Source organism: Aegilops tauschii, chromosome 7 (assembly GCF_002575655.3).
Source record: "Aegilops tauschii subsp. strangulata cultivar AL8/78 chromosome 7, Aet v6.0, whole genome shotgun sequence".
Taxonomy (NCBI): Eukaryota; Viridiplantae; Streptophyta; class Magnoliopsida; order Poales; family Poaceae; genus Aegilops; species Aegilops tauschii.
This window is the reverse complement of record NC_053041.3, coordinates 578,149,342-578,220,813: the sequence shown is the minus strand read 5'-3', so window position 1 is coordinate 578,220,813 and position 71,472 is coordinate 578,149,342. Positions and strand designations below refer to the sequence as shown.

Below are 71,472 nucleotides of genomic sequence, written 5' to 3'. Positions count from 1 at the left end.
CTTCGTCAAGATCCCAATCTTCAGAGTTGCGTTTAATTCTTTCCAATAAATCCCATTTGAATTCAATAGTCTTCGTAGTAAAAGAGCCAGCACAAGAAGTATCGAGCATGGTGCGATTGTTATCAAAAAGCCGAGCATAAAAATTTTGAATAATCATTTCTCTTGAGAGCTCATGATTGGGGCATGAATATAACATTGATTTAAGCCTCCCCCAAGCTTGAGCGATGCTTTCTCCTTCACGAGGCCAAAAATTATATATATAATTGCGATCACGATGAACAAGATGCATAGGATAAAACTTCTGATGAAATTCCAATTTCAATCGTTTGTAGTTCCATGACTCTGTATCATCACATAGCCTATACCATGTCAATGCATCTCCCTTCAAAGATAAAGGGAAGACCTTCTTCTTAATAACATCACCGGGCACACCTGCAAGCTTAAATAATCCACAAACTTCATCCACATATATTAGGTGCTCATCAGGATGCTTTGTTCCATCTCCTGCAAAAGGATTAGCTAGCAGTTTTTCTAACATACCCGAAGGAATTTCAAAGTAGAAATTTTCATTTTCAGTAGGTTCAGTAGGTTGAGGAGCAACTCTTTGCTCTACTGGTCGGGGTGAAGATACCCCGAACAAGCCCCTCGGAGGATTACTTTCCATAGTAACAAGTGACAATAAATTTCAGCACACTATATAAATTTTTCCTTACCAAATTCCACCTACCAAAGGCGCTTCACTCCCCGGCAACGGCGCCAGAAAAGAGTCTTGATGACCCACAAGTATAGGGGATCTATCATAGTCCTTTCGATAAGTAAGAGTGTCGAACCCAACGAGGAGGAGAAGGAAATGATAAGCGGCTTTCAGCAAGGTATTCTCTGCAAGCAATGAAATTATAGGTAACAGATAGTTTTGTGATAGGATAATTGGTAACGAGCAACAAGTAACAAAAGTAAATAAAGTGCAGCAAGGTGGCCCAATCCTTTTTGTACCAAAGGACAAGCCTGGACAAACTCTTATATAGAGAAAAGCGCTCCCGAGGACACATGGGAATTATCGTCAAGCTAGTTTTCATCACGTTCATATGATTCGCGTTCAGTACTTTGATAATTTGATATGTGGGTGGACTGGTGCTTGGGTACTGCCCTTACTTGGGCAAGCATCCCACTTATGATTAACCTCTATTGCAAGCATCCGCAACTACAACAAAAGATTAAGGTAAACCTAACCATAGCATGAAACATATGGATCCAAATCAGCCCCTTACGAAGCAACGCATAAACTAGGGTTTAAGCTTCTGTCACTCTAGCAACCCATCATCTACTTATTACTTCCCAATGCCTTCCTCTAGGCCCAAATAATGGTGAAGTGTCATGTAGTCGATGTTCACATAACACCACTAGAGGATAGACAACATGCATCTCATCAAAATATCGAACGAATACCAAATTCACATGACTACTAATAGCAAGACTTCTCCCATGTCCTCAGGAACAAACGTAACTACTCACAAAGCATATTCATGTTCATAATCAAAGGGGTATTAATATGCATATAGGATCTGAACATATGATCTTCCACCAAATAAACCAACTAGCATCAACTACAAGGAGTAATCAACACTACTAGCAACCTACAGGTACCAATCCCAGACTATGAGACAAGAATTGGATACAAGAGATGAACTAGGGTTTGAGAGGAGATGGTGCTGGTGAAGATGTTGATGGAGATTGCCCTCTCCCGATGAGAGGAGCGTTGCTGATGACGATGGCGATCATGTCCCCCTCCCGGAGGGAAGTGTCCCCGGCAGAACAGCTCTGCCGGAGCCCTAGATTGGTTCCGCCAAGGTTCCGCCTCGTGGCGGCGGAGTCTCGTCCAGAAAGCTTGCTTATGATTTTTCTTCGGACGAAAGACTTCATATAGCAGAAGATGGGCACCGGAGGGCCAACAGGGGGCCCACGAGGCAGGGGGCGCGCCTAGGGGGGTAGGGCGCGCCCCCCACCCTCGTGGACAGGAGCAGGCCCCCCTGACGTATTTCTTCCGCTCAATATTTTTTATTATTTCCAAAAATAACTTTCGTGGAGTTTCAGGACTTTTGGAGTTGTGCAGAATAGGTCTCTAATATTTGCTCCTTTTCCAGCCCAGAATTCCAGCTGCCGGCATTCTGCCTCCTTATGTAACCTTGTAAAATAAGAGAGAATAGGCATAAGTATTGTGACATAATGTGTAATAACAGCCCAAAATGCAATAAATATCGATATAAAAGCATGATGCAAAATGGACGTATCAGGTACCCATCTGAAATCTTGTTGTGCCGTATAGTTTCCCACGCTTTGTATTCTTTCACTGCTGCTTTGTCTTGAACTGATATGATTTGAACCGTGTCTCTATTTTGATTTGGCAAGACAATGCAGTGACCATATGACATAGATATATGTTTGTTTAATGCTTTTATTATGTACTAGTACTTGGCAATAGAAGACTTGATAGTTTAATCCTGTCCACCTTACTAATGAACTGGTTCACCGAAATGAGTTTCATATACTAGTACATGCTAAACTGTTATGTGTCTGCTTGTTTCTTCTTTTAGAATGCTGACAGAATATTGGGGAAGAGTGCCTTATTAAGAAATGGTAAAGGAAGTAATGCAGATAAGGTTCAGGATAGTGACACATCCTTGTTGGTCTCCAGCAAAGCTGATAAAAACAGCTAAGGAAGACTATCTCGAAGACAGTGAGACAACCCCAAAGTCCTGTCTTGGTTTAGTGTTGGAGTTACTGACCACTACCGCTTGCACAAGCCATTCAAACTCACTGTCTGAATCAGTTTGGTTTCTTGAGTCTCAACTACAAGCTGAAAGACATCGATCAGCTGTGCTGCGACAAGAAGCGGAAGGACTACGGAAGTCCCTGGAGCATTCAGATGCATATTTTCTGGTGCAACAGCAAGCGTTGGAGGATTTTAGCGCCAAACAGGACAAAGCTAATAAGCTTGCTAAGCTTATTGCCAGCATGGTGGATACCACGTTTCTTGAGCTCTTATGAAGCTGTTTCAGTTATGCTCTTGTTTTGCTGCCGCGTTTATTTGCACTGGTGGCCAATTTTGGCGGCCAGTGTATGTAATATGCTGCTTTGTTCCCTATATTTGCACTGGTGGCGAACTTTGATGCCCAGTGGCTGTCATATGTGTAATAGCGGTAATAGGCTAGCGTTAATTGCTTGCTTATTTATATCCTTATTGTCTTGTTTAGTTGTTTGCTTGTAGTCACTGTAGTTCTTTTTCTGTGTTTTTTAATAATCATGGCAACACACGGACTGTTGTAACCATGGGCCTCCTGCGGGCCGTATGATCCATGGGCCTTCTATGGGTCGTAGGATCCATTGGCCTTCTATACGGGCCGTGGATCCATGGGCCTTCTACGGGCCGTACGATCCATGGGCCTTTTACGGGCCGTACAATCCATGGGCCTTCTACAGGGCGTATCATCATTTCGCCAATCATGGGCCGTACTATTCGTGGACAATAATGGGCCGTTTATTGGCCGTATTTGATAACTCTATGAAAACAGCCCAACGGGTTTTTTTCGACATGAAAACGGCCCAACGTATTAACGGGCCGCAAACGGGCCGACTGTAACCACGGGCTGAATTTGGCCCACAAGCAGAAAATGACAGTAACGGGCCGTAAGTAACCGAATGCTGGAAATGAGCCCAAGATTAAATAGGCCCTGAGAAGGCCGAAAGATATCATGGGCTGGAAACGGCCCAACGGAATAATGGCCCGTGGGTATAAAGTGATACACTGTTCATTACGGGCCAGTTTTACCACGGGCCGTTAAGGGGCCAAGGGTTGCTAAGGGCGTCATATGGGCCGAAAGACGTCATGGGCCATACATGGGCCAGAAGTTAAAACGGGCTGGAATTATATTGGACGGCCCAGATGACGCTACTGGGCCTAATTCGGATAGGTCGTAACGGGCTCTGGGATAGCGGGCTGTAAATGGGCTATATGCGAACAGGTCGTTTTTTTAAACAGGCTTGCCGTGGGCCGGCCCGCCACCTTTTGACCAAGTCAAACAGGCCGGCCTTTTCACAGAATGGGCCTCTGTTGGGCCGTGCCACGTGTCGACGTATCATAGGCGCTTTGTGTCCAATGAGTGGATGACATCTGTCCCAACGGTGAGCCGACATGTGTTTCCTCCAGCCAATGATGATTTTACACGTGAAAAATCCCCATTGGTCGAGGCTGTTAACGGGTTATCGGATCCAAAACCGGACCCGATAGCTTAACGGCGTTCTGTTACGGTGGATGCCACGTGTCGGTCACCCTTGACGAAAGCACTTATGTGACGCGCGATTCCGTGATGATAATTTTGGTAATGTCATGGAACACTTCTACGACAGCACAGGTATGACTATCTTGATTCTGTCATAAATTTGTCATGGATGTACATGCATGAATAAAACGCGACCTACTGTGACAAACACGTATCATCATGGAAGTGTATTTTTTTGTAGTGACTGTCTGCGCCAGCCTTTTGTCAAGTCGGGCAGTTGCCGAGGCAGCGTGGGGAAGCGGAGACGCCCACGTCCAATCAACCGCCACGCGTCGACCAAGGCCGCAGGCTTTTGGGGCCCGCGGCGCTCCGTACTTGACCTTTGGCTTCGCCTCGAAGCCAAGCCCGAGCGCGCCTCGGGCCCGGGGGCTATTGTCGGTGTTCTGGGAACGGGGGTCCCCAGACTTGCCTGCCTGCGGCCCACGGCGTGGCGGTGCTAGCAGGCCTGTACGGCCCATCTTCATCAATAAGGCATTCAAGACCCTCGCGAGGGGCCAAGCCTCGCGAGGCGGACGACACAAGACCTCCTCAGGAGCGGCCTCGCCAGGATGGCTCGCGAGGAGAGGAGAGATCAAGGCAGGGCAAACCTCACGAGGTTCTCGCGACGTGAGCCATGACGATCAAGATCAGGCGGGCGCCAGGCGGGCGCCAGCGCACGCATTGTCCTTGTTTCCCCTTTGGTGCTAAGGAAGCAAGTACAGTCGCGGAGTACCGAGGCGTCAGGCAAAGGTTTCCATATCGGTGCAACGAGACCAAGACCAGCAGGACGGCAAGACGAAGGTCACCATGGAGCCCAAGGCGGCGTCACTACCAGAGCCTTTGGCAGGCGAAGACTACTTTTGTTAGGATAAGCTGTACTAGCTGTCCCCTTTCAAATTGGCCGTTGTGGGATCCCTTCCCGCTCAATATTTGGGAAGAGGACCGGGGCCTCTATAAATAGGACTAGCCACCACATTAGGAGGGGGTTCGATTTTCCATCCTCACACCCGTAAGTTCATCAAGCACAAGAACACCTCAACCTCAGGAGGCTGTTCTTCCCCTTGTACTGTTCATCATCAACCCAAGAGGCAATCCACCACCACCACACTGGAGTAGGGTATTACACCACAACGGTGGCCCGAACCAGTATAACTCTAGTGTATTTTGTGTTGTGAGTTTGTTGAGTTCGTCCGCGAGATCTTAGCAAGCTAGGGCGTGGATCGGTAGGAGGGAAAGAACTTCGCGTGCACCCCAGAGTTCGAACCTTAAGGGTTTTGCCGGAACCCATGATCCGACATCAGTAAAGTGGATGTTTTTAGGTTAATAGTAAAGTGCATGTCAGTACCTCCAAAAAGATTTTTTTTTCATGAAAATTGTTCTTTCCTGATGGTAATCATTTTCATACAAACTACTATAGTTGCTTGCCCTTTTGATTTTGCATCGTGTCCATTCCAGAACGTCTATGGAATCATGAACGTTGTTGAATTCCTACTATTTTGTTATTATTTTTAAGCTTTGATTGTTGAATTCCTTTAGGTTAATAGTATGCTCCAGATGAAACTCTTCGCGGAGATACAGTTTTGATATACAGCTTTACTTGATTCTTAATCAATGTGGTAATGTCGTTGGCATACATAATATTTTACGCATACCATACACTATTCTCTCAAAACAAATTATTAGTTTCTAAATTATAATCTTCTCTTGGTTCTGGTTACTGAATTGCATGATGGAGGATGGAGTTGTCCTTCGAAGAATTGTCTAAAGAACTAAAAAGTAGTAACACCATGTCTTGTTCAAGTGCCAAATCAGCATTGCAACGCGCTGACTCGTGTATGGGGTCTGCCGATGTTGATTGGAACCTTTGATAATTAGAAGATTCATATACATCAACCTATGATAATTAGGAGATGTCTGGTACAATATTTGTCAATGTGTTGTAGTAAATTTGTACAATGCAAGTCACCATAAGTCAAAGTGTGTAGCACAATAAAAAGGAAGAAGTTTAACTAAGGGGGCACATTAATTAATTAGCTATATGTTTTTAGTTTGATTTTCTCACCCATACACCATATTTGCTTTTATTGACATTTCTTGCGGCCACAAAAGCATTATACTATTTAATATAATTTGATTCTTTTGCTACATGCAATATTTGTTTTTCTTTATGTTGCTTGCAGCCACAAAAGTGTTAACTTTGTTGCGACAAAGAATAAGGAGAGGCAAACATTGACATTGCACTTTATGCATCTTCATTTTTCGTAGATAAGAAATTAATATGCCATCATCTCTTGGAGTAGGTGAGAACCATTTCATTTTAGAAGCATACATTAATTTGATAAATGTCACTCGAATTCTGGCGATTCTGAGAAACGCCATCCAATTTCCAAACTTTGAAAAATTCCAGTGGCATTTTTCAAAGTCTGCAGTGCCGTTTTCAAAGTTTGCAAAATTTGCAGTGGCATTTTTCAAAGTTTGAAAATTGCAATGGCATTTCTTGGAATCGCCAGAATTCGAGTGGCATTTATCCAATTAACCCTATGTTATGCCAACATCTCATGGTACATGAGGGCTATTTCATTGATCAACTAAAGTTGAAAAATGATCTCAAACGATGGTAAGGCGAGAAGAAGTTTCGAAGCAACAATAATACTAGAGTTAGACGAATGAAGAGAATAGAGGTGAACGAGGGAGGAGGGATATGCAGCTCCGTGTTTTTACAAGGAGATGATGGTTAAGGATATACGATGATCGCCAAAAGAAAGACAAGGATGGAGAGAATTGTTATTTGTAGATATATGAATGGAGACATCATGCTAACATTGCTCGTGCAGCTTGCACATTCTTAAATCTTCCACGTGAAATCTTCATGCTAACATTGCTCGTGCAGTTTGGTTATGAGCCGAGAATGAAAAAAATTAAAATTTATTGTACTTGCTAAAGTATCGCGTGAATGAAGCTAAAGACAATATTCCTGATGTTGTACGGGAATATCTCAAATGCATCAAGTAGAACTTAGTTTGTAAAAGATAATTATTTGGATCGTTGCTCTTTTTGTATGCACATTGGTAAATTACATTCCAAGTGAAGTGGATTTCAATTATTTTTCAATTGTTGTAGGCTATCTTTTCTATACATATAAAATTTTATATGCACATATATTTATTATTTTTATGGGGAACTATGACGGGCTTACGGCGGCCTGAACTATATGCATTGTATTTATATATATGTGCAAACAGAAAAAAAAAAGGTCATGGCAACGCGAGGGCTTTCTACTAGTCAAAGATTGGATTAAAGTGAGGGTGCGCCTATATCTTGCTTATAGCTAGATGCAGGGTAGCCTGGGTGCCCCTATGTCTCACTTACAGCAAGTAGGGAAGCCTCGCGTCAGGGGAGCACCAAATGGGCCGGCCCTGTCGCGCGGGATTCCACGGCCTCGTTTCTTTGTTTTTTCACATTTATTAATTTTGTTTTTATTACTTTATTACTTTTGTTTATACTTTAAAATATTTAATAAAATATATTGCAAAAAATACTTTACATAAAAAATTTCAAAACCAAGCATTTGAAAAACGATAAATGTATGTAAAGAAAATATTCTCATATATCAAAACATGTATACAAAAAATACAGAATGTGTGTGAAAAAGTTGATCATGTACTTAAAAATTGATAAACATTTGAAAAAAATGTTTAACAAATATTTTAAAAATGTTGACCATGTATTAAAAAATCCTAAATTGTAGTAAAAATGTTAAAGTTGTAAAAAATATTAATCAAGCATTTGAAATATCTTAGATTTATAGAGAAAACAATGTTTGACCATGCATTTAAAAATGTTAATCTTTTATTGTATTCAAAATATCTTAAAATTTTATTCTAAAAATGCTAACTGTATGTTAAATTTTTTACCATGTATTCAAAAAATGGTAATATTTCATTTGAAAATAAAAATTAATTAAGGATTTGAAAATGTTAAATGTGTATAGAAAAAATGTTGACTACAAAATGTTAATCTTGTAGCTGAAAAGTGTTAAAGCATTTGAAATTGTTTAAATTTGCATATATAAAATGTTGACAATGCATTGAAAATGTGTTTATCTTGTATTTGAAAAATGTTAAAAATTTACAGAAAAAATGTTCACCCTGCATTGACAAATGTTAAACCTATATTTGGAAAACTTAATTGTGTATTAGAAAATGTGATGTATATGAAAAATGTAGAATGAAAACAAAAAATTAACACTAGACATGTGTGAGGAAAAAAGTTGAAAACCGAGAAAAAAAGAAAACTGAAAAAGAAATAAAACTGAAAAAAAACAAAGCATAACGAAGAAAGTAAGAAAAACCAGTGAAGAAGCAAAAAGTAAACGTAGAAAAAAAGAAAACATAAAAACCAGAGAAAACAGTGCAGTTAAGGAAAAGAAAACAAAAAAAAACTAGAGACAACCGAGAAAGAAACAAAAAAACTAAAGAAAAGAAAAAATCAGTAAAACCAGGAATGAAACGAAGTAAAACGGAGAAAAATCAAAGGAAACAAAATAACAAAGAAACTCATGAAGAAATAAAAAAGCAAAAGAAAAACAAACAGAACAATAGAAAAAAACAGAGAAGAGCGCAATGTACGTTGCTATCATCAAATAGCGAGCATGCAGGAACGAAGTAGTGAGGACGCGCGAGCGAGCGAGGGCCATGAACGCGCCTGCCCATGTGATCGTTGGGGAGGCTCTCGAAGGAGCGCTCCTCAACTAGTTACTCTCGGTAGAATATACTCTCACTACGAGCGAGACATAATGTTTGTGGGGCAGCCTCACGTTTAGCGAACGCCAAACTGGTCCGGCCCAGCGCACGAGGCGACAGCCTACAAGCTAGAGCTTCGTTTTTCTGTTTTTTGCTCGTTCTTCGTTTTTGTTTTTTGCTTTCTTTTTTTAATTTTGTTTATTCCTCCAATTACTCTAAATGTATGTATTATAAAAACACTTGACATAAGACATTTTTAAAAAGTTAATCAAGCATCAAAATTTAAAATGTGTATATATAAAAAATTGATGTATACAAAAAATATACAATGTGTATGGAAAAAATGATCATATATTTTCAAAAAAACAATTAAGCATTTGGAAAAAAATATTAATCAACCATTTGATAAACAATTATTGTTGGGAAACGTAGCATGCAATTTCAAAAAAATTCCTACGCTCACGCAAGATCTATCTAGGAGATGCATAGCAACGAGAGGGGGAGAGTGTGTCCACGTACCCTCGTAGACCAAAAGCGGAAGCGTTTGACAACGCGGTTGATGTAGTCGAGCTTCTTCTCATTCTGACCGATCAAGCACCGAACGTACGACACCTCCGAGTTCTGCACACGTTCAGCTCGATGACGTCCCTCGAACTCTTGATCCAGCAAAGTGTCGAGGGAGTAGATGAGTTCCGTCAGCACGACGGCGTGGTGACGGTGATGGTGAAGTGATCCGCGCAGGGCTTCGCCTAAGCACTACGAGAATATGATCAGAGGCGTAAACTGTGGAGGGGGGCGCCGCACACGGCTAACAATCGTTGGTGTGTGTTCTAGGCGCCCCCTCCCCACATATATAGGTGGCAGGGGGAGGGGAGCTGCCATGTGGCGCCCCAAGTAGGAGGAATCCTACTTGGGGGCCTATTCCAATTCCCCCCTTACCATATTCATCGGAGGGGGAAGGAAAGAGGAGGGAGGAGGGAAGGAAGGGGGAGGCTGAATCCCTCCCCTTCCTTCTCTCTTCCCTCTTTCCCTTTCCCTTTCCCTCTGGTGCGGCCCATATGGGGGGCGCAGCAGCCCCTACTGGCTGTTGCGTTTCCCCTCTTGGCCCATTAGGCCCATATCTTTGCCGGGGGGGTGCCCGGAACCCCTTCCGGTGACCCAATATGTACCCGATACTCCCCGGAACACTTCTGGTGTCCGAATACTATCGTCCTATATATCAATCTTTACCTCTTGACCATTTAGAGACTCCTCGTCATGTCCGTAATCTCATCCGGGACTCCGAACAACATTCGGTCACCAAATCACATAGCTCATATAATACAAAATCATCATCGAACATTAAGCGTGCGGACCCTACGGGTTCGAGAACTATGTAGACATGGCCGAGACACCTGTCCAGTCAATAACCAATAGTGGAACTTGGATGCTTGAAAGGATCGAGAAGAGGTGTCTAGTGGGGGGTGAATAGACTCTTAGCAAGAAAAGTGGCAGTTTTTAATTTCTTCAAGTTGAGGTGGAGTTTTAGCACATGTTTAAACATTCACAATACATATCAAGCAAGCATGACAAGAGTATATGGGCAGCGGAAAGTAAAGCATGCAATTTTGCAAGAATGTAAAGGGAAGGGATTGGAGTGTGCAAACGCAATGTAGACTCGGAATTTTTTTATCCGTGGTCCTGATAGGTGGTGCTATCGTACATCCACGTTGATGGAGACTTCAACCCACGAAGGGTAACGGCTGCGCGAGTCCACAGAGGGCTCCACCCACGAAGGGTCCACGAAGAAGCAACCTTGTCTATCCCACCATGGCCATCGCCCACGAAGGACTTGCCTCACTAGGGTAGTTCTTCACGAAGTAGGCGATCTCCTTGCCCGTACAAACTCCTTGGTCAACTCCACAATCTTGACGGAGGCTGCCAAGTGACACCTAACCAATCTAGGAGACACCACTCTCCAAAAGGTAATGGATGGTGTGTTGATGATGAACTCCTTGCTCTTGTGCTTCAAATGATAGTCTCCCCAACACTCAACTCTCTCTCATAGGATTGGATTTGGTGGAAAGATGATTTGAGTGGAAAGCAACTTGGGGAAGGCTAGAGATCAAGATTTATGTGGTTGGAATGGAATATCTTGACCTCAACACAAGTGTAGGTGGTTCTCTCTCAGAAAATGTATACTAGAAGTGTAGGCACGTTCTGATGGCTCTCTCCACGAATGAAGAGTGGGTGGAGGGGTATATATAGCCTCCACACAAAATCTAACCGTTACACACAATTTACCAAACTCGGTGGGACCGAATCAGAAAACTCGGTCAGACCGATTTAGTTCATAATGTGACCGTTAGGCATTTCGGTGGGACCGATATGATCAACTCGGTAGGACCGATGTGCTAGGGTTAGGGTAAAGCCTCATCTCGGTTTGACCGATTACACAAACTCGGTGGGACCAATTTGGGTAATAAGTGAAACAGAGAGTTGGCCAAGCAAACTCGGTGAGACCGATTGCATATCTCGGTGAGACCGAAATTATTGCAATAGGCAACAAAGAGTTTGCAAGCCCATCTCGGTGAGACCGAATTGATTAGGGTTTCTGGCAGTGGCTATGTCAACTGAACTCGGTGGCGCCGGATAGAAGGATTCGGTTGGGCCGAGTTTAACTTTTGGTTTGGGACATATGTGGATATGAGAAAGTAGTTGAGGGCTTTGGAGCATATCACTAAGCACTTTGAGCAAGCAAGCCATTAAGCAACACCTCATCCCCTTTTAATAGTATTAGCTTTCCTATGGACTCAATGTGATCTTCGATCACTAAAATGAAAATGCAGAGTCTTGAGATTTTGAGCTTGAGCCAATCCTTTGTCCTTAGCATCTTGAAGGGGTTCCACATCCTCTAGTCCATGCCACTCCATTGTTGAACTTATCTGAAACATACTAGGTAGAAGTATTAGTCCAACAAGAGATATGTTGACATTAATTACCAAAATCACCCAGGGAGCACTTGTGCTTTCAATCTCCCCCCCCCTTTGGTAATTGATGACAACATACATCAAAGCTTTAGATAAAGATATAGAGAGAAAGATAGGTAAAGCTTTGGAAAGACATGCAACATGCATAGGCTCCCCCTACATGTATGCATTAATGTAAATATGAATATAAGAGCATGTGAATGCATGATCATGATAGAGCAAGCAATGAGTTACTTGTATCTTGGCTATATGCATCAGAGCAAATGGTGTGAATATTGGAAATGTACCTTCATGCTCATGAGTCCTTCTTGCAAACAATATGTACATCAGCAAGGGATCCTCATGCACATGAGTGTGATGCATATACTTACCTTGTGGTCTTGAGCTGGCTTTGGAAGAGATGAATCTGAGTAAACAAGGTTAGATAACACAGAAACACCTACTAAGCAGAGCAAGAACTGCAAACCACAAGAGTGCCAAGATTGGGATGACATGTAGAGTGTGAGTACTGGGTACTCTATTGGATATAGACATGTCCCCAAAAGGTAAAGATATGCAATGAATTCAAAGACTTCCTTCCCTTAGATGTCTTGCTCCCCCTGAATCTTGTATGGGATACTGGGAGAAGATAGGGAACAGAAAGACAGAGCAAATGCAAACAACCAAACAAACATGAACATGTCTTTCCCCCTCTAAAGACATGTGACTTCTCTCCTCTTTGAATACCAAGCATCTTGGGCCTTTGATGTGATTCCTCTTTCCCCCTGTTGAAGAATTCTCTTCCCCTGTTGAAGTGATTAAGCTTTGATGTGATCTCTCTCTCCCCCTTTGACATCAATTTCCAAGAAGGGATCTTCTGGAATGTGAGTCAAACTAGGTTTGGTCCTTGAGTCACAGAGCAAAGCAGCATATAGAATGTGATGCTGGTAGAGGACAAGAATCATTGAGTGGAGCTGGAACAAAAATACAGGAACAAGTGGCAAATTGTCTTCTCTGCAGTGAAATCGGTGACACCGAGTTGTATTCTTCGGTGGCACCGAATTGGTTCGGTTTGACCGAAAACAACAGACCGGTGTGACCGAGTTCAACACAGAGAGAACACTTGTCACCTCAGCTCACTAGGCAAATAAGATCTCACAAGGATTTGCAAGGAAATAACTGAAGGATTTGCAATGAATTGGATGCAAGGAATGCAGAACAAAACAGAAAGGAAAAAGATCTAGATGAAGTTTTTATTTTGAAAGGGGAAACAAATATGCATGAGAAAAATGCAAGAGCACAGAGAAACACTAGAGAACTTCATCTAGAAATGGTCGGCGACAAAGTCACCTATGTTAGAGTATATTGACTTAGGAGTCAAGTGAGGGCACTTGATCATAGGTCATACTCATTCTTTAAGCTCAAAATGGGGTTACCATTTTTCGTTTAAGTATCTTGATGTATTCTCATCTTGTTGAGTTGCTTTGACCCATGACTTGGAGTAAAGCCTCTCTAAGATGGAACAACATACCTTGGGTGGTGGTGTTGATCTTGATCATGTAGTTGAACTTGTGTGGGTTGCTCAAGGTTGATGTAGCTCATCAAGAGTTGGGAGCACCACTTGGAATTGAGTTCATCTACCTACATGGGTTAGTTTTGCAAGGAAGAGCACTTGTGTATCCAAAATGGCAATCATGAAACTTGGTATAGAATTTGTCAAAGGATACACTACTGGAATCAGCTAATTTGCCATCTGCCAGCTCTTTGCCGTCTGCTAGCTGACGGCAAAGAAGCTCTTTGCCATCAGCTACCCAAAAGCAGACGGCAAAGAAGCTCTTTGCCATCTGCGAGCTCTTTGCCGTCTGCTAGAATCTTTGCCGTCTGCTGGCAGACGGCAAAGAGAGAGGTGGCCCCCACCCCCCGCCCGTTTGGAAAAAACTTAACGCCCCACCTCTTTGTCGTCTGCCAGCAGACGGCAAAGAGGCAAAAAGGCGGACGGCAAAGATTGGCGGACGGCAAAGAGGAGAGTACCTAACGGCCCGTACCCTCCCCCCCCCCCCCCCCGCCCGCCCGTTACTCTCTGTTCTCTCCCTCTCTCTCCTCCCCGACGCGCCCCGCCAACGGATCCCACCCCACCGCCGCCGCCGCCGCCCCCCGCCCCCCGTCGCCCCGCCACCCGCCGCCGCCCCCCCCCCCCCACCCCTCCGCCCCGTCGCCCCCCCCCCACCCGCCGCCTGGCGCCACCCCCGTCGCCCCCTCCGCCCCGTCGCCCCCCACCCCTCCGCCCCGTCGCCCCCTCCGCCCCGTCGCCCCCCACCCCTCCGCCCCGTCGCCCCCCCACCCCTCCGCCCGGCCAGCGCCACCCCGCCGCCCCTCCGTCGGCGAGCGCCCCACCCCTGCTGCAGGTGAGCCCCACCCCTCTTTCCTTTTTTTTCTGTTTTTCTGTTTAGATTACTTTTAGTTTAGTTTTAGATTTAGTTTAGTTTAGTTTTTTAGTTTTAGATTTTTTTCTATTTTTTCTGTTTTTTAGTTTAGATTACTTTTAGTTTAGTTTTAGTTTTGTTTTAGGTTACTTAGTGATAGGTTTAAGAAGAGGAAAAAGGAGAAGAAGAAGAAGAAGAAGAAGAAGAGGAGGAGGAGGAGGAGAAGAAAGAAGAAGAAGAAGAAGAAGAAGAAGAAGAAGAAGAAGAAGAAAGAGGAGAGGAGGAGGAGGAGAAAGCTAGAGGAGAGGAGGAGAAGAAGAAGACCACCGACACCCCGACCCCGACCACCGACACCCCGACCCCAACCACCGACACCCCGACACCTGACACCCCGACCACCGACACCCCGACCTCGACGACCGACACCCCCACCCCGACGCGACACCCCGACCCCGACACGACACCCCGGCACGACACCCCGACACGACACGACACGACACCCCGACGCGACACGACACCCCGACCCCGACACGACACCCCGACACCGACACCCTAACACCACACCCACCCTTACCCCGACACCGACACGGCACCCCGACCCCGACCCGGCACCCCGACCCGACACCCCGACCCCGAGACCCCGACCCCGAGCCTGACCCGACACCCCGACCCCGACACCGACACGGCACCCCGACCCCGACCCGGCACCCCGACCCCGAGACCCCGACCCCGACCCCGAGACCCCGACCCCGAGCCTGACCCGACACCCCGACCCCGACACCGACACGGCACCTCGACCCCGACCCGACACCCCGACCCCGAGACCCCGACCCCGACCCCGAGACCCCGAGCCTGACCCGACACCCCGACCCCGACACCGACACGGCACCCCGACCCCGACCCGGCACCCCGACCCGACACCCCGACCCCGAGACCCCGACCCCGACCCCGACCCCGACCCCGACCCCGACACCCCGACCCCGAGCCTGACCCGACACCCCGACCCCGACACTGACACGGCACCCCGACCCCGACCCGGCACCCCGACCTGACACCCTGACCCCGAGACCCCGACCCCGACCCCGACACGGCACCCCGACACCGACACGACACCCCGACCCCTGACACCTCCCGAAAAGGTGTTCTTTGGCCTTCGAGAAGCCGACGGGGTCATATATTTGTGAATTATTAGTTAGGTCATATATTTTTCGATTTTGTTATGAAAAACATCATATATAATTGTGTTGATCGGGTAGTTTTAAATGTGCAGTTGTTTCATCGCTGCGAGGTTTGGTGTTCGACGACCTCGCCGTGCGTTTGACGAGCTCTACCCCTTCGTTCGTGGGTGAGCACAAATGACATGTCCTCCTCCCCCATTAATTATTTGATCTATTCCGATGAAACTTGATAGCTAGCTATATATGTGTCTTGAATCATCAGTATGCGTAACCAATATGTGTCTCCCGTTCGAAAGCGTCATAGTTATAAATATGCATGCATTTGCATATTTATAACCTTGATTCTTTCGAATTGTCCAACGCTATCCATGGACAGCCCGAGTATGTTTAGATTGGGTTCGTTTTCCCATATGCTTTGCTCCGGATCCAACGCATAAATTTTGTCAGTGCCTCCCCTGTTGTTCTCCGGGTACACATCCTCTCTGTTTATTGCAGAGATGTGTATCAGGAGAACAGCGGGGAGGTGCTGCCGAAATTTTGCGTAGGATCCGGAGCATAGCATGGGAAAATGAACCCAATCTAAACATACTCGGGTGGGATTAGGACCTATCACTACCTATTAGAGTGTAGGTTGCATGGACGTAATAAAATTGACAAAGTAGATCAACTAATGAATATATACATGGTGAATTATATATATATATATATTTGTTGTGTGTCTAGTAGCTCTGAAAGTCAAGATGAGTGATCGTGCGTGGATGTACACCGGTCACACTGGTCAGAACAAATGGAGCACTGAATGGTTCACAAAAACCAAGGGGTTTGTGCGAGCCGCATTTGCAAATGGCCAGAGGAAAACCTGGTGCCCCTGTTTACGGTGCGGCAATTGGGAAAAGAGGACAGAGGCTGAAATGGGCAAAAACCTGCAGAAGAGTGGTTTTACGCCCGATTATACGGTGTGGACATTTCATGGTGAGTCTGCCCAACGTGACCGAGCTGAGGTGGATCGTCGTCGCACCGACGAGCATGGTACCGGGATGGAAAACATGGTGCAAGACTTCGATGATGCTCGGGATTCGGACGAGGAGATGGAGGAATCTGCAAAGGCCTTCAATGAAATGTTGGAGTCTTCAAAACGTCCGCTCCATGAGCACGCTGAGCTTTGTCAGTTGGATGCCATCTCACAAGTAATGGCTCTGAAGGCTCAGTTCAACTTGGGCAGAGAATGCTACGATGCAATGATGACAGTATTTGGACGCTTTCTACCCAAAGGCCATGTAATGCCTGCAAACCTGTACCAGTCGGACAAAATCCTCCGTGCACTGAAGATGCCCTATGATAAGATACATGCCTGTGAGAAAGGATGTGTCTTGTTTAGGCTTGACTATGCGGACTTGAACTATTGTCCCATTTGCAAGTCTTCCAGGTATGTTGTGGTAGATAACGGTATGGGTGAGAAGACACAGACCAAAATCCCCGTTAGTGTTCTTCGGTATATGCCAATCGTACCAAGACTTCAACGTCTTTTCATGGTCGAAGAGACGGCCAGACAGATGACATGGCACAAAACGGGCAAAAGAACCGAACTAGATGCAGATGGGAATCTGATGATTGTACACACATCGGATGGTGTTGCGTGGAAAAAGTTTGATGAATTACATGGTGACAAAGCGGCAGATCCGAGGCATCCTCGAGTCGGCATCAGCACGGATGGGTTCAGTGTGTTTGGTATGACGGCAGCCCAATACAGTTGTTGGCCCGTATTTGTCTTTCCACTCAATCTCCCCCCCGGACAGATTATGCAAAGGAAGAACATTTTCCTGACGTTGATAATTCCAGGGCCCAACTATCCGGGGGAAAATATGAATGTGTACATGCAACCGCTTAAGGACGAATTGCAAGAAGCCTGGGATAATGGGTTCAAGACATATGACGCCTATAGCAAACGAAACTTCATAATGCGTGTCTGGTACATGTACTAGACACATGACTTGCCGGCGTATGCGCTATTCGTTGGCTGGTGTGTGCATGGAAGGTTCCCGTGCCCCCACATGCAAGGGAGCTCTTGAGTTTCGTTGGCTTCAGGCCGGTCACAAGTTTTCTTGCTTCGACATGCATAGACAGTTCCTGAATCCTCGCCATAAGTTCAGGAAAGACAAGAAGAACTTCATCAGAGGTAGAGTTGTCAAAAACTCTGCACCACCTGCATTGACAGGCCAACAGACCCTGGATCAGTTAAACGCTCTCGAGCCAGATCCAGAGCGTCCAGGGTACTTCAAGGGGTATAATTCTAAGCACGCCTGGACTCACAAAACATGCTTATGGGATCTGCCTTACTTCAAAGACCTCCTTTGCCCACACAACATCGACGTGATGCACACTGAGAAGAATATCGCCGAGGCACTTTTTGGTACATTGTTCGGCATAGATGGGAAGTCAAAGGATAATACTAAGGCTAGAGTCGATCTGGAGGCGCTATGTGATAGGCCGTTACAAAACATGAAAGAACCGAAAGGAAAGCAGAACTGGACGAAGCCAAAGGCATGGTTCAATCTTGGAAGGCCAGCTATGAGGGAAATTATCTTGTGGGTGAAAATGCAGTTGATGTTCCCCGATGGGTATGCAGCGAATCTACAGAGGGGAGCCAGTCTTGATAAATTGAAGATATTTGGTCTCAAGAGTCATGATTGGCACATATGGATTGAGCGGGTAATGCCGGTGATGTTGCGTGGCTTCATCCCTGAGGATGAATGGCTAGTACTGGCAGAACTCAGCTATTTCTTCCGTGTTCTTTGTGCGAAAGAACTATCGCCTAGCGTGCTAGAAGAAATGGAAGAGTTGGCGCCGGAGTTGATCTGCAAGTTAGAGAAGATCTTTCCACCAGGCTTCTTTAATCCAATGCAACATTTGATTTTGCATCTCCCGACCGAGGCAAGATTGGGGGGGGCGTGCAAAATCGTTGGTGCTACCCAACTGAGAGGATGCAGAAGACGCTTCGACAAAAATGTAAAAATAAACGTGGAATTGAAGCATCGATGGCTGAGGCATTCATCACTGAGGAGGCGGCAAACTTCGTGACAGCACACTATGAAGCCAAAAATCGTCATTTGCATAATCCGAAGCCTCGGTACAATGCTGACGACCCTAAAAAGGGTGGATCCAACCTCAGCCTATTCAAAGGGAATCTCGCACCAGCCAGTGTTTCAAATCCAGTATCTTTGGATAACGAACAATGGCGGACCATTTCGTTGTATATCTTCAACAACCTGATAGAAGTGCGGCCGTACATCGAGTAAGTTCTCGGTACATAGTTTCGCAACTTCTATTTCCTTTGAACTGCTCTTATTCCTGGATATTTCATACAGTCGATACGTCGCCTTATTCTCGTATGGAGCGGTGATCCAAAAGGATTCTGTCGAAGAGTATGAGCTTCTCGCAAAGCAAGGAGGCGGCTATCCCGGTTTCATCTCTTGGTTCAAACAAACGGTAATTTCTATTAGACTTGCAGGCTAATTTGTAGGCGGCTATCCCAGTTTCATTCGCTAATTTGTGCGTAATGCAACAATCCTTTCATATTAAACTTGTAGGCTAATTCAGAGTCTATGGACGCCGAATTGAGACAAGTCGCTAATGGTTTTGACTATAAGGTCCGTTCATTTGACAAATACGACATCAACGGGTATCGCTTTCGTACCTATGGCAAAGAGCTATCTATGGCCGACCGAAAGTCTACAAATTGTTGTGTATCTGCTATCGGCGAAGGAGGTACCGAGTATTATGGGAGAGTTGAAGCAATTTATGAACTTCTATTCTATGGTGAAAACCCACCGAATGTCGTAGTCTTCAAATGTTATTGGTTTCAGCCGAAGGAGACTAGAAGGACTCATGAACATATAGGGCTAGTTGAAATCAACCAAAGCACCCATTTAGATGTTCCTGATGTCTATATTACGGCTCAACAGGCGACCCAAGTATTCTATCTACCGTGGGCCTGCCAAACTAATCCAAATCTGAAAGGTTGGGATGTCGTTTATGAAGTGCCGCCACGTGCTAGACTATCTCCCCCAAAGGAAGAGGATTATGAACCTCACATTAACCCAGACACATATGAAGGAGAATTCTTCCAAGAGACACGTCTTTCCAAAAAGCGTTTCAAGAACCGCTATACTTCACCCCAAAACATTGAAGTAGACAGCGACGGTGAATCCGACATCACCCCAGAGGAGGAACAAGAAGAGCCGGAACAAGAAGAGGTTACTGCTGCGGATGACCTGTCATTGCTTGACCGATTACGTCAAGGTGGCCTTCCACATGTTGATGCCACTGAACCCTATGAGCCCGTCATTGATTATAGTGATGATGATGATTATGCATTTATTGATGATACTGATCGAGATTATTAGTAGTGTCAGGTATTAAATTTTTTTATGTTGTACTTGATGATGATACACTTAAGTGATACACATATTATTATTCATGTCGGTCTTTTTTTATGTTGTACTAATTTTGTTTACTGTTTGTCATGGCAGGTGTTGAAAGATGGTGGGCGCTGGTCGGGAGCGCGCCAAGGCCCCTTCTTCGTCGGCGCGTGGTCTGAGGTCTTCCATTCCAGACGCACCTCTCCGCCGAGCATTGCTGGACAGTATGGCCACACCGCCGGGCCCTTCTTCGTCGACCGCGGTGCCCAGCAGGGGACGAGGTAGGAAGAGAGGAGGTGGGGCACGTGGTCGCAGGAGAGGAGGTAGGGTGACTGCTACGGCGCCTTCCTCACCGCCACCCCCAGCTGTTTCACCCGAGCACGTGACTGCTAGGGTGGACTCGTCCGAGGAGGAGGCTACACGGACTCCGGTCCACGAGCCTCCGGTCCACGGGTCTTGGGCCCACGAGCCTCGGGTCGACTGGCCTTCGGCCCACGAGACCCAGGAGGAGCACACGTCCGGATGGGGTACCTGGCCGGATCAGCCCGAGGAGCCGAGTGGCCATGCTGATGATGGCGGGGAGCCGACTGATCTTGAGGAGGAGGGGGGCACCGTCTACCAGCGTGGTGCTACACGGCTCCCGTCCGTGCCGGCGACCCGCGAGCAGAGGTGGTTGATTTTCCCTGATGGGGAGAGGTACGTAAGTGCATTTAATATTTGTGTACCTTCTGCATTCACGTTTCTTCAAATAACTAATGCATTGGCCTTGTCATGCTGCAGGGGTTGGGACCACCATCATAGTGTCCGCCGGCCCAACTCCGTCCTTGGAGTTCTTTGCCGGCAAAACTTCCCGGGGTTTGTCACATTGCCTGGTGAGGGTAGGCTTCCAGAGCTTGGATTGAGCTGGGAGCACTACGTGGCTGCCCCGGCCCCGCCGGATGAGATTACCGACGGTGTCGTGTGCGACATGAGGGCAGGCATGGTGATCAGAAAGTTCTGGGTAATTTCTCCTTTACACATTTAAAAATCTTCAACTAGCTAGTTATTAATTGTACTAATCAATATTGTCTCATTTGATTGCAGACATTCTACAGGTGTGAGGAGGGATACGAGGAGGACGCGGCACATGTTATCGAGAACGTCTGCAAGCGCCTACTCCAGAACTTACGGCACGAGGCTCGGGTGCAGGCTGTTCGAGACTACTACGCCTTGCGTGGTATCAAGAAGACCAAGCCGGCGTGCCGCGATAAGTTCCTGAGTAAGGAGCAGTACATGAAGGTAATTCTTAAGGCCTTCTACTTAAGTTCCTTCATTTAGTAATTCTTAGCCGTAGCGCTCAAGTTTCTATTTGCTAACTTAGGCGCCTCCGAGATGGTGTGCGGATCGGATGGATTGTTGGGAGGTCTTGGTCGATGAGTGGTGCTCAAAAGAATGGCTAGCCCTCCACAACGAGGCCAAGGACAAACGTGCCCAAATGGAAGGTGTGCCACACCATCAAGGCAGCTCCAACTTATATCAGTTCGGGCGCAACTGGGTATGTGGTTTGCTTCATGATTCATGCAATTCATTCATCATGCTAGCTTGAGCCCTTTAATTACTAATTTACATTGTTTCTCTCTTTCAGGCACGCCATAATAAGGTGGATAAGGTGCCAGAGGTGTACGACCTGTATGCCATGGCCCACACTACCTCTTTCAAGAAAGTCAAGGCTTTCTCTCAGTCTGACCTCGATGATGCAAACAACTTCACCAGCATCTCCTCCCACAACAAGCTCGTGAGATATAGAGATGAGGGGAAGGCGAGGAAAGGGGAGGACTTTAACCCGAGCCAGGGTCCCATTGATCCAGAGCTGGTGATGATATCTGGTGGCGGGAGGTCCCATGGCTCCATAGCCATTGGAGATGGACTTATCCGTTGTCCTAGCACTCTCCCGGAGATCAAGGCGCGCCAGTCGAGCTCCGCTCCTGAGATAAGGCCTCGTGAACGGCCAGTGCAACTCGCCATCAAGGTTAGTGATACGTACTCAGTTATCTTTCTCCATTACATTGTGTGCGCTTCCATCAATGATTACAAATGGTCATGTGAGTGGTGTTGCAGGCTGCTATACAGAGTGAGAGAGATAGAACGAAGAAACTTCTGGCGGAGGCGGTGGAGAGGCAGCGGGAGTTGGAGGAGAGGACGGCAAAGATGATGGAGGAGGAGAGGGCACGGAATGACATGCAGGCAAGGGCCATGTACGAGCTCCTTGTGGTAAGTTTCTTCTGCAGATTAGCCAAAACATTCATGTAGTGTTTGTCTCATTACTAACTAGTATGACCGAGTCGTCAAAACCAAATGTGCAGTCTGTGTGCGAGAAGACCGGTCAGACCGCTCCGCCGATGCCAGTGATTGCTCCTGGGACCACGGTGAGTTTAATTTGAATGGACATTACTTGCTAGTCTTAACATTTGAGTGTCATCATGCTAACAAGACATTGGAAATGATCTTTGGTGCAGCGTAACTCCAGCCAAGCATCGCACGATCCTTCTCCAGCTACCGACACGAGCCAGCCCGCTCCTACACCTCCTGGATCTTGGTAAGTTTATCTAGTGTTTTGCTTAACACATGCATAAAGACCTAGACTTAGCTTTATTTCCTCCAATGCTTACCATAATGACCTAGACTTAGCTTCTTCTCCTCCAAAATGACTTAATAAGCTTACTGACCTCCAAAACCATCCATTTTACCTAAGTTAGCTCTAAAACGATCTGTACTTAGCTTACTTATGTCAAAAATTGCATAATTAGCTTAGTTAGCTCATAAACGATCCATTTTACCTAAGTTAGCTCTAAAATGACCCATTTTACCTAGGTTAGCTTATAAATGATCCAGTTCATCCAAGTTAGCTCAAAAATGACCCATTTTACCTAGATTAGCTCCTAAATGATCCATTTTACCTACGTTAGCTTTAAAATGACCCATTTCACCTAGGTTAACTCCAAAATGACACATCTTACCTAAGTTATCTCATAAACGATCCATTTCAACTAATTTAGCTCATAAACGATCCATTTCACCAAGTTAGCTAAAAAACTATCCATTTCACCTAAATTAGCTCTTAAATGATCCATTTCACCTAAGTTAGCTCAAAAAGATCCATTTCAACTAAATTAGCTCATAAATGATCCATTTCACCTAAGTTAGCTCAAAAACGATATATTTCAACTAAGTTAGCTCATAAATGATCCATTTCACCTAAGTGAGCTAAAAAACGATCCATTTCACCTTAGTTACCTCAAAAACGATCCATTTCACCTTAGTTAGCTCATAAACGACCCATTTCAACTAAGTTAGCTCATAAATGATCCATTTCACCTTAGCTAGCTCATAAACGACCCATTTCAACTTAGTTAGCTCATATATGATCCATTTCACGTAAGTTAGCTCATAAATGACATACTCTTCTTGTTCTAGTCTTCTTCTTGTTCTATTCTTCTTGTTCTAGTCTTCTTCTTGTTCTACTCTTCTTGTTCTAGTCTTCTTATTCTAGTCACCTATTTCTAACTTTCTTATTTTTCATTTTGCAGATTTCATTCACTTGACGAAAGCTTGCATATATGGAGTGCCCCTTATCCCTTTCTCTGTTTCTTTTGTATCGTTGAACTATGCATGTATCGTTGGATGAAACTATTGTATATATATGGTTGGATGCCTCTATGTTGAACTTGCTATGTATGATGGAACTATGCATGTAATATATATGGTTGGATGGAACTATGCATGTATGATGAAGTTATGTGTTGGATATCTTATATGTTTGCTCTGTAATTGCCTTGTGAAATATATCTATATATGTCATATATATTTGCTGTGAAAATTGTTGGATTTAATAAAAATAGAAAAAGAGCCAATATGCAGGCTCTTTGCCGTCTGCCACCGACGGCAACGGGCTCTTTGCCGTCTGCCGCGGACGGCAAAGAAGACACGTGGCATCCAGCTGTGCTTCCTGGGAGCTGACCCATTTGGTCAATTTGCCTACAGTGGCAGACGGCAAAGAGTAAACGATTTTGCCGTCAGCGGCGGACGGCAAAGGCCTGCCATGTAGTGACGTGTAGATGACATCATACGGCGGACGGCAAAGACACTAGAAAGTTTGCCGTCAGCGGCAGACGGCAAAGGCACTAGAAAGTTTGCCGTCAGCGGCGGACGGCAAAGGCCTGCCGTTAGCCACTTAACGGACTGACAACGCAATTATTGCCGTCCGCTCTCTTTGCCGTCCGTGGCAGACGGCAAAGGGCCTTTGCCGTCAGCCGCCAGGAAGCAGACGGCAAAGTAGCTGTTTACCGTAGCCTACTTTGTCGGAGCCTTTTGCCGTCCGCGGCTGACGGCAAAGGCCTTTGCCGTCCGCCGTTCATGCCTTTGCCGTCCGCTGTGGCAGACGGCAAAATAGCTGATTCCTGTAGTGATATGTTTGAATTTCGTGCTTGCTTGTCTTCAACCACCATGTTGTAGAGACTTAGTGATGTAGAGATTGCTCAAGATGTGAGTGAGTTGCAATCTCATAGATTTAGATTCATCCAAGTACCTACAAGGGTTAGATAGCATGCAAGGGTGCAAGTATATCCAAGACATATGGATAGCATCATGAAAGAAAAATCAAGGATTAGTCATAGGCTCATGCCTTGCATGTATCCAAATGGAGTTCCTACTCCAAGTTTGAAGCATCAATGATGTTCAATTCACCTCTCAACCGGCAAAATACTTTCTCATCAAGCGGTTTGGTGAATATATCTGTCAATTGCTTATCGGTACGAACATGCTTAAGATCAATGTCTCCTTTAGAAACATGATCTCGAATGAAATGATGACGAACTTCAATATGCTTAGTTCGTGAATGTTGCACGGGATTATGAGCAATCTTAATAGCACTTTCAGTGTCACAAAACAATGGAACATGTTTCACATATATCCCATAATCTTTAAGAGTTTGGGTCATCCAAAGTAATTAAGCACAACATGATCCAGCGGCAATATATTCCGCTTATGCGGTGGATAAGGATACCGAGTTTTGTTTCTTGGAGGACCAAGACACAAGAGATCTACCAAGAAATTGACAAGTACCCGAAGTGGACTTTCTATCAACCTTGTCTCCGGCATAGTCCGAATCGAAGTAGCCAACAAGATCAAAAGAGGACCTCTTAGGATACCAAATGCCAAAATTTGGTGTATGTATTAAATATCTCACTATCCTTTTCACAGCCTTAAGATGACATTCTTTAGGGGCCGCTTGATATCATGCACACATGCACACACTTAGCATAATATTGGGACGGGATGCACATAGATATAATAATGAACCAATCATAGAGCGGTAAACCTTTTGATCAACCGGTTCACCGTCCTTAGTCAAATCAAGATGTCCACTAGTAGGCATGGGTGTATTCATACCTTTGCATTCTTGCATATTGAACTTCTTGAATAAGTCCTTGGTGTACTTTGTTTGAGAGACAAAGGTACCTTCCTTAGTTTGCTTGATTTGCAAACCAAGAAAGAATTTGAGTTCACTCATCATAGACATCTCAAACTTCTCTGACATTAGCTTTCCAAACTTCTCACTAAAATGAGGGTAGTCGAACCAAATATTATATCATCAACATAAATTTGGCACACAAATAATTCACCATTAACCCTTTTAGTGAAAAGAGTAGAATCTATTTTTCCAATCTCAAAGCCTTTTTCAATAAGGAACTTGGTCAAGCATTTATACCACGCTCTAGGAGCTTGTTTAAGACCATAAAGAGCTTTGTGAAGTTTGTAAACATGATTGGGTTTCTTAGGATTAACAAAGCCGGTAGGTTGTTTAACATAAACTTCCTCCTCAATTTCACCATCTAGAAAAAGCACTTTTAATGTCCATTTGGTACAAGGTGATATCATGGTGATTAGCATAAGCAAGTAAGATGCGAATGGACTCAAGTCTAGCAACGGGGGCATATGTCTCACCATAGTCCATACCTTCGACTTGAGTGTAGCCTTGGGCGATGAGACGTGCGTTTTTGCGAACTACTTGTCCATCTTCATCTTGCTTGTTGCGGAACACCCATTTGGTACCAATGATGTTGTGGTTGTTGTCGGGCTTCTCGACCAATGTCCACACTTGATTTCTCTCAAAGTTGTGTAGCTCTTCGTGCATGGCATTTATCCAATCCGGATCTTCCAATGCTTCTTCAACCTTCATAGGTTCAATGCTAGAGATGAATGAATAATGTTCACAAAAGTTAGCCAAACGAGTTTTAGAGCGAGTGATTCTCCCGGTTTGGATATCATTGTAGATTTGTTCGACGGGATGGTCTCTGGCGACTCTTGGTCGAACTCATGAGAGCTTTTGTTTTGGTCAGGGTGGAACATCTTCTTCATCATCTTGTTCTTCTTCTTGGCCTTCTTCATTGTTGACGTTGTCTTTCCCTTGTCGTGGTGGAGAAGGAGGTTGATGAGGTTCATCTTAGTGTACTTCCTCGTTTTCTTCATCTTGGTGTGTCCCACTTATGGATGCTTCCGTATCAACTCTTGGTTCACCTTGTCATGAGGTAGAAGATTCCACATGGACGGACGAGGTACTCTCCTTCACCTCCGTTGGACGGATCTTGCCAATAGACAAGTCTTGGATTGCTTCCGAAGGATCTTTATCTCCTACATCAATTGGCAATTGCTCTACTTGCAAGCCGTTAGATTCATCAAACTTCACATCTACCGTCTCTTCAACCTTTCGGGTGAAATTGTTGTAGACACGGTAAGTGTGAGAGTTTGAGCCATAACCAAGTAGGAAACCTTCATGAGATTTAGGAGCAAATTTAGAACGACGATGATTATCAAGAATGTAGCACTTTGAGCCGAATACTCGAAAGTATCCAACTCGGGGTTTGTTACCGGTGAGAAGCTCGTATGCCGTTTTGCCGAGTAGCTTGTGAAGATACAAGCGATTTGTTGCATGACAAGCTGTCTCAACCGCTTCCGCCCAAAAGTGTTTTGGAGTCTTGTACTCATCAAGCATCGTTCTTGCCATCTCAATAAGAGTCCGGTTCTTCCTCTCAACAACTCCATTTTGTTGAGGCGTGTACGTAGCCGAGAACTCGTGTGAAATCCCTTCTTCGTCAAGAAAGGTATCCACATTTGCGTTCTTGAACTTCGTTCTGTTGTCACTGTGAACCTTCTTGATCTTCACTTCAAATTGATTTTGGGCCTTCCTAGCGAAGTTCTTGAAGATCTTTTGGACCTGCATTTATCATCAATAAAGAACACCCACGTAAATCTTGAAAAATCATCAACTATGACTAGACCAAATGAGTTACCACCGAGACTCTTGTAGGCATTGGGACCAAAGAGATCCATATGAAGTAGCTCGAGCGGTCTTCTCGTGGTCATGATGTTCTTCACGGGGTGGCTCCCTCCAACTTGTTTTCCTGCTTGACAAGCACTACAAAGTCTATCCTTGTCAAATATAACATCTTTTACTCCAAGGATATCATCACCTTTAATAAGCTTATCAAGATTTCGCATGCCCACATGACCTAACCTTCTATGCCACAACCAACCTTTTGAAGATTTAGCAATTAAGCAAGTTCTTGGTTGAGACTTTTTAGTGAAATCAACAATGTAAAGATCACCTCTACGAATACCGGTAAAGACCATTTTATGATTATCTCTATGGAACACTTGGCAATCTACTTCAGTAAATAGGACATTGAAGCCAAAGTCAGCAAGCCTAGATACGGAAAGTAAATTATAGCCAAGAGATTCAACGAGCATGACATTTTGTATGGAGCTATCATGTGAGATGGCCACCTTACCGAGGCCAACCACCTTACCCTTTGAGTTATCATCAAAAGTGACATACTTTGAGGGCCGTCGTTTTCAGCAAGCTCACGAAACATATCCTTGTCTCCGGTCATGTGATCGGTACATCCACTATCAAGGACCCATTCCTTTCCTCCAGCCATGTAGCCGCGAAGATTAGCCATAAGACCAAAGTGTCTCATAGACTCATTGAGATCAAAGTCACTATCATCGTCCTCATCATAGTATCCATGTTCAACATCATCATATGATGGATCAATCCCTAGAGAGAGTGATTCATTAGATAAATGATCATCACAATAGTCATCTTTATGAAATCTAATGGCTTCGGAGAGGATATTGCTAATGATTCCTACATCTCCTTTGGCATGCATGAGGTCACGAAGCTCAAATAGGCAAACATCAAACTTGGGATCACTAGTACTCATTTTATTCAAGGCAATTGACTTATGAAGAATTTCATCTAGATTTTGCAAGGAATAGTTTGGAAATCTTTCCTCAAGAAATCTCCATATGGTGTAAGCACAATCTAGAGCAGGTAAGCTAGCAATCAAATTTTTAGGCAATCCTCTAATGATAAGATTAATAGTTCTAAGATTGCAAATCATTTCAAGATCCTCATCGGGTGTGGGATGCATAGGATCAACAATGCGAGCACAAGGAGTAGTAATGTACTTGCTCAAATGATATTCATTGAAGATCTCAAGCATCTCATTTTTTCACTCATGAAAGAACTCTCCATCAAGTATAGGCACTCTATCTCTAAGAATCCCCAACGTAGACTCATCCATCTTCCTCCAATGGTGATTAAACCAAAGCAATGGAAACCAATGCTCTGATACCAATTGAAAGGATCGAGAAGAGGTGTCTGGAGGGGGTGTGAATAGACTCTTAGCAAGAAAAGTGGCAGTTTTAATTTCTTCAAGTTGAGGTGGAGTTTTAGCACATGTTTAAACATTCACAATACATATCAAGTAAGCATGACAAGAGTATATGGGCAGCGGAAAGTAAAGCATGCAGTTTTGCAAGAATGTAAAGGGAAGGGATTGGAGTGTGCAAACGCAATGTAGACTCAAATATTTTTTATCCGTGGTTCCGATAGGTGGTGCTATCGTACATCCACGTTGATGGAGACTTCAACCACAAAGGGTAACGGCTGCGCGAGTCCACGGCGCGCTCCACCCACGAAGGGTCCACGAAGAAGCAACCTTGTCTATCCCACCATGGCCATCGCCCACGAAGGACTTGCCTCACTAGGGTAGATCTTCACGAAGTAGACGATCTCCTTGCCCGTACAAACTCCTTGGTTCAACTCCACAATCTTGACGGAGGCTCCCAAGTGACACCTAACCAATCTAGGAGACACCACTCTGCAAAAGGTAATAGAATGTGTGTTGATGATGAACTCCTTGCTCTTGTGCTTCAAATGATAGTCTCCCCAACACTCAACTCTCTCTCATAGGATTGGATTTGGTGGAAAGATGATTTGAGTGGAAAGCAACTTGGGGAAGGCTAGAGATCAAGATTTATGTGGTTGGAATGGAATACCTTGACCTCAACCCAAGTGTAGGTGGTTCTCTCTCAGAAAATGTATGCTGGAAGTGTAGGCACGTCCTGATGGCTCTCTCCACGAATGAAGAGTGGGTGGAGGGGTATATATAGCCTCCACACAAAATCTAACCGTTACACACAATTTACCAAACTCGGTGGGACCGAATCAGAAAACTCGGTCAGACCGATTTAGTTCATAATGTGACCGTTAGGCATTTCGGTGGGACTCATATGATCAACTCGGTAGGACCGATGTGCTAGGGTTAGGGTAAAGCCTCATCTCGGTTTGACCGATTACACAAACTCGGTGGGACCGATTTGGGTAATAAGCGAAACAGAGAGTTGGCCAAGCAAACTCGGTGAGACCGATTGCATATCTCGGTGAGACGGAAATTATTGCAATAGGCAACAGAGAGTTTGCAAGCTCATCTTGGTGAGACCGAGATCCCATCGGTGAGACCGAATTGATTAGGGTTTCTGGTAGTGGCTATGTCAACTGAACTCGGTGGCGCCGGATAGAAGGATTCGGTTGGGCCGAGTTTGACTTTTGGTTCGGGACATATGTGGATATGAGAAAGTGGTTGAGGGCTTTGGAGCATATCACTAAGCACTTTGAGCAAGCAAGCCATTAAGCAACACCTCATCCCCTTTTAATAGTATTGGCTTTCCTATGGACTCAATGTGATCTTGGATCACTAAAATGAAATTGCAGAGTCTTGAGATTTTGAGCTTGAGCCAATCCTTTGTCCTTAGCATCTTGAAGGGGTTCCACATCCTCTAGTCCATGCCACTCCATTGTTGAACTTATCTGAAACATACTAGGTAGAAGTATTAGTCCAACAAGAGATATGTTGACAGTAATTACCAAAATCACCCAGGGAGCACTTGTGCTTTCAATGCTCATATTGGTTCCTACATATTCTATGAAGATCTTTATCGGTCGAACCGTAATGACAACATACGTTATTCCCTTTGTCATCGGTATGTTACTTGCCCGAGATTCGATCGTCGGTATCTTTATACCTAGTTCAATCTCGTTACCGATAAGTCTCTTTACTCGTTCTGTAATACATCATCCCGCAACTAACTTATTAGTCACATTGCTTGCAAGGCTTCTTATGATGTGTATTACCGAGAGGGCCCAGAGATACCTCTCCGATACTCAGAGTGACAAATCCTAATATCGATTTATGCCAACCTGCAACAAACACCTTCGGAGATACCTGTAGAACATATTTATAATCACCCAGTTACGTTGGGACGTTTGATAGCACACAACGCATTCCTCCGATATCCGGGAGTTGCATAATCTCATAGTCAAAGGAATATGTATATAACATGAAGAAAGCTATAGCAATAAAATTGAACGATCAATATGCTAAGCTAGCGGATGGGTCATGTCCATCACATCATTCTCCTAATGATGTGATCCTGTTCATCAAATGACTACACATGTCTATGGTTAGAAAACTTAACCACCTTTGATAAACGAGCTAGTCTAGTAGAGGCTTACTAGGGACATGGTGTTTTGTCTATGTATCCACACATGTATCAAGTTTCCGGTTAATACAATTCTAGCATGAATAATAAATATTTATCATGATATAAAGAAATATAAAATAACAACTTTATTATTGCCTCTAGGGCATATTTTCTTCAATTATTCATGTATCTTTTTGCATGAGAATATGTGTCTCATTATATCATAAGGATCATAGTACAACCCACGTACACACCGACCTGATAAAACAGAAAAGACGGGAGTACACTAGCCTTTGAACAGGAAGGCATTTGAAAAATGTAAAATGTGCATAGGAAAAATTGTTTTGATCTATACGAAAAAGGATACAAAAAATATAGTGTATGAAAAAATATTGATCATCTATTTATAAAAAGTTAAATGTGTATAAAAAATGTTCCTGCTATATAAAAAATATATGCAAATGTGTATGGAAGAAGTAGATATAAAATAACATATGTTTGTAAAAATGTTAATCATATATTAAAAATGTATGTGTGGTTTAAAAAAATGTCAATTACCATAATAAATGTTCAACGTGTATTTTAGAAAATGTTGGCCATGTATTAAAAAAAGGGTTCCTAAGATGTTTTTAAGAAAAAAATATACATCATGTATTTGAGAAATGTACAGCGTGTATCAAAACAAATGTTTCACATGTACACTGAGCACTGAAAAAGACATGTATTGAAGAAAAACGAAAAATAATCAAAACCAGCAAAGAAAAGTAAATAAACCGAAGAAAACCGAAGCATAGCCAAGGAAAAAGGCAGGGAAGAAACAAAAGAAAACCAAAGAAAAAACAAGAAAACTAGTGCAAAAAAGGAAACAAAGAAAAATAAGAAAACTGGAGAAAACCAAGAAAGAAACAAAAAAATGAAAAAACAAATAAAAGAAAAAAAGAAAAATCGATAATAATACAAAAAAACAGTGAAAAACAAGCAAAAACAAAAAAACAGAAGAAATCTGTGAAAAACGGGAAAAGAGGGAAAGAAAAATGAAAAGGAAACGAAAAAGGGAAATAAAATAGAGAAGAACGCATAGTACACTGCTACCGGCGAAAGAGCGAGCGAGCACTAAGAAGAGGCTCTCCGCTATCCATACAAAAAAACTCGTCTTGATTTCAAGTCGAAGACTAATTTTTTTGAGAGAAATCTTATGATTTATTCATCTTCAATCATGGTAGTATAACGAACACCAGAAATAATAAAAATTTCCAGATCCGTAGACCATCTAGCGACGACTACAAGCACTGAAACAAGCCGAAGGCGCGCCTTCGTCATCGCCCCTCCCTCTCCGGAGCCGGATAAAACTTGTTGTAGTAGACAATCAGGAAGTCCTCGTGCTAAGACCTCATAGGACCAGCATACCAAAACAACAACCGTCGCCGATGAAGAGAAGTGTAGATCGGAAGGATCCAATCTGAAGACAAATGAACATAGACTGGATCCACGTGGATCCACTGTAGACAAACGCCTATCGAATCCCACGAGATCGGCTGAAGATAAACCTCCATACGCCTTCCGGCGACGCTAGAAGCACCGTCTAGACGGGGGCTAGTGGGGGAGAACCTTATTCAATCTTCAGGGAACCGCCACCGCCTCGGCGACTTCGCTCCCCTGCGGCAAACGGCCTCGCGATCTGGTGCGTCGCGGTCGCCAGGGACGGCGGCGGCGTGGCCGGATCGGTTCGCGGCGGCGCGGCCGGATCTATGCCCAAGCGTGGGCCTTGATCGCTGGATTGCCGTCGGCACGGTGGCGGGTGCGACTCGTCGGCAGCTGGGCAGATCCGCCGGGATTCTACCCTTGTCTGGTCCTTGACAGCGCGGGTAACTCCGGGGAAAACCCTAGATCTCCTTGGGATCGAGCGATGGCGGCGCTTGTGCGTCGTAGTCCCTCTTTAGGGCATCGCTTTGGAGTTTACTCCGGTTGAAGGGACCAGCGACGTCGGCGTCGCATGTCTGGTGGAGCAACTGTCGATGAAAATCGCGCCGACTACGGTCATGGCGGACGATGGCGGCGTCTTAGATGTCGTTTCCTTGTCGAGGCATCGTCGTTGCAGTCTGCGTCATCAGGCTTGGGATGCTCCGGGGGAAACCCTAGATCTGGGTCTTCCGGATCGGATGATGATGGCGTTTTATCGCTTTCCCTGCTGGGGGCATCGTTTTGGAGCAAGTGATGGCTGGGGGATGGTGGAGCGGTGCTTCATCTCACACATTGATGGCGGCGGTTATCGGCGGCATGGCGCTGTGGAGGCTCGGCGTCCGATGCGCGGGATGGACTCGCGCAGGAGGAGGTAGCTGTCTGGCGTCATGGTGACGTCGATGGCTGAGTGGCCAGACAAGGTAGATGCCTCAATATGATCTGAAGACGGACCTGTGGAAGATGGCGGCGACGACACACGAGTGCGTCTGACCGGATTGTGCCCCAGACCCGGTATGTGGCTCGGCTGGGGCTTCCGGCTTTTGATGTTAGGCTTAGGTGAGTGGTCTGAGTGGCCCAGCTAGCACCCCTTCATCGTATAAATAGGAGTAGCGGCATATGTTGTCAAGATGGTGGATTCAGGCATATTGTTGTAATACTTTGTAAGGTCCTCAAGAATAATCAATAAAGTGACCGTATGCATCTCCCAGATGCAGAGGCCGGGGGTCATCCTCCTTTTTAAAAAATCCTTTGTGGGGAAAACATGTATTGTTAATGTCATCGAATCTTTTTGTGCGGGGGAATGTCATCGATTCAGACGATTTTTTATTTTCTAGTGAAACTTTTGAGTAAATTTTGTTTCAAAATATTACGGCGATGAAGACTGAAGAGCATAAGCAAGCTCAGCACTGAGCAGTATTCGGACATTTGGAGGCAAAAGCGCAACCGGCAGGCGAGGCGAAATCATCGAAACGCCCACCAACTCCCAACAACCGGTCGAGGCCATGGCGGCGGCGCAGAAGCCGGCGAAGCGGCTCGGCGGCATGGCGGAGGCGCTCGCCATCGCCGGGGACCTCGGCTTCCCGGCCCCTCCCGCGCAGGTTACCCCCACCCCCTTCGCTGCGCCTTGTCGATTTACTTCTGCCCCCCAGCAAATCCCTCTCCTGTCAATTTCGTGCCTTCCGCGCCATTTCGCGAGATCTGAATCTCTCGGTCGAATTCTTGTTCCTTTCAGATAATTGTAGGGTTCCGTTCCTCGTTTATTGCCGCCGGGGATTGTGAAATGTGGTTTTGAACCGAGTGCAGCCCCCGTATTAGAACCCTATTATTACTGTAATTTCTTCATGGTTTGAACAGGCTAAGCGTGTAGGTTCAGGGGAGTCCCGTACGCTTTGCTAGTCCTAAGAGGAACATCTATGGGGAATCATCTCCTCCTAAGTTTGGTGACTATAACCTGTATGGTTCTTCATCTATTGAAACCTAGCAATCTTGGAGCTAGTTATAAGCTGTAGCCCATCTAAAATTGTTACTCTGTAAGATTGCTACGTCTCCCTCTGCTTTTGTTATGATGTCTAGCTTCGTCAAATTTACAGTGCTCTGTGTCACTAATAGTGATGGTGATGAGATGATTGTTCTTTTTATTTCGCAGAATATGGTCATGTGTGCTTCTCTAAGTCCTTACACTTCTTTGTTGTCACTTGCCATTGCAGGAAGATCAGAATACCTCTGACAAAAGTGATGACCTGGTGAGGGTATTAAGGGAGCTGACGGTCGTGCAGCGCAACATTGCCAATTTGCAAGTCGAGCTACAAGGCAGAAAGGTAATGGACTGACGACCAGTTGCTACTGTTTGTATGTTTACACCAATTCTGTGCCATGCCAATACGAATGCAGTTTTCGTTTGTTGATTACCTTTTCCGATCCCTTACTACACGATATTACTTTGACTTTACATCTACGCTTTCGTATTTCATCAATTTGTTTTGCTGTTGTGTATATCCTTTTCATTCTGTTACTGACTTACTGTGGTGGTGAGACTATGAAATTTCCATGAGGTTATTCATATTCTTGGTAGAAATGAGAACATCATGGATAATTAGAGCATTTTGGAGATACATTTGCTTCTATCAATATGTCCACTTTGACTATTATGGTGAATATGTCTTTGCTACCAAAGCATATTAATGACATGGATAATTTTGTTCTTCTTAAGTGAAAAGAATAATCTTATATCTATCTATGAACCTGATAGGCGCTCACACTTGCTTTACCTAAGTTTTCATGCTTGAAAATGAATTGCAATGTCCAAGCTTCTCTAAGTGTGCAAGGTTAAAGCTTTTAACTGGTGATGTATAAAACTTAAAACTGTTTACGCCCTATTAAGTGTGATCACAAGCAGAATAACAAGTGTCCAATTTATATTTCAATTGTAAACTTTGCTATATATCATCTCCAAATGCTGGTGTATTCAGTTTTCTGGGTTTTGATTTGTGTCAGTTATCTTCGTCGATCATATTGATGAACTTTTGTTTACCGCAGGATGATAAAAACATTGCTCATTTGACTCATGTTAGTGAAATGGAGAAGAAGTGTGAATCGTTGGCCAGAATTACTGCTATTTTGAAAGATGTTATTCAAAACAAGGTACTGGAAGTCAGAAATCACTATTTTTTTTACTTGCTTTCTTTCTTTCTTGGGACCACCTTTTACTCAGGTTATTGTGTGAAGAAAGTTCTGCCTGTGCTGTTGGCTGCTCCATATACCATACAAATCGACTAATTACAAGATCTGGATATCAAAATAACAACCCTTTTCTATCAGGACCGCATTATTGCCCGTCTGCAGCAACCTTACTCGCTTGACTGCATTCCTGTTGAAGCTGAATACCAGGTTGGGTTCTTGATCATTTTGATTTCAGATTTTTATAGAAAATATACATCCAGTTTTCTGGTTCTTGGCATTCTTTACAATGTATTGATGTGGAGGAGAATCTTAGGTGCACCTGCTTAGGTGATTTCTTTTTTCGTTTTTTGCGAATCGCTTAGGTGATTTCTTTACAAAGGAATGTGTGGTTTCTTGAGCGAAGCACAATTTTTCCTACTTACTATATTTGCTTCTTCTCAGAAACAATTCTCGGAGCTACTTCTGAAAGCGGCAAGTGATTATGGGGCATTGACAGCATCAGTTGGAGATTTCCAGTGGAGTCAAAACTTCAGAGAGTCGCCTGCTGTATGGGGTGTAAGTTGAAAATACTCATTCTGGTAATTAAATTAGGAGTCATAGTGAATTTATCCCGCGCAAAACACCTTCCACTGCAGATGCAAATATTAATTCTACGACTGTCAAATCTAGAGATGACAAATGATTTATCGTGTCAGTATAGAATGATTTTGTGCATTCTGATTGCATTTTCTTATGGCAGCTCTTTCTTGTCAGATAAGGAAATATTAATGACCATCTTTTATCTCTGAAGGAAATGCTACGACCGATACCTGCTGCGCTTGCATCCTGCACCCGGTTCTTCGAGGCCATGTCTGCGATGAGGGAATCCTTTTCTACTCTTCAAACACTACGCGTTGGTCATTCTTCTCTGTCAATGACCCCAGGTGGCTCCAGTGATGATTTGAAGTTCTTGACGCCACCTCAGAGGAGAGATGGCTCGACGCTCAATAGTTGGAAGCAAGTGGATGACGTAAACCCTGAAAGTGATGGACTCGACAATATCAACCAGAGGAGGCTGTCATGGCCATCCTCCATTAACAGGGACCTGTAGATTACAGCTCGCTAAGCTAATACTCAGCTATTTGCATTCTGTATAAATAGGATCGCCGAGGCTTGTCTTCAATTTTATTGTGTTTGGTTTCTTCTGGTCGCTGGCAAGAGCTATTATGAAATATCAGAACTAAGTAAATTACCAGTAGGCTTTCCACATAGATTGCACTTCATCTTGCTCATATGTTTTGGATCCATGAGGGTGAAAAATACACGAATAAAACAAGATAACCATTATCCAGAAATGAAGTTTAACCAAAAGCAACATCACGCTCATATCTTCAACACAAAAATCATTACATGTCGATGTCGCTAGTACCATCTTCGCCCGCGTCATTTCCCAAAAGGATCTTACCTTTTAATATATCTCATTTGGATGCATCTTTAATTAATTGATTCTCCTTGGCACCATCTCTTGCCTCAATTGGTTCTTGTCAAGAAGAAATATACGCTTATCTGTGTTGTCCTTGTGCTTCTCATTCTCTTTCATCTCTTGCCACGTCGTCATCTTCTCTTGTTGCTTCTTCTCCATCAACTCTAACTTTGCCCGCATAGCTTGAGTTGACACCTCCTTTGCATTGGATCAACTCATCAATCTTGTCTTTCATTGTCGCGATCTCTCCATCTCTCTTGAGCTTCTTCTTCACCATCTTCCTCCCATCGGGCCTCCCCTTGATAGACGCCAAAGTAGGACTCCTTGTTTCCTTTATCTTCATCAAAATCTTCATCCCATCTTCAAGCTCTAGAGAGGACGAGATACTTGACCTCGGTCTCTTTGGTGGAGCCTCGTCATTCCTATTCCTCCACTTCTCATAGTTTCAGAGAAATGCCCAACAATGGTGCTAGGCAAATGGCTTACTTTTTGACTAATGTTTTTGCTTGTATCTCTCTGGAGTGAACTTGTCATACAACATACAACTACAAGGTGGTCCCGTGAGCAAAGATAATTGAAATTTATTCTAAACATGAAGTGGACAAAGATGACAAAATCACTCACATAGTAAGTGTGTTCACTTGCTCCGAACAACCCACCCACCGATTGCAACACTCAAGGATCACACTCCGACAGTTTGTGAGTGGCTTGAGTGATCGACCGGATGGTGTCTTCGTATCTTGATGGTGGTTTTCATCGATGCACTTATAATGCTTTGCACCAACTGACCATCCCCGGTGACCGCATCAAGTATGACACTCTCCCACGCCAAAACCAAAACCACACAAAAACTACCACTACAACCACACGTGTTCATAGAAAAACAAAAACAAAGGTAAATAATAAAATAAGATCCTAGAGGAAAAAAAGTTGGAGAGGAGTCATGGCTTTTGTGAGCTCACATTACATTTTACAAAAGATGAACTTTTGTTGGCAGCAAAATTGTCTAGAAACGAACATTCATGAATAGTAATGTCGTTACTGAAAGCAACACAATCGCCACAACTAGATGTCACATCGAGATCGGAAGAAGTATAGACACGAGACGCTAGCCCGTCCGCCCTCAAAGCGGGATTGCATTGTCTTTACATGGTATCCACTACCATCAATCTAGACAGAGAGGAGGTCACCGTCATCATGTTTAAGTTATTTCACCAATGGTAGAGCTTCATGGAGATTGTTGATGGGCTAAGAAGACAATTCATGTTTAAGTGCTCTTTAAAACTAGCTTCTGAAGGTTTTTTCGGGTGGGTGTGGGGGGGGGGGGGGGGGGGTGGCTCACCCTGACCCCTACGAAAGGTACGTCACCTGTTGGCACTAATGAGCACTATCACCTCCGCCGTTGTACACTTCAGTGAACTTCTTAGACAATGTCTATCCATGAGAGAATATATATTTTATTGTGAAACAATATCAGCTTTCACATAAAAAGAATACAAATAAAAATCATGCGTGTTGCAAGGAAACAAGATCGCCTGGAAACAAAGTAGGGGCGCACGGTACAAACGCTCCCTCCTCCCCTTAAAACTAAAACACGAGCAATCTAGGTTCAAAACAAGCAATGACGAACTTGCAAAACTAGTGTGTAACCCACCCGCCATCATAGTCGAGCAGAAGTGCAAAACCTGCGACTTCTAGACAACATCTGTCCATCAGAAAATTTCCATTTTTTCTAGAAATATCATTGTCCTTCACAAAAATGCTCCCCAAACAAAAACTTAGCTATGTTAAAGAAATCTTGAAAAGCACATCAAGTACTGTTCCACTACATGATGCTAAGAATGATATGATTCCGAAAATAAGGCCTCCTTTGGTTTGGAGGACTTTGTAGGAATTTAATAGGATAAGATTTTCTTTTGAGAACCTTCATAGGATAAGATTTCTGTAGGAAAAAATTCTTTGGAGCCATTTGGTTTGTAGGAATAGAATTTTATTCCTACGGAGGAATTCTTTCTATCCTCTTTAGCCATTACGATCTCATGGTAGATCAACCCTTGTAATACTCATGTTCATCAAGATCAATCAAGCAGGAAGTAGGGTATTACCTCCATAGAGAGGGCCCGAACCTGGGTAAACATCGTGTCCCCCGTCTCCCGTTACCATTGATCCTAGACGCACAGTTCGGAACCCCCTACCTGAGATCCGCCGGTTTTGACACCGACAGGCGCCGCTCCCCCCCCCCTCCTTGTCCAATTCGGACTCCCAAGGGGGGGGGGCGCGGCCAGCCCTAGGCCCTCTCCTCTCTCTCCCACAAGGCCCATGTTGGCCCATTATATCCCCCGGGGTTTCCGATAACCCCCCGGCACTCCGATAAATATCTGGTGACCCCCGGAACTCATCCGGTGTCCGAATATAGTCGTCCAATATATCAATCTTTATGTCTCGACCATTTCGAGACTCCTCATCATGACCGTGATCACATCCGGGACTCCGAACTATCTTCGGTACATCAAAACACATAAACTCATAATACCGATCGTCACCGAACGTTAAGCGTGCGGACCCTACGGGTTCGAGAACTATGTAGACATGACCGAGACATGTCTCCGGTCAATAACCAATAGCGGAACTTGGATGCTCATATTGGCTCCTACATATTCTACGAAGATCTTTATCGGTCAAACCGCATAACAACATACGTTGTTCCCTTTGTCATCGGTATGTTACTTGCCCGAGATTCGATGGTCGGTATCTCAATACCTAGTTCAATCTCGTTACCGGCAAGTCTCTTTACTCGTTCCGTAATGCATCATCCCGCAAATAACTCATTAGTTACATTGCTTGCAAGGCTTATAGTGATGTGCATTACCGAAAGGGCCTAGAGATACCTCTCCGACAATCGGAGTGACAAATCCTAATCTCGATCTATGCCAACTCAACAAGTACCATTGGAGACACCTGTAGAGCACCTTTATAATCACCCAGTTACGTCGTGACGTTTGGTAGCACACAAAGTGTTCCTCCTGTATTCGGGAGTTGCATAATCTCATAGTCATAGGAACATGTATAAGTCATGAAGAAAGCAATAGCAATATACTAAACGATCAAATGTTAAGCTAACGGAATGGGTCAAGTCAATCACATCATTCTCTAATGATGTGATCTCGTTAATCAAATGACAACTCATGTCTATGGTTAGGAAACATAACCATCTTTGATTCAACGAGCTAGTCAAGTAGAGGCATACTAGTGACACCCTGTTTGTCTATGTATTCACACATGTACTAAGTTTCCGGTTAATACAATTCTAGCATGAATAATAAACATTTATCATGATATAAGGAAATATAAATAACAACTTTATTATTGCCTCTAGGGCATATTTCCTTCACCGGTGATCGCATTAAGTATGACACTCTCCCACGCCAAAACCAAAACCACATGAAAACTACCACTACAACCACACGTGTTCACAGAAAAACAAAAACAAAGGTAAATAATAAAATAAGATCCTTGAGGAAAAAAAGTTGGAGAGGAGTTATGGCTTTTGTGCGCTCACATTACATTTTACAAAAGATGATCTTTTGAAGGCAGCAAAATTGTCTAGAAACGAACATTCATGAATAGTAATGTCGTTACCGAAAGCAACACAATCGCCACAACTAGATGTCATATCGGGATCGGAAGAAGTAGAGACACGAGACGCTAGCTCGTCCACCCACAAAGCGGGATTGCATTGCCTTTACATGGTATCCACTACCATCAATCTAAACAGAGAGGAGGTCACCGTCATCATGTTTAAGTTATTCTCACCAATGGCAGAGCTTCATGGAGATTGTTGATGGGGCTAAGAAGGCAATTCATGTTCAAGTGCTCTTTAAAACTAGCTTCTGAAGGGTTTTTTCGGGTGTGTGGGGGGGGGGGGGTGGCGGCTCACCCTGGCCCCTACGAAAGCTATGTCACCTGTTGGCACTAATGAGCACTATCACCTCCGCCGTTGTACACTTCAATGAACTTCTTGGACAATGTCTATCCATGAGAGAATATATATTTTATTGTGAAACAATATCAGCTTTCACATAAAAAGAATACAAATAAAAATCATGCGTGTTGCAAGGAAACAAGATCGCCTAGAAACAAAGTAGGGGCGCACGGTACAGACGCTCCCTCCTCCCCTTAAAACTAAAACACGAGCAATCTAGGTTCAAAACAAGCAATGATGAACTTGCAAAACTAGTGTGTAACCCACCCGCCATCGTAGTCGAGCAGAAGTGCAAAACCTGCAACTTCTAGACGACATCTGTCCATCAGAAAATTTCCAGTTTTTCTAGAAATATCATTGTCCTTCACAAAAATGCTCCCCAAACAAAAACTTAGCTATGTTAAATAAATCTTGAAAAGCACATCAAGTACTGTTCCACTACATGATGCTAAGAATGATATGATTCAGAAAATAAGGCCTCCTTTGGTTTGGAGGAATTTGTAGGAATTTAATAGGATAAGATTTTCTTTTGAGAACCTTCATAGGATAAGATTTCTGTAGAAAAAATTTCTTTGGAGCCGTTTGGTTTGTAGGAATAGAATTTTATTCCTACGGAGGAATTCTTTCTATCCTCTTTATTTCATAAGAAAATAAACATTAGCCTAGACTCAATGAAAAAGTCATGAGTGAACCACATGGCATCTTCTCACCTATTCCTATTTATAATATTTAAGATACATGTCATCTCATTATATATTTTTTTTATTCTTATAATCTTCATGCCGGGTGAACCAAAGGAGTCTTAAAGAGTTAATCATATGGCTAGTCAATGATGAAGTCAGTCCACCCTTGGTCTTCCTCTTTTGTCTTCTTCGCCTTCCTTCTCCGTGTATGTAGCTGCCACGGGAGAGCGGCGACTGACTCATTGTCACTGAGTCACTAGTCTCTCTTTCGCGGGTCATCACGCCACACACACTCAGAAATTCCGTTGTACTTTTGTGCAAACAAGAAAACATGTGAAATTATACAGATAATAAGTTTAGCAGATAATGTGAAAGAAAAGTAAATGTAATTGAGCTTAACAGATTTTGATCCTTAAAACAAAGAATATACATATTCCCTCCGCTCCAAATTATATGATGTTCTAACTTTTTTGATTCGAATGTATATGGTCGCATTTTAGAGGTGGTTTGTCCATTCAGAAATATCGGAAACATATTATAATAGTGAAGGAGGGAGTACAATAGTTACTAAATTAAGGTTCACATTTGACTTTTGTTTTAAATTTAAATGGACAACCCGGTGCATATAGCTTCCGCTTGCATAGGGTCCGGGAAAAGGTCCGACCACTTTGAGTCTACTGTACTAAGCCTTTCCTTGCATTTCTGCATGAGGCTGTTTTCACCCGTGACCAGTCACGGGTCACAAGGCAACCGTCTTATCGCTGCGGCAAGGCTCCTCTTCATGGTTGGTCAAAATTCTTATTCATGCTATGCTTAATTTTTTCTTTGCCAATTAGTAATATACGAACCACATTTTATATTTTTTTAGAGTACGTTAAAAGCGTACCATAGCTTTTTTATAGAAGAAAGAATGTAAGCTATAAAAAAGCTACCACTCACCGCGAACAATAAGCATAGCACGAACACCACACCCGACAGGATAAAAAGAAACACCGCAGAGCCTATACTAAGAAGACAGGCCACACCGCGTCTCGACCAACCACCTTCTACATTAAGGAACATTGAAAAAAAATACGTAAAGCACTTTTCTACTGCAGGGTGATAAGAAATGATAAGAAAGTAAAGAGTTAATCATATGACCAGTCAATGGCTGGTCAATGATGAAGTCCACCCTTCGGTCTTCTTCCCCTTCTCCGTGTCCATATGTAGCTGCCACGGGAGAGCGGCGACTGACTCACTGACTCACTGGTCTCTCTTCCGGTCTCCCCCCTCCTCGGCCATCTCGTCCACCGCAATTCCGTCGCAGCTACAGCCGGCGGGGAGCATCTCTCCTTCGCCGCCCGCCGTAGAGACGGCCGGCCGCCGCCAGCAGCGGCCAGATCTGGGCTCAGGCGAGAGAGGGAGACCGACCAGTCTCGAATCCACCATTTCCCTCTCTGCACAACGGAGGGATTCGGACGGCGCGCGCGTCGCCATTGCTCCGGAGCTCTAAGCCAGGTACACACAGAACACAGTCCCGTAAATGGCGCCTGGTTGATTTAATTTGCAAAAATGCCGATTTAAGCCATGGCCCGCTCATCTCACAGATCGAGAGAGCCAGCCGGGGAGGCGCCTGCCAGCCAGCCATGGCGGACCTGGCGGTCGGGCTGTCCAAGACGGTGGTGGCGGAGGCGCTGACCAAGGTGCAGTCGGCCATCGACGAGGACAACAAGCTCCGGCACAAGGCGCAGCGGGACCTGGTGACCATCACCCTCGAATTCGAGATGATGCAGTCCTTCCTGAACGTCGCCAACGGCGGGAGGGCCGCCGCCATGAACAACCTGGTGAGGACCTGGGTGAGGCACGTCCGCGAGCTGGCCTACGACCTGGAGGACTGCGTCGAGTTCGTCGTCCACCTGGACGGCAAGCCGGTCTTCTGGCGCCGCCTGCTCCCGGCGTGCGTGGTCGGCCCGCTGCCGCTGGACCAGGCGGTGGCGGAGATAGAGGTGATCAAGGGCAGGGCGGAGGAGCTGAGCGCGTGCTACTCGCGCTACAGCTGCATCGGCGAGCCTGTATCCAACCTCGTCATGCTGCAGCAGCAGCAGGCTTCCGGCCGGGGCGCCGGCGCGGTGGCGGCCGACATGCTCATCGAGGCGAGGGATTCGGCGAAAAGGCAGCAATTCCTGGGTGATCTGGCCCAGCTTATCACGAACAAGGACAAGGACCTTCAGGTGATCTCGGTGTGGGGGACATGCGGTGATCTTGGGACAACCTCGATCATCAGGAAGGCGTACAATGATCCGGAGATCTGCCGGAGCTTCGCCTGCCGCGTCTGGGTGAAGCTCATGCATCCTTTCAATCCCCACGAGTTCGTGCGGCGGTTCATGGCACAGGTCTACACCGCAGACGCTTGCGTCGACAAGGAAGGAGCAGATGTGGGTGTACATGTCCTGGCAAAAATGGAGGCCATGCAGGAAGATGTGAGTGTGCTCAGACGTGAGTTTGTGCAGGAAGTCAACACCAAGACTTACCTCGTCGTGTTGGAGAACCTAACTGACATGGTAGATTGGGATGCTGTGAGGACGTTCCTACCTGACATGAAGAATGGCAGCTGGATCATCGTGTCGACGCAGCAATTCGAGATTGCAAGCTTGTGCATCGGACATGCTTACCAACCACTGGAGCTCAAGCAGTTCTCACCTGAGCACTCGGTTTGTGCATTCTTCAAGGAGGTAATTAACTAGGCATGAAACGACATCAGTTATGTTTGCGAAATATTTTCTAACTAATAAAATTTTCCATTTAACCTGGCAGTTTAATCTGGACATGATCACAATACCATTTGATCATTTTATACATGTCTTTGTCAAAATATGCAAATAAATGTGAAGAGAAACCTTTGACAGAATTGTCATCTGGCAGATCTAGTTAGTAGTGTAACATTAGCTAGTTAAATTTTAGAAGCTCCACTGCACTTAATGAATTGCTTAATCCTTGATCACCGAAGTAGAATTTATCGCATCAATGATGAATTCTTTTCATATGATGGTTAACAATAGATGATTTTTTGGCCAGTATTGAAAGGAACACCTACAACTGTGTTAGTTTGTGCTGTAATATTAACCACACCAAGCAAACAGTGATTTATCCTCATACCATCAACTTTATTAGTAGTACTCAAGATTTGAACCAAGAAGTGTTTATTTAGCAGGTGCAGTTGGTAGCTCTCAGCGACGAGCCAGACAACATACCAATTGTTCAATATAATTTCCAAAACAAATTCATGTTTCACATGGTGTTGAAAGAAACTTATAATGTGAACATGAAACCTGGACCTGCCAGGCTGCCACTGAATGCAATAAAAAAATTCCTTATTAAAAATATATATCAATATCCACTACGAACTCCTGTTTTACAAACAATCATGTTCAAATGCACAATTTAACACAACCTTGATTCACATGTTTAACCGAATTAGACGCCGTTTAATTCTAGCAAGACTCCTTTTCTACCCCCCAAGGTCCCATGTGTCGAAAAGTATGGTCACATTCACCGTGGATATAGCTTCTTTTGCGAGAAATAGATAGCTAGCCAAGGAAATATATTTTAAGTTCTGTATGTACCTTTTGCCTCAGTCCTTGTGTGTTAACATCTCTCCCCGCATCCAGGGTTCTCAAGACTATGGACCCAAAGAAGAGAAACCAATGGTGTGTGAAGTGAGCCCGAATTCGTCCTTGGAAAAGATTCCCTCCTCCAATATTAAAGGGATTGAGGACTGGATGAAAAATTATCCCCTTGTCGGACGTGAGTTAGAGATGACTGAGCTTCGCAGCTATACAGCCAGGGTACGCTTCAGCAATTCTCCAGTTATATCTGTTTGGGGGATAGCTGGCATTGGGAAATCAGCTCTTGTTAGAAACTTGTACTATGACAGAATGCTTAATAGCAACCAATTTAACAAGTACAGTTGGGTGGATGTATCGCATCCATTCAATTTAAGGGATTTTTCTCGGAGCTTACTGTTGGATCATCATTCAGAAAAAGACCCCATTAAAGAGTGCCGTGAGCTACTGAGCGAAAATCAGTGTCTCGTCGTTATTGATGATCTCCAGTCCAAAGAAGAATGGGACTTAATACAGTCTGCATTGGTATCTAGACCTTCTTCAAGTGTTATCATTGTTATTACAACTGAAGCCAGCGTTGCCACATATTGCACAAATAACGAAGGGCATGTCTTTAATGTCAAAGGTCTAGAAGCTGTAGCGCCCATGGATCTCTTCAGGACAGAGGTGTGTTTTTCTTACAAGCTATATTATGTAGCTTTTCTTTGTTTTTTGAGGGAGCTACAATATTTAGCTAGCTCCTTGGACGCATGCTGTCACAAACATACCACTTCATGCATGGGTTTGCTTTGTCCTCCTTCACTCACAGAATCTAAACTACTCCCTCTGTTCCTAAATATATGACATTTTGGTAGTTCAAATTGAACTATCAAAACGTCATATATTTGAGAACGGAGGGAGTATATATGTTAGCCTATGTACATTGGATGCAGACAACTAACAGTCAGCCTGGAGGCTCTAAACATTTTAAATATACGTGGGAAAAAATAATTCAAAACCGTAGTTGATGTTCAATTTTGATATAATGCGCCCTCATGTCACTTGCAGAAAAATAAAAATATTACAAATGAGTGCATTTTGTATATCCAGAACGACATCCTGGAGGCTCTGCACATTTTCAATATATGTGGGAAAAATCAAAATAGTCGTTGATGTTCAACTTCTATATAGTGTGTCCTCATGTCACTTGCAGAAAAATAAATAAAGTATGATGTTCTGTGAACCATTAAAATAATAGAGCTTGAATTGTTTTATGTATGAAGAAAGATCTTGCCTTTCATGTACAATATTCATGTCTTTTTCATGTGCAAATGGTATACTATGGTGTGTATCTATGGCAATTAATGTATTTTTAACATCTGCAAATCATATTTAAGAAGCTTTGGAATGTGTAAAATATTATGGATGGGTAAGTAAGTAAACAAACAACGGTAATATCAATAGACGTAAGACATAGTCTCTAACATGTATAATTTTAAAGTTCATCTTTTATTTCAATTAAATATGACATCATCATATTATGACTACTTTTTCCTTATTGATTTCGTGTATCAGATAGTTTGTGTGTTTAGTTGTTAAAGTTAGAGAAATATTAATGTGCACATTTTCTAATATGACGTTTGTTTAACTATGGGTGGTTGTTTCTCCATAGAGAAATATAAGGCGAATTTATTGTTCATGATTTATAGGTTAACTTATAAATGTGTGGATGGATAGTTTCATTTGTTTCTGCAAATGGTCATTAAACTTACGCATGCATGTACCATACTACTCCCTCCGTTCCTAAATACAAGTCTTTTTAGAGGTTCCAATATAGACTACATACGGATGTGTATAGAAATATTTTAGAGTGTAGATTCACTCATTTTGCTCCGTATGTAGTCCCTTATTGGAATCTCTAAAAAGACTTATATTTAGGAACGGAGGGAATATACGTCTTTGTAGATTGCTCACTACATTCTACACCAAAATATCAGAATTTAATTGACACTTACCATGCTAATTAACTGATGTTGACTAATGTTAAAATTGTTTGAACAATAGGTACACAGGAAGAATCCTTTATCACCTTTAAAGGATCACGAAGATGTGGAGCTAGAAGAGCTTATTTTGAAGTGTGGAGGTCTTCCCAAAGTGATAGTTTCTATAGCTGCCTTATTGGCCACACAGACGGTAACATTGATGGATACCGTGCGCTCATTGAATCAAAAATTTATGCAGCATCTGGAGACCAATCCGGATTATGAGTGTCTCAAGGGCCTGTTTGATTGGATGCACTCGTACTTCCGTACTTGCCCAGATTCCCTCAAGCCATGTATCTTCTACCTGTCAATTTTCCCTCGACACCACGGCATTCGGCAAAGGCGACTAGTAAGGAGGTGGATTGCAGAAGGTTACTCTAGAGACAGTGATGAAGAATCTGCTGTTGACAAAGGGGAGAACTTCTTCTCCAAGCTCCTCGAGCTGAGCATAATTCAGCAGATACCACAGTTAGTCACCACTGCATACAATGACACCAGCATGGTCTCGTGCCAGGTCAATGGCTTCATCCGCGAGTACATTGTCTCGCGCAGAATGGAAGAGAACCTTGTGTTTGAACTTGGGCCCAATTGCGTCCTAACCACCCACCGCACAGGGAGACACCTTATCATATTGAGAGACTGGGACAGAGACAAGATTGTGTTTGAGAGCATCGACTTCTCACGGCTACGCTCGCTGACAGTGTTTGGAAAGTGGGAATCGTTCTTCATCTCCAAGAGTATGAGGCTACTTCGGGTGCTTGATCTGGAGGACGCACTGGGTGTAAAGGATGAAGATCTTGAGAAGATGGTGAAGCGGCTGCGTCGCCTGAAGTTTCTCTCTTTACGAGGATGCGGTGAGATCTTGCATCTGCCAAGCTCGCTCGGCGATCTCAGGCAGCTCCAGACTCTGGATGTGAGGCACACCTCCATACTCAAACTGCCAGCGAGCATCACAAGGTTACAGAAGCTGCAGTACATCCGCGCCGGCACCACCGCCCGAGCATCAGCACCGCCTGCCTCATCCAGCAGGCTGCCAAAGTTCCACAGACGCCGCGGCCTGTTTGGTATCAAGGTGCCCAAAGGGATCGGAAAACTGACGGCGCTGCACACGCTCGGCGTCGTCGACGTCGGTGCTTCGGGAGGGAAGGCCGTAGTGGAAGAGCTCAGGAAACTCACCCAGCTGCGCAAGCTCGGAGTGTCTGGCATCAACAGGCATAACAGCAAGGACTTCTTCTCTGCAACCTCAGGCCTTGTGCATCTGGAATCCTTGCTGGTGCGGCTGGGCAAGGACAGCCAAGGCTGCCTGGACGAAATCACCCTGCCTTGGGAGAACCTGCGGAGCCTCACACTCCACGGGCTTCAAGACAAGCTGCCACCATCAAAGAACCTCAGTAAGCTCATGAAGCTGGATCTGGAGATGGACGCCTTAAAGGAAGACGACATCAAGTTCCTAGCCAACCTACCGGAGCTATGCATCCTGCGTCTCCGGGTCGGACAGCTTCAGGATGGTAAGCTCCATTTTCACGCCAAGATGTACGGGGAGGAGCTGGTCACCTTCAAGAAGGTGAAGATCCTCGAGATCGCCTCCGGCGCCAGCGAGCTGCACGTGACCTTCGGGTTGAGGTCGATGAAGAGCCTCGAGCTGCTGAAGATCGACTGCTCCAGCGTGTCGTACCATCTCACGGGCCTGAACTTTCTGTCCGAGCTCAAGGAGGTCTTGCTCCAGGGTACCAATGATGAGGCGATCAAGAGCAACTTGGAGACCCAGCTTGCAAACCATCCCAAGGCGCCTACCGTGAAGCTGGAGGAACTGCCGCGTTCATCCTGAAGGGTCGACGCCATCTCTGTTTATTTCACTTGTTTCTGCTTACCGTGAGCTCTGATCCCGTCGCTGCAATCAGTCCTTCAGCTTGTTTACCTTTGGTTTTTTGTGCATCAGTACTGTTGTTGAAATCTTTACTTTTTTTTTTGTGAAACGGATGTTGTTGAAATCTTGACTGTTACAAGTTACAACCGTGTGTTCCTTGAGAAATGTACCACGTTCAATTCTCATATGGGTACTTGGATACGTGCCCATCTTCAAGGTGAAGTGTGGTCGATGTGAATCCTGATGTCGGGAACGAGCCTGTTACCAGCATATAACATCATCTTGCTGGGGAGGCCTCGGCAGGGCCCGAGCACCCAGACTATGCCGTCATGTGCCACTCACACCATCCCATCGCTGTCTCCAGCTTTGTGTCCGCCACCAATGTGCCACGCTCCTCCATCGACCTTCGCCGCCGCCGCAGGCCGGAACCGACGGGGATGCCCCATCCAAGGGTCTAAGGAATCCGCCGTCCAGCCACTGCCGCACGTGCCACTAACATATCTTTCAGATGCAAACACATTTTGAACCATGTTACCACTGCTCAAAATAAAATGAGCCTGGAGTCCGCCACATCACCCATCAGCCAGACACAGCTAACAGTCTTGGCACCGAGCACAATGGAACTTGCTGGTTTGGCACCTGTAAATACCATTGTCCAAAAACATTTATCATTTGGAGCATCCAAACCAGGGTCTGAAATATCAGAGGGTCCCCCATATGCAAATCGAACAAACTCAAGTTTGAAATGCAGGATTTCAAATAAACCAGTGTCTAGGGTAAAAAAAAAGGAACTTTCCAGGAAAATTTCCTAGGTTCCAAATGGTGCATTAAAAAGAAAATTTACATTTCCATCTTCCTCTGGCACAAATGTATGTATTGCACAGTGCTCCATCCAAACGATATTTCAGGTCAAGATTATTCCATGGACACAATTACCTCAGACACCACTCACTACCTACATAGGATCCACAAAGCCAGACACAGAGCCTTTAAAAATTAGTATTGATTCAAATCTCGATCAGCAGCACAGAATCGATGCCATCTCTGGACCCTAGGTATGCTCATCTGGTTGCGCATAGACAAATGGCGGCCATTAATCCGAGAGCATCATAGAGGTACGGACCTCGATAAATTGCGGCCCATGTGAGACCTGTACCGCAGGCACGGACGCTTCACGATCCTTTCAGCACAAACACCAACACGGCAACAATAGTAAGAAATGGTTAGATTGCAGGGTCAACCAAATGCCTGTGCAGATCATGTGTACCTGCCAGACTGTCACCAACTCAACCAAATGCCTCTGCAGATCATGTCTACTCAGAGTGTAGACATGAACTGTACAGATCATGATGAATTGCTTTATCTGTAAAATAACTGCAGAGATGTATGCATTTTCTGACAGTAAACTCAATGAAAAGATGGCTGGATTGGTATAATCACTCGTCAACAAAGTGGTGTTGCCTACCATCAGGTCGTCTCTTGCTTCATCACCACCCTGGATCGCAAAAATGTAACGATTTTATGAGAAATCATGCTGAGACAGTACATGATAAGAGAACTATATATAACAAAACTAAGTTTATGAGACTTATATTCGTTTCTGTAATACAAAAACAATTCAAAGACAGGTCAAGTGTAAATGCTTCCTAACACGCAATGCTCCTGTAAATATAATTCTGACAGTATGGAAAACTTCAGATTCCAGATCGAACAAGCACCGGTATGACTTCCTGTGAGCATGCATAGCAAATCTGGCCAACCAGATTTCAGCTACTCAGAGTGTAGAAATGAGTCTCCCAAGGGTTTATGGGGGCAAGTGCACACACATGCACAGCAGGTTAAACAGAAACTTTCATGTAACTATTTTCCGGTATTTTTAGTTTTTTGTGCAGCACCTCGTTATGTGCAGTTGACAAACTTCGCCTTCTGACTTCCAGTTCGATGCCTATGGAGGAACATCATCATTTTCATAGTTGCATTAGTTAATAGATCAACCATTAGATCTCCCAACCTAGTAGATACTAACCTAGTTGACAAGTTTTTTCATACTCCTTCCAAAGATTCATCTATAACGAACCTAACTGTTACACAATCTCACGAATGCAAAATCTTTCAGAGGATCCACCGAACAAGCAGTATACATCTCTTTTCTATTTGAGAGAGAGAACAACCAGTATACATCGGAAGTCTGAATGCAAGAAACTGCACATATCTGAAAGTTAGTTCAGGGCTTGGAACTGCAACAGATGATTCTGAATTGTGACCGAGTGCTGGAGGAGATGAAGATATCGCCGCCCTAGATCTGAGACGTACAAATTTGGAGGGCTTGGGAAAGCAAGATGCTTTACGACTGAGTGTACATACTGAATTATTCAGTGGATCTAGTGATCCGATACGTAAAAGTAAAACTGCACCACAATAGGGAATGAAACAAAACCCATCCATCGTAGTATCATATATCTTCAACTTGCTGGAGAACCAGCCTAGTCTGTCAGAAGCCACGCTACGGTAGCCCCCCCGCAGCTCACAGATTGTTGCCATGATAGATCCCTAGCTAGAACCATTAGTCAACTCAGCTCGGGCACTGACTGCTCAAGCTTTAAATGAACCATTAGTCCACTCAACTCGATCACTGATCAAGCTTTAAATGAAGCCCACTTCCATCAAGATTCTTTATGCCCGCCCGCTTCACGATTGTCTCCAGTTTCTTACATCTTCCAAGAATAATTACTATTAAAGTTCATCCTGTTTAGACGTGGACCAACTAATCTCCCCTGCACCTCTTTCCACATAAGCCCTAATCTCCCCTGCACCTCTTTCTACATATAAGCCCGCCCATACCATTAACGAGCAGCACAATCACACTGCGCCCAGTCCTAGTGCTCACTCTCTTAACACCACCAAAGCCATGGGCCAGGCTAGGGCTTACCTCCTAGCCTCCCTAGCGGCATTCTACCTCGTCGCCCTGGCCACCCCCCAGGTCGCCGCCGACATGACCGATGAGGTCAATCTCCTGTGGGGAAAGTGCAATGTTCTCCGCGACGGCGCCGGCCGACAGACTGTCGCGATGAGTCTCGACCGCAGCACGACCTCCGGATTCAGCTCGAAAATCAAGTACCTCTTCGGGAGGATTGACATGGAAATCAAGCTCGTGCCCGGGAACTCAGCCGGCACAGTGACAACATTTTATGTAAGTGATGGACTGATTAACGCCGTTCATGTCAACTTGTCAATACTAAGACTAACCATCTTGCATTGCAATCTGGGAATAGATGATGTCAGAGGGACCATGGCAATACCATGATGAGATCGACCTTGAATTCCTGGGGAACAGCACCAGCAACCCCTACACCCTGCACACCAACGTGTATGCCAGAGGCGTAGGCAGCAGAGAGAAGGGGTACCGGCTTTGGTTTGATCCCTCCCAGGACTTCCACACCTACAGCATCATTTCGACCCAACAATACATCCGGTGAGCCCCACTCCTATCTACTCCATTCTTGTTCAACCTAATACCTGCTTAGCTAAGCTACCCCCTCCTATCTAAATAGCCTTTGGTTCCAAATGAAGCATGAATGCTCAGTTTAGTCGGACATGTTAAATAATTTTTAGACTGAAAAGGCATTTGCAAGCACTAAGCCTAGCTCATATGGATGTTGCTGGGTTGCAGAATCCTTGTTGATAACAAGCTGATCCGGCAGATCAAGAACCAGATGATGTATGGTGCCCCCTATCCAAACTATCAACCAATGAGGGTGTACAGCACCATCTGGAATGCGGATGACTGGGCGACACAGGGTGGGCGGGTCAAGACCGACTGGTCACTAGCGCCGTTCACAGCATACTTCCGGAACTACAAGGCCTCCACCTGCTCTCCAAGCTCCAAGGCCTGCGGCCAGAGCTCCCCTGGTTCGTCCGGCCCGGAACTGGACCAGACGCAGCAACAGCAACTGAAGGAGGTGGCTGCCAACTCCAAGGTCTATGATTACTGCGATGACTCAAAGAGGAGGATTGGGTCCCCCAAGGATTGTGAGTCACAGTAGAAGTGGTTCAACTAGCAGATACAAAAGGAAAGGTGCATTGGATTATTTAGTCCATTTTTTCAGAACATGAACATTGTATTCAGTTTACTTGCGTAAGTACCATGATTGCTGGTGTACCTTCATAGATAACTGGCAAGCTCAACAATGGTAAAAACAACTTCAGCCCTTTTCTTAGTGTTTTTTTTTTGATAAAGGGCGCTTTCTATTGACTCATAAGGTCACATCAAAAGGATAGGCACAACGAGCACACACCTGGCCTCTGCATGACTAGGATGTACACATCCAACAGCAACGCACACACAGTGGATTACACACCGGCAAAGAGCACGGTCAATCTTAAAAGATCAACCACTCATGTTTTTCCGGCGCATCTCATGGACGGTCTCATGTAGGATAACTACTCGATGTTTCTTCCTTGCATGAATGTAGTTTGAGACAGGCGGACCACGCGGTCAGCCGTCGCGTTGAGCCTATCTGTGGCTACCTTTATGAAAATTTTCAAACTGACTCTTAGGAGACAAATCGGCCTGTGTGGGCGTGGGGTACAGGCGAGCTCGTGGTTGAGCTTGGTTGCCGCCGCCAGGTTCAGGGCGACGGTGTCCATGCCAGGAGGCGGCTTGAGGCATGAGGCGGATGCGGCTCTTTTACCTCCTCCCGACCGATTTCTTCTTCCACCTCTTGCCCCCTACCCCCTATCTCCTCGCCGGCGACGCCACGGCCAGCTGTGGCGTCCCCGTTTAGAGCTTGGGGCTTCGCTGCACTCCTCTGTTGCAAAATCGGCTGGCATAAATTCTATTCTTAGGCAACTGAGAAATACAAATGTGGATTCATTTTGTTCCAGAATACTTTTCTAGTTCCTAGGTAAGGAGAAGTAAATGTGAATTGCATGATGGACTGTTACAGTAACGGATTAAGATGCAAACAAAAAGACAGGTTGCCGGCAGATGCATTACCTGCCGGCCCTCGACGACATGACATCCATCACTAACCTGAATGAAGGGCCTGCGGCGTGAGAGCGGGCGCATTTCCTGGAAGGTTTGGCAATCTGCGGCATTTAGCAGAAGGATTTAACAGGTACACACCGCACAGGAGAACAGCTGCATCTAACTACAAATCACAAGTCTGCGGCTGATGGATCGGTTTCAATGAACACTATAAAGCTCTGTTTTGCCAAGCGTGCGTAAAACAATGTCGCTGCATTCGGACGATACTGTCATGTGGGTCGCCCACAATTTCCCTGTTATCAGGCTACGGGTGCTGGGGGTGCAGACACATCAGTGCCATTTTGCCCTGGCCCAACGACCTATACGGAACACCAATACAGTACCGGTAGGGCTGCACACCACACCACACTGCCCCAGATCTTCCCGAACAACTCGCCGGAGAGGAGCCGCGGGGGCAGCCCGCCCCAGGGGCGGAACGAATCAGGCGCAGTCAAGCGTGCAGCACTCTCGCCGGGAGCAAACCCTAGGGCAGCCGCCCGCCCGCGCCCCCACGAACTCGAACGCAAAACAGTAGAGGACGTCCCCCGAGACCGGAAACACGGCAGGGCTATACAATAAGCTGGGGACTGTGCGTGGAGGGGAGGGAGAGAGGGTTGTGCGGGTGCGTACACGACGGTGAGGTTGAGCTGGTGAAGTCGCCGACGAAGGAGCGGCTGACGCTGGTGGGCTTGTGCGCCGTCACGACGGAGTTCCACGTGCTCATCCCCGCCGACACCGCCGCCGCCGCCGGAGGCTTCTGGACTCTGAGCGGCGGAGGAAGGAGAGGGGCGACCCGTTTTTTTTTAAGCGGAGAGGGGCGGTTCATTTCCACGGTGCTCGAACAGTCGATTGAGTGGGCCGAGTTTCAGCCGGCCCGCGCTACGTGTAAAATGGGTCTGGGTCGTGTTTCATTTGGGCCACATCCATGCGAGGGCGGCCATGGATAGTGGATAATGTGCGTAGGACTGGGCGTGTGGTTATGTTTTCGCCTCAAAAAAGAAAAATCTACAGTCGGACATTTCACACACAAAAAAATCTACAGTCGGACTTGATAAATCCGAGTCCTCAAACTTCTGACCGGTTAAGCCTCAAATTTCTGCATCTGCGTCCGGATACCTCATACCGAAAATGTTAAATTCATACAAAAACATGCAAAGAAAAATTCCTGCATTCTACGTGGATCAACTAGTCTACTCCTCGTCGGAGATGTCCACTACCTCCGTGCCCGGCACCGGATACATGAGCGGCAGCCGCAGCTCCGGCTCCTGCGGCTCCTCCTCGGCGGCCTGCGCATCAATCTTCGCTTCGACCTCGTCAAAGAGGGCGTTGGTCCTTGCCCGTTCCTGCCGGATAAACTGCCGGTTGGCCTTCACATAGGCCTCATCCTGGATGGACTCCAAGATGGCCTACTGCTACGCCATCTCGTCCACTTGGGCGACGGTGAAGTTCGCCTCCGCTTGCTCCATGTTGAAGCCTGAAGCCGGCGCCAGCTCCTGCTCCGCCTCCTCGTCGTCCTCCATCGTTGCCGGTTGCTGCTCCTCTCCCTCCTCCTCCTCCGCCTGCTCTTCCTCCTCCTCCACCTGCTCCTCCTCCGGCTCTGGCGAGTCCGGAGGTAGCCCGGCAGTGACGCGGGCAGCGCGCGGCGCTTTGCCCGGATTTCCTATTGGATCTCGTACCGACGCTCCGGCGTGAGCATGGCGTAGGTGGTTATCTTCCTCCGGACCATGGCGAAGCCAGACAACGTGGGAAGAGAGCCAGAGCGGGAGAGAGGAGGTGGATGGGCTCGGGCTGGCGGCGCGGAGAGGGAGGAGGTGGATGTGCTAAGGTTGGGGGACACCGACCATTTTAAATAACCGAATTTGGCCTCGGGCGTCGAGCCGGACCGACATCACGCGACGTTCACACCCTTACCGACGGAGACGTCCGTCGGACCGCCGGATTTTTGGACGATCCCGCATAGGACTCCGACGTCAGTCCGACGTGGCGGACGCGCCCAGGTGCCCCCATATCTGGATTTGAAGGGCGCCGGTCGGCCCGGTCGTTTGAGGGCCATTTGAGGCGTTCATGTTGGTCGAAATTTCATGACCGGTCAGTGGCCGGCGGCCCGCCCAGGCGTATGAGGCTGGTTTAGGCCGCCGGCTGTAGATGCTCTAAGAGTGATAATGTGCGTGGTGTTGGATCTGAATTGTTCAGTTTTGTCATGTATGCCTGGGTGGAGGCCAAAGAAAAAGGAGCACATGAGTTGTATAGCACAACAAGCTTATTGGAAGGAAGTCATTGTACCGAAGAACAGTTGTTTCGTGGGCACAATTGGTTGTGATGGACTAGCAAACATTCACAAGAGGGTGCCCTCTATCTATCGTGGCTACAGCGCGGTACATGTAGTTATGTACACACAGATGAGGTTGGCACAGCATTCCCATGGCTCCCGATTCCGAACCGTGTCCATTGAGCACAATCCAATGCTGCCAACCGTGGTTATGCCACTCTGTCCACACATACGGTAGTGCTCCTCTTTCTGTCGGTTCCTCACCTGTTTGCGACGGCCCTACCGAGATGCGCAACCATCTGTCATGTCAACGTCCTGATGAATGCGCCGGTCGGAGCGCCGACGAGAGATTCTCGTTACCCGTTCCGACGACTGGCCGGCCGGTCCGCGATCGGAAAGTAGTCGACCACCGGGTGGGCCCAACAAGCCCCTGTCCGTCCAACTGTGGGCATTACTCTGAACGGAGACCCGCTGGCAGTCAAGCAAAAATCAAAGCGCGAGTTCAGGCTGTCCAGGAGTTGTTTACGCCCGGCAGATTTAACTGATTGACCGGGTACCATGGCTGTTTCGCACTCCCGGCCGCGCGTCCTCCCCCGTTGATCGATCGATCGATCGCCGTGTACCACTATCACGTCGCCGGTCGCCCTGAGACGACCCGATCGCCTCGCCGGCCGTGCGTACAGGTCGCACGGGCATGGGGCCAACTTGCGTGGCTCCATCGCCGGCTGCTAGCTATAGTAATGTGGTGCTCATTGGAAATGTTCAGTATAATCCACTGACGAGAATCAAGATTTCACCGCCCGATCACGGTGTATACGACGAGCTTGTGTTGGCCGCCGCAGTGCCATCTTGTCATGTTACCTTCCTAGAACCTCGACTTGCCGTGGAAATGTCGTGCTCGCCGCAGACACATCGCTCGTTCGTTAGGCGGTCAAATCCAGCGCAAAATTTAACCTGTGGTCTACCGGTGCCGAACATGGGCCGCCCGGGAGGATTTAGACCGACGTGGATAGCTTTGCTTTGTCTCCGGTGGCGACGCTTTTGTACTTTTCTCGTGTTAAATGACTTATTTAATTTTGAAAATGTGTTTGGCGAATCCCGGTTCAACTGATCACGGTGTGATAGTGTATCAGCCAGGGGCAATTCTACACGTGAGCTCCGACCCCACTGCGGTGATAGTTCTATTCAAATTTGTGCAGAAAATTAGGACATTTCGGGGAGTGCACTTGGACCCACAGCTTTCTGATATTGGCGGCACCACGGATATCAAAAGTGACGAAAAGGCCACATGTTAATTGAACACAATGAATAGAGCTGCAGCGAAAACTTGAAAGTTGGAACACACCAGCAACTCGACTCGTTGCACATTAAGTGTGTTAGGGCATCTCCAAAGAAGACCCATAAAGGTGTTCGGATCAGTACTGCCATCTAACGGGGATCTGTATATGCCCGCAGATTAGTCCGGACCTCCGTTTTCCGGGCAAAGTGAAATTAAACTTGGCCCACATTTAGTTTAGCTATATATCAATGTCCTCCGCTTCGGTGAGCTCACCCCGGTTACCGAATTTACAGGACTCCCGACATCATCCCTGCATCCGAGGCTGCCACAACGGTGCTAAGAAGTAGCGGAGACGCGGAGCTCTAGTCGCCGCTGATAGTTAAGGAGATCATCACCGATGGCCTTCGTGAAGGAACTACGACACCTACCGCAATGGTTGACATTCGATCTTCTTTGTGAAGCAATCGGATTTGCTAGCCAAAGGGTGACCTATCATCTTCCTCCCGGTCATGGAGTCATATGAGAGGAAACTTGTCTTCCGGGCGAGCTCGATGGCTTGGTGCCATGGAGACTCCGTCATACCAAGTGGTGTCGCCACGCCGAGGTTACGCTGGGGCGAACCCAATTTAGTACCCAATTGCAATTCGTTTGAACAATCACCCGGGGAGTCCCCACCTGAATCATACTCAAAGTGTCACAAGGGCGAGTTGTTACAAGAGAGCGGTAGATCGCGAGGAGAGGTATTGGCGCCATGACATGGCTACCACCTTTAGAGAGGGAGCATTACATCTAAAAGTCCAGAGGGAGAAGCCTCTAAGAATTGCAATTTTCATTTTCATTTGGGGGTCCTCTCTGTAATACCAGGGCAGTGGATTCTTCTGTAAGATGCTCTAAATAAGATGGCATCTAGGTCGACCCACCTTCTCTTCGAAAAAAAAAACAAGAGGGAGGGGATGCAAATCTTCCTATGAAATTCGGTACATATTTTTTCTACGAAATGCAATTCTATGAGTCAACCAACTTTTCTCATACCCCGATTCCTACTAGCTTTTCTCCTCGCTTGGGTCTACCGCCGGTCGCTTACGACCGCGGAGACGGAAGCTCGGCGGCTCTGTCGGAAGAATGCCAAGGTGCTCCGGATTGCCATTGAGCAGTTCGAGCGGGAGGCGGCTCGGCTGGCGAAGCTCAAGCAACAGCAGCACAGAGCCATCCGACGGCTCAAAGGGCTCATCTTCTTCTCCGACGACGACCACGGCGACTTGGACGATCCTCCACCAATCGCGGACGCCTACAACTGTGCCGATGACCAAAGGGGGAAAGGGCCGGCGAGGAAGTGGTGAAGGATCTATTTCCTTCTCCACTTTAAATTCAAGTTTTTAGATGTGGTTTAAACCTGTCCATCGTATTATGTGCATCATGTGAACTGTGGCGATTTTTTGAAGATCAGACTGTGATCTTTTGATGAACTGATTATGCATTTATATGTTCATTTCTATGTCTGTTTATGATCTACGTAGTTTTTATCGCGTTGCGTGGTTTAGTACGGATATAGGGGATAGGATATGAAATACATGGATGTGGACAACACAATTTGTCCCCACGCTTCTGCTGTCGTTTGAGGAACCGGATTTGCGATGTCTCGTTGTAGATGCTCTAAAACCGGCACATCATTCCCATGGCTCCGCACTCTGATCTCTGAACTGTGTCTCCGTTGCACGCTGCACTTGAGTACGACACGACGCTGATACGTCCTTACACACACGACATGGCCTGGCCGTAAAAACACCAGTCAAGCCGAGACTACCCATCTCATGGACGTAAACTCTCATCTCATGGCTTGTATGCGCGGAGCAGCCTGCAGGGCAGGCAACAAGTATCATCATCTCTCGCCAGTTGATCACTCTCACCTGATCACCTCCGAAGTGATCATCTAGCGCATAGACGATGATCTCGGCAGGGCCTGGCAGTGAACTGCAAAGAACACAATCCGGTGCCGTGGAGTGAATCGCAAAAAAACACCACATTTGGGGCTTCATCAACCACCAGGTCGCTAATCATTTACAAAAATCACCGCGCATTCAGTAAACTTTTTGCAAAAAGCACTGATCAAGTGAATTAGCCGGTTTAACCACTTTCCTCGCTCCACCCTCGCCGGGAATGGTCGTGGCGCTGCGCGCCTGTACGAGCTCATAACCGGCGTGTACAGGGGAGCTTGCTCCAGGCGGTTGCGGCTAATGGCCGGCGGCGGATCCGGCTTCGGCTAGCGTCCTGGAGAGAGAGAGGGGGGGGGGAGCTGCGTGAGAGACAGGGGAGGAAGGAGAGGGATAGGGGGCTGCGGTGGTGCCCGGTGAACTGGCGGCGGCGAGCTGCGGGGAAGTCCGGTCGGAGCAGCGCGAGGCTTGGTGGCGCGTGTGCACGGGGCTGCGGGGCTCTCCTGCAGGCGTGGACGCTCCGCTGCGGCTGCGCGAGCAAGGGCAGAGTGGGGTGTAGGAGGAGGGGAGGAGGCGCCGAAGCGCATGGAGGTTGGCCCGCATCCACGGCGTCGAGCGGCGCTGGGCTTCCCAGGTAGAAGACCGAGGCGCGGCCACAGCATCCCGGCGGGCCGACATGGCATGAAGGTCGAGCTCCCGGCGGCTGCCTCCGCGCAGTCCACGACGCGGACACTGCACAGGAGCTACGGCTCCCCGACGACGACAGTGCGCTGCTGGCCCTCGTGGTTGCGGAGATGGCCGCCGGCCGGTGTGCCCACCCGCTGCTACACAGACTCCTCGTCTCCGCGACCGCCCGGTCGGCGGGCGTCTTCTGGCAGCGGCGACGGGAACCGGGCTCTGTCGGGCATGGTCCAGGGGCTGATTGCTTTTTAAAACATTTACTAGGGGTCTGTGTGTGATTATTTTGCCAAGTCAGCTCCTTACAGTCCGGCCCCACATGCCAGAAAGTGATTAAATGGGCTAAATCACCTGTTCAGTGCTTTTTACAAAATGTTTACTGAATGCGCGGTGTTTTTTGCAAATGATTAGCGATATGATGGTTTTCCGCAGATGAAGTCCCAAATATGATGGTTTTTTGCAATTCACAGTGCCGCCACTCTGCTGCACATGTACGTGTGTATGGCACTCTGTCCACACATGCTCCAGTATCTGCGTTTCGGTCCGGATAACACCTCTTTCTTTCTGTCGGTTCCTCACCTGTTTGAGGCGTCCCTACCGAGATGCCGAACCATCTGTCATGTCAGCATCCTGATAAATGCGCCTGCCGGAGCGCCGGCGCGAGATTCTCATTAGCAGTTGTGACGATGACTGGCCGGTCCGCGATCGAGAAGTCGATCATCGGGGTCCAACCAGCCCTGTGGGTATTACTCTGAACGAAGACCCTGACAGTCAACGAAAAATCCAAGTGCAAATTCAGGCTGTCTAGGAATTGTTTACGCGCGCACAGCGCAACCCCTAGGCGGCGCGCGCCTCTCGATCCGTCCGCACATGACCGACCGATCGGCTAATTTAGCAGATGTTTTGTTAATTGATTGACCGGGCGCGTACCACGGCTGTTCGCACTCCCGGCCGTCTCCCCGCCGTTGATCGATCGACTGCCGATCCGCCTGCACATGTAATCGGCTGTTTTAGCAGATGTTTGTTAATTGATTGACCGAGTAAGTACACTATACTATGGCTGTTCGCACTACCGGCCGTCGTCCGCCGTTGATCGATTGCCGTGTACCATCACCACCACGACGCCGGTCGCCCCGAGACGACCCGATCGCCATGCGTACACATCATCACATGGGCAACTCATGGTTCAAATCGATCGCCGGCTGCTAGCTAGCTAACGCTAATGACGGGGATTATTTCGTATTCACTCACGAGAGGTCAAGAATTCACCGTCTAATCGCAGGAATATACAATGGGCTTGCACTGGCCGCCGGAATACCGGAGAGGCCCGGAAGCATCTATCTATCTTCTCGAGTTATACCATGTACTGTACTTGTAGAAGGCTAGAACCTCGACGTGCAGTGGAAACGTCGTGTTCGCCGGCCGCCGGATCGTTTGTTCGTTAGTCCGTCAAAAAAATCGAGGTCGAGAAAAATAATTAACCTGTGGTGTGTTGGTACCGAACATGTCCTGGACTATCCGGGAGGAATTAGACCGACGAATAGTGACCCTTTTGTACTCTTTCTCGTGTTATTAAATAACGGATTTTCAGTTTCGATGAATGTGTTTGGCGATCTCCGATTCAGCTGATCTCCACGACGAGTACATCGATATCAGTTGTGCCCAAGTTAGACACGATGAGTAATGCTCGACTGGAAAAGTTAAAACTCTCAAGCTTTTCATCTCGTTACAAACTCAGCTTAGTCCTTGATCTTTTGTTTAGTCCAGCTCAAAGAAAAAAATATACTCAGTTAAGTCTGCTCATCTCGTTTCCCACAAAAAAGTGCTAAGGCCAACTTCACCGGCAACTCGCAAAAAACCTCTCACATTCGTCCGCGGGACTAGTCCATGGACACGGATGCGGGAGCTCGAAATTCAACCGTACCCACATACATCCGGCCTTTCGGATTTTTTTTAGCAATTCGCACGATCAAGTAGTGAAAGTGCAACTATCCCTGGGTGGTTTTGGTAATTCCTAACAACATATAAGCTCATTGAGCTAATGCTATTCCAAGATAGATATTTCAGGAAAGCTCAATGATTGGCATGGCATGGATTGGAAAGTGGACCCTTCAAAATGCTAAGGACAAAAGATTGGCTCAAGCTTAAAGCACAAGACTCTACATCTTCTATTTTAGTGATCCAAGATCGCATTGATTCTATAGGAAAAGCCAATACTATTAAGAAGGGATGAGGTGTTGCTTAATGAGGTGCTTGCTCAAAATGCTTAGTGATATGCTCCAAAACCCTCCACTACTTTCTCATATCCACATATGTCCCAAACCAAAAGTCCAACTCGGACCCACCGATTCTTTCTATCCGGCGCCACCGAGTTCACTTGACATAGCCACTGCCAGAAACCCTAGTCTTTTCGGTCTCACCGATAGGGATCTCGGTCTCACCGAGATGTGATTGCAATCTCTGTGTTTCCCTTCGTAACGTTTCAGTCAAACCGAGATGAGCGATCGGTCCCATCAAGATTGCAATGCAAACTCTCTGTTTCCCTTTCGTAACGTTTCGGTTTAACCGAGATGAGCGAATCGGTCCCACCGAGTTTGCCTGACCAACTCTCTATTTGCCTATTACCAAAATCGGTCTCACCGAGTTTGTGTAATCGATCTCACCGAGATTACGTTATGCCCTAACCCTAATGATATCGGTCCCACCGAGTTGACATGTCGGTCCCACCGAAACACCTAACGGTCACATTATGAACCAAATCGGTCTGACCGAGTTTAACGATTCGGTCCCACCGAATTTGGTGATTTGTGTGTAACGGTTAGATTTTGTGTGGAGGCTATATATACCCCTCCACCCACTCTTCATTCGTAGAGAAAGCCATCAGAACATGCCTACATTTCCAATACATATTTTCTGAGAGAGAACCACCTACACTTGTGTTGAGGTCAAGATATTCCATTCCAACCACATAAATCTTGATCTCTAGCCTTCCCCAAGTTGCTTTCCACTCAAATCTTCTTTCCACCAAATCCAATCCTATGAGAGAGAGTTGAGTGTTGGGGAGACTATCATTTGAAGCACAAGAGCAAGGAGTTCATCATCAACACACCATTTGTTACTTCTTGGAGAGTGGTGTCTCCTAGATTGGCTAGGTGTCACTTGGGAGCCTCCGACAAGATTGTGGAGTTGAACCAAGGAGTTTGTAAGGGCAAGGAGATCGCCTACTTCGTGAAGATCTACCCTAGTGAGGCAAGTCCTTCGTGGGCGACGGCCATGGTGGGATAGACAAGGTTGCTTCTTCATGGACCCTTCGTGGGTGGAGCCCTCCGTGAACTCGCGCAACCGTTACCCTTCGTGGGTTGAAGTCTCCATCAACGTGGATGTACGATAGCACCACCTATCGGAACCACGGATAAAAATCTTCGTGTCAACATTGCGTTTGCTCCCTCAAACTCCTCCCTTTACCTTCATATGCAATTGTTTTACATTATGCTGCTATACTCTTAGAATTGCATGTGTAGGTTGATTGCTTGACTTGTGCTAAGTTGTTAAAATCTGCCAAGAACTAAAATTGGGAAAAGGCTAGATTTTTATTTGGTCAAGTAGTCTAATCACCCCCCTATAGACATACTTTTGATCCTACAAGTAGCCGCATGCAGAGGGCACAGAAGTTCAAATAGCCGCATGCAGCACTAGTTCAAATTTTAAAATGTTCAAATATTACATCCCAACATTGTTATTCCCTTTCATCACCAATTGATGCTCAATCAGATCTTCCTTGAGTTGCCCGTGAGTTGGTCGATGCCGAATTTGTTGATGCATTCGAATAAAATCCTCAAATGTGGTTGGATTCTGGCCCGGAAGTTGGATAGGATCACCCATGTTCTCAAATTCCAGAGTTGCGGCAGCATCGTCACGCTCATCCTCAACGATCATGTTGTGCACGATTACAACATGTTAACACCTTCCACAAGGTCTACGGATCCCATTGTTTTGCAAGTCCACGAACAAATGCTAAACGGGCATGAGGAACTCCAAATGCCCTCTCGACCTCCTTTCTAGCTGCTTCTTGTCTTTGGGCAAAGTGAGCCTTTTTTGGCCAACTGGGTTTGAGATGGTGCTGACAAAGGTAGCCTATGGAGGATAGATATCGTCACCTAGATAGTAGCCCATGTTGTACTCATGTCCATTGATAGTATAGTGGCAAGGAGGAGCTTTTCCTTCAGTCAGCCTCGCAAGCAACGGCGATCGTTGCAGCACATTGATGTCATTGTGAGACCCGGGCATGCCAAAGAAAGCGTGTCAAATCCAAAGATCATGTGATGCAACTGTTTCAAGAATGATGGTGGGCTTCTTAACATGACCCTGATATTTCACTTGTAAAGCCTTCGGGCCATTCTTCCATTTCCAATGCATGCAGTCAAGAGATCCAAGCAAACCTGGCCACCCTTTTGCTTCTGAGATTGCCAGGAGCCTCTCGGTGTCTGCCACAGTTGGTTTTCCCAAGTACTGAGGTTCGAACACCTCGACCACGACAGTTGCAAACCTGACCATGGCATCTCCGCATGTGCTCTCACACATCCGTAGGTACTCAACCCACGAATTAATGGTCGTGCCATATGCAAGCATCTGGAGTGCGGCCGTGCACTTTTGGTAATCAGAGAAGCCAATCTTTCCCACGGCGCCCTTCTTCAGGATGAAGTATGTTGGGGAACGTAGCAGAAATTCAAAATTTTCTACGCATCACCAAGATCAATCTATGGAGTTTACTAGCAACGAGAGGGAAGGAGTGCATCTACATACCCTTGTAGATCGCGAGCGGAAGCGTTCAAGAGAACGGGGTTGATGGAGTCGTACTCGTCGTGATCCAAATCACCGATGATCCTAGCGCCGAACGGACGGCACCTCCGCGTTCAACACACGTACAGAGCAGCGACGTCTCCTCCTTCTTGATCCAGCAAGGGGGGAGGAGAGTTTGATGGAGATCCAGCAGCACGACGACGTGGTGGTGGAAGTAGCGGGATTCCAACAGGGCTTCGCCAAGCGCTGCGGGAGGAGGGAGATGTGTCACGGGAGGGAGAGGGAGGCGCCAGGGCTTAGGTATTGCTGCCCTCCCTCCCCCCACTATATATAGGGCCAAGGGAGAGGGGGGGGGGGGCGCAGCCTTGGCCCTTCCTCCAAGGAAGGGTGCGGCCAGGGAGGAGTCCATCCTCCCCAAGGCACCTCGGAGGTGCCTTCCCCCTTTAGGACTCTCCCTTTCCCTTATCTCTTGGCGCATGGGCCTATTGGGGCTGGTGCCCTTGGCCCATATAGGCCAAGGCGCACACCCCTACAGCCCATGTGGCCCCCCGGGGCTGGTGGACCCCCGGACCCCTTTCGGCACTCCCGGTACAATACCGATAATGCGCGAAACTTTTCCGGCGACCAAAATAAGACTTCCCATATATAAATCTTTACCTCCGGACCATTCCAGAACTCCTCGTGATGTCCGGGATCTCATCCGGGACTCCGAACAACTTTCGGGTTGCCGCATACTAATATCTCTACAACCCTAGCGTCACCGAACCTTAAGTGTGTAGACCCTACGGGTTCGGGAGACACGCAGACATGACCGAGACGACTCTCCGGTCAATAACCAACAGCGGGATCTGGATACCCATGTTGGCTCCCACATGCTCCTCGATGATCTCATCGGATGAACCACGATGTCGAGGATTCAATCAATCCTGTATACAATTCCCTTTGTCAATCGGTATGTTACTTGCCCGAGATTCGATCGTCGGTATCCCGATACCTTGTTCAATCTCGTTACCGGCAAGTCTCTTTACTCGTTCCATAACACATCATCCCGTGATCAACTCCTTGGTCACATTGTGCACATTATGATGATGTCCTACTGAGTGGGCCCAGAGATACCTCTCCGTTTACACGGAGTGACAAATCCCAGTCTCGATTCGTGCCAACCCAACAGACACTTTCGGAGATACCTGTAGTGCACCTTTATAGCCACCCAGTTACGTTGTGACATTTGGTACACCCAAAGCATTTCTACGGTATCCGGGAGTTGCACAATCTCATGGTCTAAGGAAATGATACTTGACATTAGAAAAGCTCTTAGCAAACGAACTACACGATCTTGTGCTAGGCTTAGTATTGGGTCTTGTCCATCACATCATTCTCCTAATGATGTGATCCCGTTATCAACGACATCCAATGTCCATGGTCAGGAAACCGTAACCATCTATTGATCAACGAGCTAGTCAACTAGAGGCTTACTAGGGACATGGTGTTGTCTATGTATCCACACATGTATTTGAGTTTCCTATCAATACAATTCTAGCATGGATAATAAACGATTATCATGAACAAGGAAATATAATAATAACCAATTTATTATTGCCTCTAGGGCATATTTCCAACAGTCTCCCACTTGCACTAGAGTCAATAATCTAGTTCACATCACCATGTGATTAACACTCACAGGTCACATCACCATGTGACCAACATCCAAAGAGTTTACTAGAGTCAACAATCTAGTTCACATCACTATGTGATTAACACTCAATGAGTTCTGGTTTGATCATGTTATGCTTGTGAGAGAGGTTATTAGTCAACGGGTCTGAACCTTTCAGATCCGTGTGTGCTTTACGAATATCTATGTCATCTTGTGGATGCTACCACACGCTACTTGGAGCCATTTCAAATAACTGCTCTACTATACGAATCCGGTTTACTACTCAGAGTCATCCGGATTAGTGTCAAAGTTCGCATCGACGTAACCCTTTACGACGAACTCCTTTTCACCTCCATAATCGAGAAAATTCCTTAGTCCACTAGATACTAAGGATAAGTTCGACCGCTGTCATGTGATCCATTCCTGGATCACTATTGTACCCCTTGACCAACTCATGGCAAGGCACACTTCATGTGCGGTACACAGCATAGCATACTGTAGAGCCTACGTCTAAAGCATAGGGGACGACCTTCGTCCTTTCTCTCTCTTCTGCTGTGGTCAGGTCTTGAGTCTTACTCAATACTCACACCTTGTAACACAGCCAAGAACTCCTTCTTTGCTGATCTATTTTGAACTCTTTCAAAATCATGTCAAGGTGTGTGTTCTTTGAAAATATCATCAGGCGTCTTGATCTATCTCTATAGATCTTGATGCCCAATATGTAAGCAGCTTTATCCAGGCCTTCCTTTGAAAAACTCCTTTCAAACAACCCTTTATGCTTTCCAGAAATTCTACATCATTTCGGATCAACAATATGTCATTCACATATACTTATCAGAAATGTTGTAGCGCTCCCACTCACTTTATTGTAAATACAAGTTTCTAACAAACTTTGTATAAACCCAAAAACTTTGATCACTCCATCAAAGCGTATATTCTGACTCCGAGATGCTTGCTCTAGTCCATGGAAGGATCGCTGGAGCTAGCATACCTTTTAGCATCCTTAGGATCGACAAAACCTTTCTCATTGTATCACATACAACCTTTCCTTACGAAAAACTGGTAAGGAAACTTGTTTTGACATCCATCTGCCAGATTTCATAAATGCAGCTAATGCTAACATGATTCCGACGGACTTAAGCATCGCTACGGATGAGAAAATCTCATCGTAGTCAACTCCTTGAACTTGTGAAAAAACACTTTGCCACAAGTCGAGCTTCATAGACGGTAACATTACCGTCCATGTCCGTCTTCTTCTTAAAGATCCATTTATCTCAATGGCTTGCCGATCATCGGGCAAGTTCACCAAAGTCCATGCTTTGTTTCGATACATGGATCCTATCTCGAATTTCATGGCTTCTAACCATTTGTCGGAATATGGGCCCACCATCGCTTCTCCATAGCTCATAGGTTCATCGTTGTCCAACAACATGACTTCCAAGACAGGATTACGCATTACTCTGAAGTAGTACGAATCCTCGTCATCCTACGAGGTTTGGTAGTGACTTGATCCGAAGTTTCATGATCACTATCATAAGCTTCCACTTCAATTGGTGTAGGTGCCACAGGAACAACTTCCTGTGCCTTGCTACACACTAGTTGAAGTTATGGTTCAATAGCCTCATCAAGTCTCCACCATCCTCCCACTCAATTCTTTCGAGAGAAACTTTTCCTCGAGAAAGGAACCGTTTCTAGAAGCAATTACTTTTGCTTCCAGATCTGAAATAGGAGGTATACCCAACTGTTTTGGGTATTCTTATGAAGATGCATTTATCCTCTTTGGGTTCGAGCTTATCAGCCTGAAACTTTTTCACATAAGCATCACAGCCCCAAACTTTTAAGAAACGACAACTTAGGTTTCTCTAAACGGTGTCGTCTCAACGGAATTGCGTGGTGCCCCTTTTAAAGTGAATGCGGTTGTCTCTAATGCCTAACCCATAAACGATAGTGGTAATTCGATAAGAGACATCATGGTATGCACCATATCCAATAGGGTGCACTTATGATGTTCGGACACACCATCACACTGTGGTGTTCCAGGCGGTATTAATTGTGAAACACTTTCCACAATGTCTTAATTGTGTGCCAAACTCGTAACTCAGATATCTCTATGATCATATCATAGACATTTTATCCTCTTGTCACGACGATCTTCAACTTCACTCTGAAATTACCCGAACCTTTCAATAATTCAGACTTGTGTTTCATCAAGTAAATATTCTCAACATCTACTCAAATCATCTGTGAAGTAAGAACATATCGATATCCACTGCGTGCCTCAGCACTCATTGGACTTCACACATCAAATGTATTACTTCCAACAAGTTGCTCTCTTGTTCCATCTTACTGAAAACGAGGCTTTTCAGTCATCTTGCCCATGTGGTATGATCTGCATGTCTCAAGTGATTCAAAATCAAGTGAGTCCAAACGATCCATCTGCATGGAGTTTCTTCATGCATATATACCAATAGACATGGTTCGCATGTCTCAATCCTTTCAAAAACGAGTGAGTCCAAAGATCCATCTACATGGAGCTTCTTCATGCGTTCTATACCAATATGACTCAAATGGCAGTGCCACAAGTATGTGGTACTATCATTACTATTTTATATCTTTTGGCACGAACATGTGTATCACTACGATCGAGATTCATTTTAGGTGCAAGACCATTGAAGGTATTATTCAAATAAACAGAGTAACCATTATTCTCCTTAAATGAATAACCGTATTGCGATAAACATAATCCAATCATGTTTATGCTCAACGCAAACACCAAATAACAATTATTTAGGTTTAACACCAATCTCGATGGTAGAGGGAGCATGCGATGCTTGATCACATCAACCTTGGAAACACTTCCAACACATATCGTCATCTCACCTTTAGCTAGTCTCCGTTTATTCCACAGCTTTTATTTCGAGTTACTAACAGTTAGCAACCGAACCGGTATCTAATACCCTGGTGCTGCTAGGAGTACTAGTAAAGTACACATTCGTATAATGTATATCCAATATACTTCCGTCGACCTTGCCTGCCTTCTCATCTACCAAGTATCTAGGGTAGTTCTGCTTCAGTGACCGTTCCCCTCATTACAGAAGCACTTAGTCTCGGGTTTGGGTTCAACCTTGGGATTCTTCACTAGAGCAGCAAATGATTTTCTGTTTCATGAAGTATCCCTTTTGCCCTTGCCCTTCTAGAAACTAGTGGTTTTACTAACCATCAACAATTGATGCTCCTTCTTGATTTCTACTTTTGCGGTGTCAAACATCGTGAGTTTCTCAAGGATCATCATATCTATCCCTGATATGTTATAGTTCATCACGAAGCTCTAATAGCTTGGTGGCAGTGACTATGGAGAACCATCACTATCTCATCTGGAAGATTAACTCCCACTCGATTCAAGCGATTGTGGTACTCAGACAATCTGAGCACATGCTCAATGATTGAGCTTTTCTCCCTTAGTCTGCAGGCTTAAGAAACTTGTCAGAGGTCTCATACCTCTTGACATGGGCACTAGTCTGAAATCCCAATTTCAGTCTTCGGAACATCTCATATGTTCTGCGACGTTTCAAAAACGTCTTTGGTGCCACAATTCTAAACCGTTAGCATTACGCACTGAACTATCACGTAGTCATCAAAACGTGTATGTCAGATGTTTCGCAACATCTACAGACGACGCTGAGGTTCAGCACACCGAGCGGTGCATTAAGGACATAAGCCTTCTGTGCAGCAATGAGGACAATCCTCAGTTTACGGACCCAGTCCGCATAATTGCTACTATCAACTTTCAACTAAATTTTCTCTAGGAACATATCTTAAACAGTAGAACTAAAGCGTAAGCTATGACATAATTTGCAAAGACCTTTTGACTATGTTCATGATAATTAAGTTCATCTGATTATTTAATGAACTCCCACTCAGATAGACATCCCTCCTAGTCATCTAAGTGATACATGATCCGAGTCAAACTAGGCCGTGTCCGATCATCACGTGAGACGGACTAGTCATCATCGGTGAACATCTCCATGTTGATCGCATCTACTATACGACTCATGTTCGACCTTTCGATCTCTTGTGTTCCGAGGCCATGTCTGTACATGCTAGGCTCGTCAAGTCAACCTAAGTGTTTCGCATGTGTTCCGAGGCCATGTCTGTACATGCTAGGCTCGTCAACACCCGTTGTATTCGAACGTTAGAATCTATCACACCCGATCATCACGTGGTGCTTCGAAATAACGAACCTTCGCAATGGTGCACAGTTAGGGGGAACACGTCTCTTGAAATTTTAGTGAGGGATCATCTTATTTATGCTACCGTCGTTCTAAGCAAATAAGATGTAAACATGACAAACATCACATGCAAATCATAAAGTGACATGATATGGCCAATATCATCTTGCGCCTTTGATCTCCATCTTCGAGGCGCGGCATGATCACCTTCGTCACCGGCATGACACCATGATCTCCATCATCGTGTCTTCATGAAGTTGTCTCGCCAACTATTACTTCTACTACTATGGCTAACGGTTAGCAATAAAGTAAAGTAATTACATGGCGTTTTCATTGGCACGCAGGTCATACAATAAATTAAGACAACTCCTATGGCTCCTGCCGGTTGTCATACTCATCGACATGCAAGTCGTGATTCCTATTACAAGAACATGATCAATCTCATACATCACATATA

The 71,472-nt window shown here is 45.7% G+C and overlaps 4 protein-coding genes across 18 annotated transcripts; 3 read left to right on the top strand and 1 right to left on the bottom strand.

Annotated features, from left to right (window-relative positions):
- Positions 1 to 33,716: 33,716 nt before the first annotated feature.
- Positions 33,717 to 36,782, top strand: LOC109748611 (AUGMIN subunit 2). The gene is made up of 6 exons (XM_020307641.3): positions 33,717 to 33,950; positions 34,560 to 34,670; positions 35,389 to 35,493; positions 35,671 to 35,739; positions 35,974 to 36,087; positions 36,323 to 36,782. Exons 1-6 carry the CDS (start codon positions 33,855 to 33,857, stop codon positions 36,620 to 36,622), a joined length of 795 nt encoding a protein of 264 aa, XP_020163230.3. The 5' UTR covers positions 33,717 to 33,854; the 3' UTR covers positions 36,623 to 36,782.
- A 6,041-nt stretch (positions 36,783 to 42,823) lies between these two features.
- LOC109748608 (disease resistance protein Pik-2) lies at positions 42,824 to 49,365 on the top strand. Its single transcript, XM_020307638.4, has 4 exons — positions 42,824 to 43,156; positions 43,246 to 44,370; positions 45,307 to 45,927; positions 47,305 to 49,365. The coding sequence occupies exons 2-4, from the start codon at positions 43,285 to 43,287 to the stop codon at positions 49,108 to 49,110; spliced, it is 3,513 nt and encodes a 1,170-aa protein (XP_020163227.1). The 5' UTR covers positions 42,824 to 43,156; positions 43,246 to 43,284; the 3' UTR covers positions 49,111 to 49,365.
- Positions 49,366 to 49,976: 611 nt separating this feature from the next.
- Positions 49,977 to 55,019, bottom strand: LOC109748610 (uncharacterized). Of its 15 annotated transcripts, none has more exons than XR_012189734.1 (6): positions 54,806 to 55,016; positions 54,182 to 54,237; positions 50,615 to 50,644; positions 50,499 to 50,523; positions 50,417 to 50,461; positions 49,977 to 50,329 (listed from the first exon to the last, which is right to left on the bottom strand). XR_012189734.1 is itself a non-coding variant. In XM_073505252.1 (6 exons), exons 1-5 carry the CDS (start codon positions 54,999 to 55,001, stop codon positions 50,428 to 50,430), a joined length of 330 nt encoding a protein of 109 aa, XP_073361353.1. In that variant the 5' UTR covers positions 55,002 to 55,016; the 3' UTR covers positions 49,977 to 50,329; positions 50,417 to 50,427. The 15 variants fall into 15 exon arrangements, 10 of the variants coding, with proteins under 10 accessions (XP_073361353.1, XP_073361351.1, XP_073361354.1 ...); XM_073505252.1 differs by having other exon boundaries at positions 50,499 to 50,512; XR_005762453.3 differs by having other exon boundaries at positions 50,417 to 50,523.
- LOC109748609 (xyloglucan endotransglucosylase/hydrolase protein 24) lies at positions 50,667 to 53,360 on the top strand. The gene is made up of 3 exons (XM_020307639.4): positions 50,667 to 52,339; positions 52,422 to 52,621; positions 52,820 to 53,360. The coding sequence occupies exons 1-3, from the start codon at positions 52,058 to 52,060 to the stop codon at positions 53,190 to 53,192; spliced, it is 855 nt and encodes a 284-aa protein (XP_020163228.1). The 5' UTR covers positions 50,667 to 52,057; the 3' UTR covers positions 53,193 to 53,360.
- Positions 55,020 to 71,472: the final 16,453 nt, after the last annotated feature.

Bases quoted from the DNA above. Each gene is read 5' to 3' on its own strand.
- LOC109748609 (XM_020307639.4), top strand. From the start codon at position 52,058: ATGGGCCAGGCTAGGGCTTACCTCCTAGCCTCCCTAGCGGCATTCTAC. The intron at 52,340-52,421 runs GTAAGTGATGGA...ATCTGGGAATAG, and splicing joins GCACAGTGACAACATTTTAT to ATGATGTCAGAGGGACCATG. The intron at 52,622-52,819 runs GTGAGCCCCACT...GCTGGGTTGCAG, and splicing joins TCGACCCAACAATACATCCG to AATCCTTGTTGATAACAAGC.
- LOC109748608 (XM_020307638.4), top strand. From the start codon at position 43,285: ATGGCGGACCTGGCGGTCGGGCTGTCCAAGACGGTGGTGGCGGAGGCG. The intron at 44,371-45,306 runs GTAATTAACTAG...CCCCGCATCCAG, and splicing joins TTTGTGCATTCTTCAAGGAG to GGTTCTCAAGACTATGGACC. The intron at 45,928-47,304 runs GTGTGTTTTTCT...TTTGAACAATAG, and splicing joins TGGATCTCTTCAGGACAGAG to GTACACAGGAAGAATCCTTT.
- LOC109748610 (XM_040394779.3), bottom strand. From the start codon at position 55,001: ATGAACCGCCCCTCTCCGCTTAAAAAAAAACGGGTCGCCCCTCTCCTT. The intron at 54,238-54,805 runs GTACGCACCCGC...TAAATGCCGCAG, and splicing joins CAGCTCAACCTCACCGTCGT to ATTGCCAAACCTTCCAGGAA. The intron at 50,330-50,416 runs GTACACATGATC...TTGTGCTGAAAG, and splicing joins AGTTGGTGACAGTCTGGCAG to GATCGTGAAGCGTCCGTGCC.
- LOC109748611 (XM_020307641.3), top strand. From the start codon at position 33,855: ATGGCGGCGGCGCAGAAGCCGGCGAAGCGGCTCGGCGGCATGGCGGAG. The intron at 33,951-34,559 runs GTTACCCCCACC...TTGCCATTGCAG, and splicing joins TCCCGGCCCCTCCCGCGCAG to GAAGATCAGAATACCTCTGA. The intron at 35,494-35,670 runs GTACTGGAAGTC...CTTTTCTATCAG, and splicing joins AAGATGTTATTCAAAACAAG to GACCGCATTATTGCCCGTCT.